Here is a 72,089-nt window from a genome sequence, read left to right on the forward strand (position 1 = left end):
TTCAGCAAGCGATGGCACACACCATTGGACTGTGGGTCAAAATCATGATCCAAAGCTCCTCATCACACCAAAAAATAAAGGTATTCTTGCTTTCTGAGATCTCATTCACATGACCGATTGGCAAATCATTCCATACATCTTCCCCCACTCATACTCCGCCGAGGTAGATGAGCAAAGTGAAGACAACGCGGAAGATGGTGATGATGATGAGGAGGAGGAGCCCCGCCGTGCTTCTCCCACCGGTGGTGCCAACTCATCCCATTTTGCTGCATCCCCACCTTATCATCAGCAGTATATAGATGCATTCCAGTCAATCCATACCCTCCTCGACACCTACCAGCAAGATATTGCAAGCCTGACCCATAATTTTTCCACCTTCACCACTTAGTACGCTCGGGATCAGGAGCGTCAGCGCAAACAGGAGGAGGACTTTTGGGCTTGGACCCACGACCCCAGCTACTATCCCCCTCCTCCACCTCCATTTTAGGTTGTTTCCCCCTCTCCGAGCATCGAGGACGATGCTTATATTCAAGCTTGGGGAGGGGTAGAGTTGTACACTAGGTTCATTTCATATTCATGCATGCATTTTTCAAAAAAAAAAATCAAGTTTGTGCATTTACCAATTTTTGCATTTCATATTCATGCATGCATTTTTCAAAAAAAAAGTACGAGATGATGACACTCTTTACATACAATTGCTCCATGAAATGAAAAAAATACCGAAGCAACCGGATTGTTACCGGAAGCATAGAATCAGCTGTCATAATTAGGGGACCCAAACACCGTAATTCGAGACCCTAGCCTTAGATAATAAAAAGAATTTATATTGAAACGTTTTTTGGGCGGTAATAACAGCTTTAGGATGATTTGCTTTTGAATGTTTAAAAAGAATCTTTATCGGCAACTCTGAACCCACAGAACACGGACCTATTTGTTGACACGCGTTACCCTCGCGGTAACAGAGAGCTTAAGTATCAGACCTACATAGTCAAGAAAGAAGGAAGGGTACAACTGTCATATCTAGTACCCTAAGCAGATTCTCAAATGCGAAAACGAAGAAATCTAAAGAAATTCCAAAAATGAAGATTGAAGAATCCAAGTTCAAAACGAAGTACAAATCAAAGTTCAATCAAATCAAAAACCAATTCAAGTCAAATCTGGCGAATGAAGAACTGTGTGATATGATACTTGTGGCTCTCGAAAAAGTGAAAGCATAGGAGCTGGGCCCCTTCGGGTGGGCTCACTGTTTCAGCGAAAGTTGATTCGTCGTGACGGGTTCTTAAGGATGCGTCGATTCTGATTCTTGGCCATCTAGTCTTAAGGACATGAGATCCGGACTCTGTTATTTTCGCCCATAAAGCTTAGTAAGGTATAAAGATTAAATAAAACTTTGGTTGGATTATTGGGTTACACCGTTTCGGGTCTTCCTCACATTGAGAGTCTGTGATATGTGGAAGGAAACATGATGGTCGCCAAAGTATCAATGATCGAAGCCTCATTGATGTAAAGTTTGATCGTACCTTTATTTAGTTACAAAAGTACATATTTTGTGTTTGTTCTTAATCTTCTTTTTTTCTTTTGCTTCATTTTGTTTCTCAAGTGCATTTTGTATATACCCTAAATTTTCATGGCATTACATTGCATGCATTTATTGTTAACCTTTAGGATCCTTCACACCCTTTTCATTCTAAGTTCCTTTTTGTCATCCAGAAATCATCCCGTTTCGTCTATTTCTTGATCTTTCTTGAGGACAAGAAAGGTCTAAGCTTGGGGAGATCTGTTGGGTGCATTTTGTGCACCCTTTTTGCACAACTTTTAGCCCTTTTTCTATGTATATCCTTAAAATAATTTCGTTGTTTTTATTGCATTTTAGCATATCTAGGTTAATTTCTTGAACAACCTTATTTGCACTCTTTCATGTCAATTTCAGGTGAACCGGGGGTTGGAGCGCGCTTTTGGAGGTGCTAGGGAGCGTTGATGAAGATTGCGGGACGATTGGACGAGAATCGGAAGAATTAGAAAAATCAAGTTTGGACGAGCATCCAGAGGGAAACACGGGGCGTGTTGGGTTTGCCCTAGAATCCGACACGGGGCGTGTTTGGCTATCAAACATTTATCGTCTGACTTCGATGAACATGACCCGTGTTCATTTAACCTATATGGACACGGGGCATGTTGGGCTATCTGGGCATTTTTGGGCATCGTACTTACACTCAAAACGGCCCATGTTTATTTGCTCTATATCGACACGGGGCGTGTTCGACTTAAAAAACTGTCTTTTTGGCAGTTTTTCCTCTTTTCTTATTTCGGAAATGAGGTCATTTTTGGGGGAGCAGAGCAGAAAAAACAAAAGCATTTTTGAGGAGGAGTTGAAGTTTTTAGCAAGGATTGTCCGTTAAGCATTTGGAAACATTTTGATTTCGTATTTGTAAGCATTTTTATTGTTGAATTCATCTTCTAGATTTCTGGTTTTGTTCTATCCATGTGTGGCTAGAACCCTAATTTCTCCAACTCATGTTTTGACTTTCTAGTTGTGAATCTAACCATATGACTTGATGTTTGCTCTTAATTTCTATCTAATGAATTTGATTTTGCTTCAATCGAATGTTTGATTCTAATTGTGATTCTTACTGGTCATTTGAATTAGGGTTAGGTCATTCAAGTTATCTCTTTTACAAAATCCGTAATTGTTTTGTGAAATTGAACAAGTAACAAGCATTAAATTGATCTCTATTGAATGAATTTAGTGTAAATCTTATTCATACACTTTTACACTCCCGAGCTTATGAGGAGTATTGGGTGTTGTTGGGAACATTCACATAAAGCTTCATGCAATCTTAAGAGCTTGTTTAGATTAGGTTAATAAGGTTAGGGTTAATCAAAGAGCTTGTTTTGGTTAATTAATGTGGTGAATGGGAAGTGTTAGAGCTTATTAGCACTTTCAAGTACCAACTTAGATAGAATTGAACGAATATTGTGTCATCTTTGAGTCACATTGCTAAATTGTCATACATGGAGTTGGAGTCCTTACAAAATCTGAACTTAATTCATTCGTTTAGTTGTCTACTCGTGTTTTAAATTTGTTTGTTTAGTCATTGCATTCTAAACCCCCCTTATTACTGTTGGTGACCATAGCACCTTGCGCAAAGAGGTATGGACTAATTATCCCGTGTCTGTGTGGATCGACCCTGCTTGCCTTGTACTACCTTTTAGTGCAATATAGTGGGATTATTTTGGAGTATATCGTACCCCTTTATTTGTTGGGTTTGACACGCCTAACATGTATGTTACACCTAGAGTGGTATCAAACCACTAGATCTCATTCATGGGGCCATAAAGGGTCCAAAACTCATATAAACTAGATCTAAACTTCTAATGAGAAAGGTCATAACTTTTTACCTCAAACAAGCTGAAAATGAAGTAGAGAATCAAGATCCACAAGCTCTTCCTTGATCCACAGCCATGCACCAAACTCCTTATTCTTGAATATGAACCAAAACACACCAAGATGCACACAATGAGCTCAAAACACAAAATGGAGGTTTAAGGTTTTGTGTATGAGGCTATAAGGGCATTGGAGGCTGAGAAATGCGGGTTTCATGAGCCATAAATGTGTTTATATATTGTCCAACCCCGAAATTAAGGTTTTCATTAAATCACACGTACGCCACACATACATGGATGTACGCCTTGCGTACGTGTCCGGAATCCCGTCATGGCCTCGCATGAGTACGCTTAGCATACCATGTGGTATGACTTGATGGGTTTTATGCATAAGAAACAATCCTATATGCTCATACAAACCCTAATGCTTGGATCTAGGTTTCTCTATTGTACATGCTTTGAATCCAAGACTAATAAACTTAGATCTAACATATTATAAACTGAATTAGGGTTTAGAGAATTATCTTTGATTGTTATATAGCAATAACAATCAATTCCTTGCTTGGATTGGCCTTAGAAAGCTTAGTGCCTCAAGCGCTGCACCTCTAATGGAGTCACAAACACCTTATGCAACTTGGATGAAGAGGAGAATAAAGGAGGCTGCCAAAAACGACTAGAAACCCTAGAGAATCAGTTGTCCACGTTTTTGGGGCCTAAGGGGTCCTTTATATACTTGTGTGGGTTGCTAGGGTTTCAGTCAAAACCCTAATGGACAACTTAAACTCTAAGCAGCCCATGGAACCTTCTGGATAAGGCCATGGATGAAAATATGATGGGCTCCCATCATAATTTCATTCACCACTTGTTCCTTTAGCATTTCTTAACCCAATAACTCAATTATCCAATAATTGCAGTCCAGTCCCCTAAATTTAATTAATCTCTTTTAGCCACAAAATTAATTCTTAATTAATTCTTGACTAATATTAATTAAACAATATGATTTCCCCTTTAATATATTATTCTCATAATATATTAATAAATCATCTTTAAACCTCTCTCTCCTTAATTCATCCTACATATTGCTATGGTGAAGGCAACCCAAAAGGACCATGCTCATAATCGGGTCAAGTACATACCAAAATAGTTATGGACTTAGACACTAATCCAACAGTCTCCCACTTGGATAAGTCTAATAACTATTTTTCGTATGACTTCAGAACCTGATCAACAATCGTAGCTTTCAAAAGCCGCTGTCAACTCTGATCTTATCAGATAGCGTGTCCTCTAGATAAGGGATCATATATTCCTCCATTCTCAAGATATCGTATAGACATAAGACATGAATTTTAATCATTCTCTCTATACTGTTTCCCGACTTTTGATTTACGACGACTGATAACAGACTACAATTGAACACATCAACTTAGTCTCGGCTTGGCCAAGCGCTTAGGTGTCATCATTAAATCATCGAGAGGCCCACATATATCGCTTTTATCCCACTTTGGGTAAAAGGAATGGATAAATTTCGACTCATATGCTTGCTTGCATTCACTGATCGAATCACAGACAACAATAAGTTTTATAACACCAAGTTACTGGTGCGTTTACTTATCATCAATGTGCAACCGACCAACAAATAACAACTCACACGTCTCAGTTTTAAGAATATATAATATTATTGTCTCACTAATTACTCGTGATAAAACCATGAAGTGATCCAAGTGAGCGTGGGTTTAATCCAATACTCTAATCTTATCAAAGCATTCATGAACTCTGCAGCAAACTTGTGCCATGTATAAACACTTCAGACAATCTACAAACAGATTCATGACAGTCTTTATTCATACCTACTCCCAATGTATGACCGGCTGTGGATGTTTGAATAACCTAGTTATTCTGGAAGTCAAAACATGCAAATTGAAACATAACAATAATACTTAATCCTATATGGCCTCAAACTTGTGAGAGTAAATAAAACACTTCTATTTATCCACCATATTGATCACTCATTATTTATCATTTAATGTTTTGGATAATCAACTCATTACTTGAATTACAACAACAATTGTCCCATGCTCTAAACATGTACACTTTGTTTCCTATGATCCATGCTTTGTGAAATAGATCAATTGAAAAACTTTTTCAATGATGCTCATTTCACAATTCCTTAATCCCCATTGTTAGTGTAAGAACACAAGGTTCTTGCCACTACTAGAATATGCTAGATTCTAACATTTTACATAACGATCCTTTCGCAAAGTCATAGCACAAAAGTCACCAAGACTTGGCCAATGAAATTACAAAGTACTCTATCGAAAATTGTTACGAGACAATTCCATAGACGTGAAGTCTCACATTCAAAGTACATTCATTTGAACATCCTTCCTGCATAAAAGTTTCTAATCTAGGCATAGACTCTCAATATCCAACTCCCAATATGGAAACATTTCCACATTTGCCATATGACAACTCATTTTTAATAGAATCTTATCTATTCATAATAATGTCGATATGGTCCATCCAATACCATACTTCCAACTACTCACAAGCGACCAATCCTCAGTGAACTTTGGATCGTCCTTTGATAGTTGTTTAATTATTTTAGTCAAAACCAATTCTAATCCTTTTTCCCACTTAATGCGCTAGACATTTGGAAAATTTTAGAATGGTCAAATAGTATAACATTTGCAATCGATCCTATACTCGAAGCGTATGGGACACGATGCATAATGTCTTACATAAAGATATGATACTTTACCAATCTTTTGCCATAATATTTTATGTGTCATGTTCTCACAATTCGAACTATGAAGAGGGATGCCGTAATCATAGACGAATTTTAAGAACACACAATGTATCCTTTGACTGAAAATATTAAAATTTCTCAATCTAAGCTTTAGATTTTGAAACGAAGTATAATATTCTCTCCCTTAGTTATATTAAAACAACTTTTCAACCCATGCAACTTTGCAAATTTAATCTTTGTTTTTCTATAATTAATATTGCTAACTTGCAATACTCGTCATAATAATCATACAAGCATAACACTTATGCTCCCACTATCATGATGATTATTATCATATAAGCATAACACTTATGCTCCCACTAGCTTTGACATGTATTCAGAAAACAAATGAACTTTCAGAAAACAATGCCTATTGAATTTCTGAAATTCATATTTCTAATACCAGATGCTTCGATAAGCCTTTATCTAGGCTTCTTAACCTTATACACCTTTGTCTTAGATAGCTCATATGTGTGTTTAAACAATTCAGAACTTATGTTACTAAGTTCCAAATGTTGAAACTAATTGCCAAATCTCATAATTCGAACTATGGAAAGGGATGCTGTAACCATAATCAAATTTTGAGAATACAATTTTCACAATCGCTATCTTCTTAAAATCTCATTTAGTGAAAGCATTTCCTCACAATCATTTTCATGAAGGAGGGAATCTTATGACACTTGGATTTTATGGTGTATGAGTTCCTATCCATGTGAATTTGCCAAAACCAAGGTTTGCGACAAATCCAAACTCATATGGACTGAACTTTCTTAATCTTGATTTCTTGCCTTATGGTAACACGAGTGCCCACCATGTCTTCCAAGTAGTTTAGTAATGTGTCCTTACATATCAATGTACTTTCCACCAACTAAGGCTCTAGTATGCATTCAAATGAGAACTCATAGAACTCACATACACAATTAACTCAACTGGAATGACACAGAAACAAAATAATGTCAGCACGATAGGTTGCAAACCTCAAGTCGTGTGCTAGTGATGATCGATAAGGTATATTCTTGATTTGTTCTTGAAACCTTTCAAGACCATTAAGACTCCCACTGACTCCTTGACATATAAGATTCTCTTGTCAAGAAACATTTCTTGACAAAGCAAATATTCAAGAGTTAGTGTAGTTCTTATCAAGACAAAACACTTCACAAATTGGTCCTAGTTGGTCTTTGTCTTATCCAAGACATCACAACTTACCAATTTCTAATGTGCAAGATCAAGAAAACTATTTCAAATTCCACATTTGATGAGTGTTATAAACCTACTTAAGACTTGTCACTCAATGTCACAATCTTGACTCTAAGTCTTGATAATGGAACGAAGTATGATTGACTTATTGATTTAACCATTTCTACAATTCTCGATTCCTCTTCTTGGACATGCAAATGCACTAAGACTCACTTAGAGGATCAATTGAGATATGGTTCTTAATCATTAAGACTTCATCATAAAACACAATAAAAGGTACTCTCCCTTCTTCTTAGAATGGAGAAACTTTTATCTTTCTGCCTTCTTGATTCTTCTTATTCGTTCTGCTATTGATTGAAACTATTTCAGTTAACTCAGAATTATACTCAATCTTATAAGTATAACCATATTTACTAAACTTTAGTAAATCATGACGAATATCTTTGTCACTCTTGTGGTAGACTTGATCAACGTACGACCTAGTGTACTCGATCTCCTAGTCCTTCAATTGACACTTTGTCAAAGAATTAGTCTAAATTTCCCAAATGTGAAAGTTTTTCATTCATCATACAATACACGTTGCATGATTCCAAGTTTCTGTCCAACTGAAACTTGGGTGATGAGAAACTCTCCCTATTTGGTAAACTTTTGATATGTCCACAAATAACATAATTAAGAATCAAATCCATTGTTGCTAATAATAGAAACATTCAAACATCAATTTTTTCATACATGCCATTGCAAGGATAAATAAATAAGATACAATCAAAATTCATTTTACTGCGGAAAAAAATTTGTCCTTACAATGCAATTCAATTGAAAAACTATGTTATTACATATTTCTTAACAATCTATTCTAACTCCAAGTAGTAGCTCAAGAATCCATTCTTCAAGTAATGCGATCGAAATCCATTTCTTCATGATTAGATTCAACTCACTTCTTCCCTCAAGCTTCCTCTCTTTTCTTCGATCCTACAAAACATCAAAATGTAATCTTATCACATCATGTATTAAGAATCTAGAATAGGAACTCAAAAGTGTTAGATAATGAATTTGACCTGAAGCAGAGCCATACGTCTTGACTCTCCCATCTCTTAGATCTCTCAGGTAGTTAGGGCAGCTTCGTCTCCAATGCCCCTTCTCTTGGCAATAAAAGCAAATGGACTCTTTTGGCACAACACATCGGACAATCACAGACTTAGTTCTTTCTGCACTTCCAATGTTGCCAGTGTCCATTGAAGTTTGGGAGTTTGATTCACCAGACAATTTTGCTTGACCAGCACGCCAAATCATTGTTGATTCAGCAGCTATGAGCAAATAGGTGAGATTAATGAGGGTCACGTCGTGATCCATCATATAGTACTCTCTAACGAACTCACTATATGATTCAGGAAGTGACTGAAGAACCCAGTCAGCAGCCAACTCGCTTGAAATCTCAACACCCAACATGCTTAACCTATCAATGTGTGACTTCATCTCTAAGACGTGTGCACACACAGGTTTCCCATCTTCGTGTTTACTTGCCAAAAGGGCTTGAGTGAGCTTGAACTTTTTAAGCCTTTGAACTTGTGGGTCAGGGAGAACGATTGGAGGAGGTGGAGGAAGTGAAGCATGACTCTCATTTCCTTGATCGTATCTCGGAACGTCATCTTCATTTGGAAAGCTTGTTCCAAAGGATTTGGGAAGACCATTGTAAGATTCAGACATCTACAAAACGGGAGAAAATTCAAGTTATGTTGATTAGAATTCTTGATGTAACACCCAAATGAAACATCAAGCTAGGATCCAACACAATATTCTACAACCTAGAAAAGGGATGCCGTAATCTAGTTGCAAAATATTTGAAGGTAGGTAAATGACGATTTACCAATTTCCACCATGAAAAATGAAAAGGAAGATTAAGTTTTAAATGAATTGAAACTCCTAGATCTTTTGAGATTCATTGAACTTTTCAATGGCATGTTTAATCTCGATTATGCCCTACTATTTGTGACTGGGATGCCGAGGATCACAAACAAGGTATGAATAACCATACGAATCACGTGGTGCACCCAATGCTACTATCATCTAATCAATGTGCCGGTTAGCCACACACGCTCCTATGATCTATGACAAACATCGAGTCACCCTTCGCTACCAATGTCATCCCCAAATTAGTGTGCCGGTTAACCACACACGCTCCACTAACGTTTGACAGGGGTACGAAGTGTAATTCTATGGATTAGCATACAATTTCACATTTTTCCTAAAGTAACTATGACTTGGGAATTTGAAAAAGCATTTAGTTACTTTGTACTTCATTATACTTATAATGGAAGGTTTATGTCCTATCCTACCCGTTCGGCTAACGACCCTCCACTAGTCAAGAGTGCGGTGGGTAAGAGTGGATACCCATTCAATCGCCATTTTATAGGCAATTTCCTTAAACACCCCTTATAGACCAACTTCATGAATGAGGCCTACTAACGGTAAGACTGACTGTTTACTCATATATAATACTAGACTTTTAATGTTATATATAGTATAGGGTGTATTTTACACTTTTAAAATACTAGGTGGTTTAACTTAGTAAATTATATTTTTAATTTAATTAAATGTAAACCAAAAACTTTATGGGCTTATTAAATCACTTTTAATTATACACTTTAATTAATTAACAAAACCATAAGGGTGTGATTCGAACTTTTCAAATTACTAGGGTTTTAGAATTTAACATTTCAAAATTAAACTTATAATCAACTTTTAAATTCTAAAACTTGAGGGCAAGTTTTGAAACATTTCAAAACATTAGGGATCAAATAACAAATAATTCAAATTAAACAATTAATTTCATAATTATCTACATTTGACCTAATCTTATTTTAGTCATTAGATAATTACCAAATAACTTTAAATAATCCATATTTATCACATAAACAACCAATATTTAAAAGATTTGAAATTATCTATTGTTTTGGCAAGGATAAACATATAATTAAGATAAAATTCGGATTTTAGCTTCATAAAACAATTTAAGCATCAAATCCAAGTCAAAACAACAGCTAAATCCCGAAATACCCTCTGCCTGACGCACTGACTCGCCGAGTCAGACCTGGACTCGCCGAGTCCAGATACTGACTCGCCGAGTTGTGTCGGGCAGAGGCAAAAAACACTCATTTTTAAGCAAACAAAACAGTTAAGCATCACATACAACTGAAACCAATCAAGTCTCTGATACCACTGATGGGTTTTATGCATAAGAAACAATCCTATGTGCTCATACAAACCCTAATGCTTGGATCTAGGTTTCTCTATTGTACATGCTTTGAATCCAAGACTAATAAACTTAGATCTAACATATTATAAACTGAATTAGGGTTTAGAGAATTACCTTTGATTGTTATATAGCAATAACAATCAATTCCTTGCTTGGATTGGCCTTAGAAAGCTTAGTGCCTCAAGTGCTGCACCTCTAATGGAGTCACAAACACCTTATGCAAACTTGGATGAAGAGGAGAAGAAAGGAGGCTACCAAAAACGACTAGAAACCCTAGAGAATCAGTTGTCCACATTTTTGGGGCCTAAGGGGTCCTTTATATACTTGTGTGGGTTGCTAGGGTTTCAGTCAAAACCCTAATGGACAGCTTAAACTCTAAGCAGCCCATGGAACCTTCTGGATAAGGTCATGGACGAAAATATGATGGGCTCCCATCATAATTTCGTTCGCCCCTTGTTCCTTTAGCATTCCTTAGCCCAATAACTCAATTATCCAATAATTGCAATCCAGTCCCCTAAATTTAATTAATCTCTTTTAGCCACAAAATTAATTCTTAATTAATTCTTGACTAATATTAATTAAACAATATGATTTCCCCTTTAATATATTATTCTCATAATATATTAATAAATCATATTTAAACCTCTCTCTCCTTAGTTCATCCTACATATTGCTATGGTGAAGGCAACCCAAAAGGACCATGCTCATAATCGGGTCAAGTACATACCAAAATAGTTATGGACTTAGACACTAATCCAACATGACTGCTTACTCGCTTCACAACTTGTACGCCAAGCGTACCATGTGGTACGCCCAACGTACTACACAAGGACCAAAATGCAACATATAAATACACAAGGGGAAATAATGAAACATACCAGGATTCAAGTGTTACATGAGACCTTTCCTACAAAATCGGTTTGCATTTGATAATCCATTAAAATTGAATTGATACTGATTTCAAAATCTTTTTAAATTGGAAACTATACAATTATACATGCAATTCAGGAAAAAGATATCATGGACTTATTTTGAATTTGAAATCGGTATAATATTAGCCAATAAATCAGAAACTATTGTTATCTTCTCAAAAAATTAATATCGATACCCTATTTGATTCCTTTCTTTCTTCAAGGTACTAGACTCCAAAATTGCTCTCGCTTTCTACATTTGTGAGGTATTGTGAGGTATCAGGTTCAATACGAATTTTGCATAGGTTGAATTGATTAATTCTTCATCGGGTAATATATTAATGTTTTAGTTAATCATTTATAACAATATATATATATATATATATATATATATATATATATATATATATATATATATATATAAAGTGTAATATACGTTTTGATTAATCATTTATGGAAAATATAAACTCTTCATCTTATAAATGTAACAAGAAGCTCACACCATCTATATATTCTGATTCATTCAACATACAACTTCACTGAATACAAAAAAGAATTAATCAAATCGAGCATGGTAGTAGTACTTTTAGATCTGAAGTTTTGAAGACAAGATTAATGGAAACCAATATATACAACACAGTTTAAGGAAACCCGTTACTAAGAATTGACCAGTTGGAATGTACATTGTTATTACATGAAACCAAGACCAATATTATTTGTGCACAATAGGTCTAATCATAAACTTGAAATTTGTGTCTCATGGCTGCTGTTTAACGGTTTGAAAGTGAAAGTGAAGAAGATGCTATAATACAAAATCAGGTTAAATATTAAATGGGATCCGTTAAAACCATGTAACATCTCCGCATTTATAATTTAACTCCTTGTAGCCTCCTTCCTTTTAATAACATTTATTTAGGCCTAAATACAACATTTTATAGCACCTTACTTTCTAGAAAAATATAATTTTATAGCATCCTACTAGAAAAGCATAGAACCATCAATAGAGATAGCAATTTACTTTTAAATAATTTACTGTTAAGCTTATTCTATAAGTTCGATCAATTTTTATGCAATTATACATTTTACTTTCATTTCCCTTTTGAAAGATCTACCCGTTACACCAATTACAAAATTATATTGATGTCAACAAGTAATTCAAATATGGGCTTGGAATGGTTATTGTTTAAAACTGTTAATAACATTCTATTTTTGAGTTACTTGTGGAGTGTTTGTTTGTGACTATTGTTTCTGTATGTTATTTCTTTGTTTGTGATTGTTGTTTCTTTGTTTGTAACTGTTGTTTCTGTATGAGCAAGGGCAGGTGGTTATTTTTTATTAACTTTGAACTTTTGGTATTTCAATATTACTGTACCTACCATAATGTCGAAGCATAAAAAGTTGTTAATGAAATGATATTGGTCATTTACTTAATACATGTTAGTTGTGAATGAGTAGGGGCATATTCGTCATTTATACAGTTTGTGTGTGTGTTTTCCACATTTACAAAAATGATCCCTGTTTTAATTATTTACCATAATAGTTCTTGTTTTTACAGTTTTACACATTTGTTCCATGTTTGACATATGTACATTAAGGGTCCTTGATTTTACATTTTTACACATTTGATCCCTATTTTTCATTTTTAAAAGAATGGTTTGTGTCTGTTTTTTGACAAATTTACAACAATGGATCCTTTTTTTACTTATTTACTAGATTGGTCCCTGATTTGACAGTTTTACACATTTGGTCCAGGTTGTAAAAAATTACATGAATGGTCCCTCTTGAGGGTATAGGATACGACTTCTAATTTTGACAAAATAATAAATAAATAAATATGAATGTTTTCTTTTATTATTTAATTTTTATAAATATACAAAATGACTAAATATTATAATGTCAATATTTGTTAATAAATTTGAAGATGGTCACTAATTGTGGTGGTGGTTTATCTTTATATTAATATTTAATTATATGCTATCTAATTACATGTTATCATTATTTTTTTTAAAACTTTTTTACGAATTAAATAATATCCTATATATTATAAAAATAAGTTCACATAATATCCAACGTGGATTCTAATTATGATAAAGAGTGGCAAAAAAAAAATTGTATTTAGATAACCGGAAAGTGAAAAATAAAACTATCGTATTAAATGGTTAAACTTCATCTAACTAATTCACAAATAAAAAATGTATAATATATCTTGAAAAACAATTTTTATATATTTATTTAAATAAATAATTATATTTTTACATAAATAAAAAATCCCAAATATTCTAATTAATATTTTATTTAAAACAATTGATTAATAAGTATGAGTTTTTAATATAAAATTTTAATTATAAATATCAACCGTGGTTTCCACGGGTTATAACCTAGTTTAAAAGATAAATAAATACTTTAATTTTAATAATTAAATATAAATTTTTTTCTTATAAATTCAATTTTTAAAATTTTTAGATCTTCATATTTATTTATTTATATTAATAAACTCATATAATACATTAGTGACTCATTGGCTTCCTTTCTAGCACCAGAAAATAAATCTCCCTATACTAATAAAAGAATAGTTTTTTTGTCATGTGTCACCATGTTAGGCATTGTAATTAATATCATGACACTTGTCAATCTATTAACACTTGTAATTAATATCATGACACTTGTCAATCTAATAATTCTCCATTTCAAATTTCAAATTTCAAAATTTAAATCACATTTTAATTACATTAAATTAATAATATTTGAATAAAAATAAAATAAAATTTATACCAATTATAATAAAATATAATTTATACAAATTATAAGATAATATATTTTACGTATTTACGATTATAATTTTATATATAACTAAAAAAATATCTTTTAATTAATAAGTTATTTAAAATTATTAATTAATAGTTTTAAGTTTTTACTTAGAAAGTTTAATTAATTTTTTAACCGTGAGTCCCACGGGTTATAAACTAGTATAATATATATGAGTTAAGTAATTATCGGTAAAATAAATAACTACATGTGAGCTATGTAAATTGTATCAGTATTACATTTGTCCTCTTCAACCATCAAGAGTTGAAATAAATAAAAATCTGAAAAACGAACTCCTGTGAATGTTTTTGGGTTAAATACTTGGGACCATAACCGACCTACTTTGCAGTGCGATTATTTCCGAAAATTCAATATTTTGGCAAAAAAAAAAAAAGTAAAGTAACATATTATTTTATTTTTATCAATAATATTATCAATTTAATAGTTAATACAACGTTCGATAATCTATCAACAATGCAAAAAGGCCTGAACAAATTACAAAACCGTGACAACACTATTTTCCACTATAAAAGCAATTTTGTTCATTCAAGTTCAATCTCAAATCGAAACCCATAGGCCATAGCCAAAACCCCTAAAATCTTCAAGAAACCCCATTCAACGATGTCAACAGCATCACCCCCAAATTTCGATTGCCGCATGTATGAAGCCAAGTTCCCGGAGGTTGACACGCCAGTGATGATCCAGGTCAAGGAAATCGGAGATGTTGCTACTCATGTCTCACTCCTTGAATACAACAACATCGAAGGGATGATCCTCTTATCGGATCTCTCTCGCCGCCGTATTCGAAGTGTAGGCAGCTTAATCAAAGTAGGCCGCATCGAACCTGCTATGGTGCTTCGTGTTAATGCTGAGAAAGGTTATATTGATTTGAGTAAAAAGAGGTTATCCGAACAGGATGTTCAAATCTGCGAAGAGAGGTATAGTAAGAGCAAGCTTGTGCACTCCATCATGCGCCATGTTGCGGAGACTATGAATGTTGATCTCGAGGTAGGTTTTGAATTATATGTTCGTGCATTCCAGATTAATAGTCGTTTACTCATGACGATGCATACTAATATGAGTAGTATATTGCGAAAATTATTGCTGTTTGGATAAAAAACAAACAAACCTAAAAGTTATAGACACAAAACAAAAGTAGTACTGTTTAATAAACTTACATACATATTTTCAGAAGTTGAAAATTGGTATAAGCAGGCTTAGATAGAAGAATTGCTTTTGAAGGTTGTAATGAAGGGTGATTTGGGTGTAAGGCAGCTTATAGAGGCTTGATCTATAATATTTTACTAACCAAATCTGCATCAAATTCATTTTGTTGAGCTTTTTTTCTTTCAAATCCTCAACAGTCATTTTGTGCTTTTAGAAATAAGCAGGCCACATATACCCTTCCATAACATGCATATGATTGTAAGTACTCTGCATGAATAAATTTCTGTATAGAAACTTTTAGGATAGGTATGATGAGCTGTTCTTCATGATGCTACCAGTTTTGACCCCATCTTTGATGTTACAATATCTAGTTATAACTTATAAGATTCGATATGCTGAATTTTTGCTTGATAGTTTTATCACGATTTCACAATGAAGGAAACTGTATAAATTTTCTTGCTAACTTTTCTAATTCTGGCATAATGAAGTTAGAATTTATCATGACTGAAACACTAGTTCTCAGCTTCTGGTTATATATGTGATGAATCATGTGTAAATGGTTCTATTTCCCGATTATTCAGAATCTTTTTTCTGGTTCTTTTTTTTTTATCTAACATCTATATGTTATAAAAAGGTTTTATAGATAGCAAACATAGTAAAAAAAACGTTAGTGTTTAGTATTTGATGTGTAGGTCTTTTATTCTGCGTAGGGGCTTCTTATGAACTACAAGTTATCTATGACAGGATTTATACATCCATGTTGGCTGGCCTTTGTACAGAAAATATGGGCATGCATTTGAGGTTTGAATTTTGGATCTTGTTCACTTTCAAACTTTTATTATTATTTTTTTCACATTTATTTATCTATAATAATAATAATAATGGCTTCCTCTATATGCAGGCTTTCAAATCAATAGTTAATGACCCTGATTCCGTGCTCAAGTCCCTCACACGTGAAGTTAAACACATCGGTCCAGATGGAAAGGAGGTAATTCTGCAAATTGACGCTTTTGCCCATGCTGTTTTTAGTAAACAACAGTATGATTTAGGGTTTCCTATTCATTTTGTAGGTGAGTAAAGTCGTTCCTGCCCTTTCAGAGGATGTGAAAGATGCTTTGGTTAGAAACATCAGAAGACGAATGACCCCACAACCATTGAAAATCCGTGCTGATATTGAAATGAAATGCTTCCAATTTGATGGCGTCCTCCACATCAAGGTGTCATAATCTTTGGAATTGGTGTCTTTCAATGAAAGAAAATACTTTACTCTTTTTAATTATTTATATAAAAAATGCAAAAATTATGTTTTTGTGGTAACAGGAAGCCATGAGACAAGCTGAAGCAGTTGGCACTAAAGAGTGTCCAGTGAAAATAAAATTGGTTGCTCCACCAGCTTATGTTCTTAATACACAGACTCTTGACAAGGTTAATAACAGAAAACACACTTAAGTGGTGATTATAATTTTGGTTATGTTATGTATGTGTCTTACTTATTATCTTGGAAATAACAGGAACAAGGGATAAAGATTCTTACAGAAGCAATTGCTGCTTGTGGTGCTGCAATAGAGCGCCATAAAGGGAAACTTACCATAAAAGAGTCACCTCGGGCAGTAAGCATTATTTTTTTAATTATATTAATTTAAAAGTTAAAATGATAAATGAATTGATTTGATTTGTTTTTGGTTTAGGTGAGTGAAAGGGAGGATAAACTGCTGGCAGAACAGATGGCTAAACTTGGGCGGGATAATGCAGAGATTAGTGGTGATGAAGACAGTGAGGTGGAAGAAGATACGGGTATGGGTTCTGTTGATTTGGATAGCACAAGTTCTGGGATTACAACAGAGTCAGTGATATAACAGATTCTAGCGTAAATCTGTTAAATTTTGCATTTTGTTTTTGTGTATTTTTTGGCCGATTTACTTGCTTGCTTAATTTTAAAGGGTATGGCTTTCTTGCTTGTATAAACCGAGTTTTTTCTTTTCTATTGCTTGACTTGTTGTCGAATGTCTGCATTTATAGCATTGTTGATATGATATGTGCTTTCTTTCTTTGATTTTGCTACCAAAAAACAAGTAAAAACGAAGTTAAAACCACATGAAATGAAACTTTTGTCTCAACATAAACTAGCATACAAAATATGAAAATTCATTCCTTTCAGCCTTACTAATTTAAAACTAAAATTAAAAATAATATTTCTTTAAGTAAAACATAAACTACTACAAACCATGTTAGAAACTTGCTTGGATTCTCTGAAATCTGAAAGTTGTGATTTATTATCAAATTGAAGTATTTAGATGGTACAAATCGAACACTCAATTGGATGAAATTCAGAGATATGAAATCAGAGAATGTCTATGAAAATGTTCTTCAAGATGTACTAGATTAATGACCAAAAAATAGATTTATGATCTCTGTCTGAAAAAAACTGTCATATGACACTTTCAAACTGTCATAAACCATAAAAACTAACATAAAAACGGGTATTTAGATAAGGATCAAACCAATGGTCAATTAAGGATCAAACCAATGGTCAATTATCTGGAAAAACGGGTATTTGGATAATGGTCAAACCAAACGTCGATCCCAGCCAGGGGCTCTGCCCCTTGGACCCTGCTCCCAGAAGCGTTGCCCCTGAACCCCGTTTGTTTAGGGGCTTTGCTCCTAAATAACAGTGTACTTTGAATCTTAAAAAACTTGAACAAATGTGCACTCCTACACCATCCTAACTTGTTAAATATTCATCAAGATCACTTTTGAGTTTTGATCAACAAATTTAATCCTATTACACTTAAATAATATTGATGATATTAAATCACCAACAAGCCAAACATTAAATAAAATGAGAACAATTAAAATTCAAAGACAATAATAAAAATCTTATTTACAGTGGAATTTTAAAATATCTTGGGCTGGGCTAGGTCATGTGGAACATCTTTCATGTTATAATGTTCATCATACTTGATTTTTGTTCAATTAAAAATAATGATATCAGAAATTCCTGGCTTATGGGTATTCATCTTTTGGTTGAAGATGTACTCGATATTGTTAATTTTTGTCCGCATATCATTCCATCTAGAGTTAATTTGATGTGTTTGAACAATCCAAACCCACAAGTTGCAGTTTAAAATGTTCGAGATCTCATCTCAAAAGAACATTCATGTTTTATTTATTTATTTATTTATTTTTGATGATTATCTTCCAAATGTCAATGTAAGCTTTCACTAATGTCACTTCTTCATGTTCATATCATTTTCTACATTTTTTGACGTGTTGTCGATTTGTCGATTGATTCTTCGTTTCGGGATAGAGTGATGGGAGAGGATTGCCATGAGTAGAATTCATTTGAAATGTAAATTAGAGAAAGTGATAATGGAATTGGAGAGATTTGGAATGTATTGGAGAAAGTTGGAATGTAATTGGCAAGAATTGGCCGAGGGTGATATTTATATAGTAGGTGATTTTTTTTTGAAAATTAGTCGTTGGTCAAACAATCAAATGAGAGAGAGAGAGAGAGAGAGAGAGAGAGAGAGAGAGAGAGAGGATTGCAACAGGTTGGATAACTCATGATCTAGACATATTAGCATTGTGCTCATAGTCAAAATGTTTCGACTCTGTCACCCTAAACGATGACTACTTCAAGTAAAAATAAGATTTTTTTTCGTAATCTATTTTGAATGAAAACATTTGTTATTAATATATTATAAAATAAAATAAAAAATCGAAATAAACTTTTTGTATTTTTCTAAAATTTACTAGCGTTAGGTACTAAAGTTAATAAATTGTATAGCCCCAAAAATATCAACCCAACCCTACTTGTGCTAACTCTTCAAAACCTTTAAGACATCTTTCTTTTATTAGCAGTAAACTTGTAAACTCTTTTAATGTAATATGAGGTTCTAACTTATTGGTGTTGATAATTCTTGCTAGTCTGCCAGATAATAAATGAAAATGAGAATAATATATGTTGGATGTTAGTAGCTATGATTCGGATAATAGTTACCGATGAGTTACGATTATTGTTTCCATGTCTTTATTGTGATTTTTAAATTCTTAGGCACTAGGAAGTAAAATGAATGGATTAGACATATATTATTTGTTGTTTTTTAAAAAAATAAAATAAAAATAAAATAAGATAAAGTAAAAAATAAGGCTAATATCATAAAAGACACTATATTGAGTTTGTAGGATATTAAACCTTAACTTTATTTTTTTCCTAAAAAGACCTTGTAGTTTTTCATATTTTCCGAAAATCCCTTAACTTTTATTTTGTTCCCGAAAAAACCCTCAACCACTTGACTTTTTCCGAAAAAAACTCTCAATATTTATACTTTTTTTCCGAAAAGCTAACATTTTACAAGTTTTTCTGGAAAAAAACTACTAAAAAAGGTCAAACCGAAAAAACCGAAACCGAAAAGTCTTTTTTCAAGAAAAAAAAATTTGATATTTAATTTTGGAAAAAACACTGAAAACCAGGTCTTTTATAATATTCAACCTTAAATATTTTAAGAGATTTTTGTTGAGATAATGAGTTAAAAAGGTAATATATTTTTTGATTTGTATATATTTGTTATTGTTATTGTTATTTATTTATTTATTGTGTTGTCATCGTCTATATTTGATCACATTTAACTTGTTTTTTGTCCACATTTTGTTCTTATAATCTGCAGTCCAGGTTAAGTCGGAAAAATGACTTAATAGGGTAATATATTTTTCAGTTTGTATACATGTAGTCTTTAGTGTTTTTGTGCATATTTAGTTCTTATGACCGGTTTCTTTATATATTGTTCACGTCATTCTAAATAGGACAATCATTAATGAGGTGCTCTCATACGTGACTTGTCATTCACTTATATTAGTACTCTAATTCACAAATGGGTCAAATAATGTTGGTGCCCTAGTTTTCTCAAAGCAAAAGATATCTCCGTCTTTGGTCTAATCTATGTTTATAGCAAACAACGAGGGTGACCATGGTCTAATCTATGTTTATAGCAGACAACGAGGGTGACCATGGAAGTGTCGAAAAGGTTGAAGTTGAATGGTGAAGAATGATTTGATGAAGTTGTGAATGTGAAGAAGAAGATGGAGATGAGGAGAAGATGAAGAATTTGGAGCTTACTAATCATATTTTGTGATTGAATCAAATCAAGAACATGAACGTAAAAAAATTGATGGAAAAAGTTATGACGATACTTTTGTGGATTTGTTTTTCTAGAAGCGGTTTTTGAGAAGAAAACGAAGGCAAGCACCGCACTGTTTGGAGGGAAAAGAAAATTATATATCTTTGTTGGTTAAAAATATGTTTTTACAGAAATGGTCTCTATAACATACAACATAGTCCCTTATTTAATAGAAAATTACATAAATGATCCCTATATAGTATATATATAGTATATAGAGAAAAGATTATAAAACATTTCCTCTAATTTACAAAAAGGTCCATTTGCAGAGATATTTTTACCGAAATAATTATGTTTTAAAGAATTACATAAATATAGTTGTCTAATAGCGGGTTAGATACAATTACAAAAATGGTCCCTAAGTTTCAAATAAATATAGTGGACCATTTTTTGTAATTGTATCCGACATAACATGTTGGATACAATTACAAAAATGGTCTATATGTTTCACTTAGATAAATATTAGCTACCTTTTTACAAAGTTACAGAAATAATCTTTTTCTATAAGTAAAACTACAAAAAATAAAAATAGTCCGTAGGTTTCACAAAATTACATAAATGATCACTCTTTAATAACAAATTTGCCGAAATAGTTATTGTCTAGAAAATTTATATCGAAATTCGAAAATATAAGACCCAGCGGGCCATCCCATTAGTTGTATTTAAAAAAAAATCCATTTTCATAAAATCATGATTTTGAAAAGAAAAAAAATATATATATGTTCATGAAATTGATGAATGAATTTTCACTAAAAAACTATTTATCTTTTGTGATACTATTTTTAAGCAAATTTTTGATGGTTATAATCTGTAAAGCAATTTAGTAAAATATGTCGGAAAGTTCTTTTCACAAAACCGATGATTATTTTGTGAGAGTTATTCAAAATGTAATTTGGTAATACGACATCAACTATTTTAGTTATTTTCAACGATTATCCCAATACAAAATTCCTAGATTTTCTATAACCTAAAAGACGTATCTAGTTTCCGGCCAAATTTCACATCTAAATTGGATATGTTAAACTCAATCTTTGAGTTTTGTTTCTATATATCTCAAATATTATTATTTACATCCATTTAATTTCAATAATATCCGAACAATTTCATTAGCTTCTATACATATAAATCATTAAATCATCCGCAATATCTTTATCAAGAAGACGAATAATCATACAAGAGTAGAAGCTAATAATAATCCAACCTACAAAACTCACCTAGAAACTTGTTACATATCGTCCCACGACTTATGACTATATCTTGTGGGTAACCACTAAAAAGCAGAGCATTTTACTATGCAATGTCATCATTATTGATAAAAAAAATTATATGAGAAAAGTAACCAAATATTAAAATGGAAGGTAGAAATAAAACTGCATCATTACACATCATTGCGACAATTCAACCACTAAAATATGTCATGTCTACATACAATATACTAGGGTATGAGGATTGTTTGATCAATACGTGTAAAATACATCTTATAAAAAAGTAAATTTATATAAACGTTTGTACTACATTTATATATCGACATAAGAGTTACATAGCAAATATAGATAGATTTTAATAGTTTTAAATACTTTTTTTTTTTTTTATCATTTTATGATTATTTTTCTATTAAGCGCGTCCTTTTCAAACAGCCCCATTCATTCATATCTATTTCAAGACAAACACCACCCCATTCACATCTCATCTAGCTCCACATTGAAATCAGAAATGATAGAGGAAAGAAGAGGAGCTCCCTATGGAATACTACTCGCCGTCGTGGTGGTGGTGTTGATCGGAATCCCTATGTTCCTAGGCGACGGAGGTGAAGCAGTGACGGAGTTCATAGCAGAGCTTCTCAGCCCATTAGGTCTCTTACTCCTTCCCATCGTCCTCCTGTTACTCATTCAATATCTCTCCTCCGATTCTGGATCTTTCGTCTCCAACATCTTCTCCACCGGTGAACCTAACTCTATCCACCGTGCCAGTGGATCTCCGGTCGGCGTCGGACTTGTCCTTCTCCTCGTACTCTTCCTTCTTTACAACAAGTTCTCCATCTTCGGCGGCGATGAAGATTCCGACGAGTAGCTCTTGTTTGCTACTCCTCAGTTTACTTGGATCTCATCATTTTGTTGTTATTTAGTTTACACGTATATGTATAGAAGTATATTCACTATATTGTATTTGTCATTTTGCATCTGTTTGACAGGAATACCCATGATCTTTGGGGTGATTTTCGGATATTTTGTAGATGACGTTGGGGGTAATATAGTCATTGTTGATTTTCAATTTTCACTTTTTGTTTTGATTTTTAGAAAATAATGACGTTGGGGTATCACAAAGTAATTTTTGGTTTTCTTTTTATTTCGAATTGTTTTTTACTTGTTGGATTCTTGTATTTTGTTGGCTTTAAAAAGAATCATTGCACTTGAATATAATTAAGCATTTAGAAATGTGGTATTTTTTATAAAACCAGAGACTTGTAAAGGAAGTATATGTTAGCAGTTAAAGCAATGTTTCTTTTTGGATTTTTATAGGTAGCGCAATACGTGTTTTAACTGTTTTTCAAGGTTTTTGTAGCCTCCTTCCTTGAGGGCAAAACCGTAAATAGTGTTGTTGACCTGACCAGAGTAGCTTCCGGCGCGTGAGGACCACTCAATTCTTGGCACGTGACCAGATCTGTGGAGTGCTGAATGGATCCCACTATTAAGATCGGTCTCGATGGAAAATAAAATAATACAGCACAGCATGTTACTATTTCTTTTTTAAGCCTCGGGCGCGGAGGGGATTAATGGATTATATAATTTTCATCTTAAGTAATTTACATATGTTTTTACGTTTTAGTACGATCATTAAAATTTGTTGCCAACTCACCTAAACTAGTAATTTAAATAAAAAGAAAATGACAAAAATAGTCATTTACATTAATTACATTATAAAAATAGCTAAAAAAATCGAAATTACAAAATTAGCCCACAATTTCGCAGATGGAAATGCCCTATCTGCGAAATGACCATTCCATCTGCGTATATACAAGCACCTAAAGCATAGCTGTGCTTTAGGTGCTTGTACATTCGCAGGTGCTTTTAATTTTTTTTTCTCTATATATAGGGGTAAAATCGCAGATGGAATAGGTCCATCTGCGATTTACTCTCATTCTATCTGTGAATTTGTGTTTTTTTTTTTGTTTTTTGTTTTTTTTTAGTTTGACTATGAAATGAATTGGTTTGACTACGAAATCATGTTGCTATATAAAAAGTTTTGTAGAAAATTATCATTTTGATTGTTATTTGTTTATGAACTTTCTCTACAATTTGCTCAAAAAATGATTTAATATTTGGTTTGTCTTGTAACCGGTGGGAGATGACAAGTTAATGGAACTAATCTGGAATACATATGTCCACAGGGAGGTATTTCTGAACTTGCTTTGATATTTTTTGAGTATATTAGTTATACTGATTTTGTATCTTTGGTAAGAAGCAAAATTGGTTTGTTAGACAAATATAGAATTAGTCTTCGTTTCCACCATCCTGAATTAAATTATTATATAGCTATAGTTGAAGACATGGATGTTAAAATGTTGATAAACGTAATCAAATGTAGTGGAGGAAGGGCTGTGAAAGTGTTTGTGGTGGTTGATGAAGTTGAGGAGGTTAATGGGGGTGGTGAAATTGGAAACCAGCTTGTTGGTAATTTATGCAGTTATAAAGGGAGCAACGATCCGATAGGTACTTTCAATACTCCTAGTGTACCTCAGTTTCACAGTGTTGCTGAAAATGTTAATGTTAGTTATTCACCTATTCACTATGTGGATCCTGAGAATTACAAGTCTGTTGGTGATGATGATGTTGGTACATATCTTAATCATGTGGGTGGTCGTTGTGATGATGTTGCCGAACAAGAAGTTAAAGTTATGAATAGGCGTGTGGTAGATAAAACTAAAAAGAAAAAAAATAAAAAATTCAAGTCAAAAAAATGAAAAAAAATCATGTTTACGGGCATGATGTTGATGTTGGTGATGTATGTTTAGATATAACCGAGCTACAAAGCAATTCCGATAGAGATGAGTTGGGTGATGAAGTTAAAGCTAAGTTTCCCGATAACCTTTTTCACGGTATGCCCCCTGTACCAGCATGCCCAGTTGATATTAATGAAGATATCCCAACACAGATGGTAGACATGAATCTTCAAAAGATTCAATGTGAGAGTATATTTAAGAACAAAGAACTTTTAAAGCGGTGTATTGGTAAAAAATGTCTTCGAGAAGGTTTCCAGACGAGGACAAGTAGATCCACCAAATCAAGGTATGAAGCTGTGTGTGTTTCGAAAGATTGTTCTTGGTTACTAAGAGCAAAAGCAATTAAAAATTCTGATGGACTTTTCCAAGTGAGTAAATTTGTTGATGTACACACATGTTCTTCAACATTGTTGCAACATAATCATCGACAAGCAAACAAATATGTTTTGGGTGAATATGTTGCTGATGTTTTGGCTCAAGACTATAGTAGAGTTTATCGGGGAAAAGAAATTGTTAATGATATGAATGCTCAATTGAATATCAATATCTCATACCATCAGGCATGGCGTGCGAAGCAATATGCATTGTTGTCGTTAAGGGGTACGATAGAGGATTCTTTTACCAAACTTCCGGCGTATTGTCACAACTTGGCCAAACATAATCCGGGTACTATCACACATATTAAAACAGATGCTGATGATCGCTTTGAGTTTTTGTACGTCGCACTCGGTTGCTCGGTTAGTATTATCATATTATATTAATTTTTTAATATTTATTTTGGTGTATTTGAATAGATATACAATGTATTGTAGGTACGCGCTTTTGTCAATTTTTGTAAGCCGACCCTAGTAGTAGATGGAGGTCACCTAAAGGGCGAGTTCAAAGGTACCATGTTACTTGCAGTTACTAAGGACGGACAAAACCAAATATTACCGGTTGCATATGGTATATGCAAAAATGAGTGTACCGATTCTTGGACATGGTTTTTTCAAAAACTACATGATTGCATAGGAAATATGTAGGAGCTTACAATTATATCTGATAGGTCTCCATCTATAGCAACATCCGTTGCCAACATTTTTCCTCACGCTCATCATGGAATATGTGGTGTCCATTTGTATTTCAACATAGTATCTAGATTCGGCAAGAGTAAGACGGTTAAAGGAATTTTTTGGGAGGCGTGTAGGGCGTACACAGTTGATGCTTTTGATGCTGCCATGGATGTTATGAAAAAGACAAAAGAACCAGTATGGGAGTACTTAAAAAGTATAAATCCAGAAACTTGGTCAAGGGCACATTTTAAAGGGAACCGATACAATCTTATGTCGTCCAACAGTGCGGAGTCTATAAATGCATTATCTAGACACACACGTAAGGTGCCAATACTTATGTTGATCGATTTTTTTCGTGCTACAATGCAACAATGGTGGTTTCAAAGACGTAACTTTGCAGGTATTAAGTAAATTTGTAATATTAATGTTTTATTAATTTTGATGTTATTGATCTTAACTTCTTCATTTTGGCTGTTTTTTTAGCGGAAGCAACAACAATACTTACCCCTTGGGCGGATGAAGTTGTAAAAGAAAACAAGAAAACTTTTACCAAATGGGATGTTCGCATGATCTCAAATACGAAATGCAAGGTCAAAAAGGGGGCACAAAATGTGATTGCTGATTTTCAACATATGACATGTACATGTAGACATTGGCAACTTGATGGGATACCTTGTGGTCATGCCATAAGATGTTTAACAGTGAACAATTACCAAAACTGCTCGAGGTTTGCATTAAATGCTTACTTTACCGAAACACCGAGGAAAACATATGAGGAATCAATAAACCCTCTGCCAAAGCCATCCGAATGGGAGATCCCCGATGATTTGATGATTGTTAAGCCACCTATAATGGATAAACGTCAGCCAGACAGGCCAAGAAACACAGACCGCATTCCATCCCAAGGCGAGGGTCCAATTATAAAAGAGTGTTCTACATGTGGTCAACTAGGACACACAAGAAATAATTATACTGGAAGGGCGTCCGGTAGCGGAGCACGTCACATAATTTCTACTGCAGAAATGACATTTAATATTGGTGGTTCAGCGGGTTGCTCACAAACCTATAACGCCGATTTTGATATAAAACAACCTTGAAATCAAGAGTAATGATGACTTGTTTACTTATTATGTATTGTAATATTTTTATTAACTCTTACAAGACATTGCTATGCTTTCATATTTTAGTTAAGTTTGTTGATTATAACAATTAATGAAGCCTTTATATTATAAAATATAGTTTGCAGATTTTTTTTAACAGTTACAACATGTTATTTAAAAAAACAACAAACGATCCTTTTGCAACCTAATATGTTTCATGATAATATTACAACAACTTTGTAACTAATTTTTAAACTCAGGGAACTGCAATGGGTACTTCTCTTTCTCCATTGTTATATAGTCATCCCTAATTCTCATTTTGTCTTCCAAACGATCATTTTTTACCATAATGTGTATCAACTGATCATCCTTCTCAGCAAGCCGTTTTTCAGTCGTTTTGATTGCCTTCTTACTCTTTTTTATCCAATCTTTATGCTCTTTGATTTTGTTTTTATTGAGGTCAATCCATTCTTGAGCTTGTTTGCATTCCGATTCAATATCATTAGCAAGTTGAGTGAGAAGTCGGGATGACTCTTTGTCATCTTCTTGTTGTTCTTCAGCCTTCTTTAATTCTTCAAAATTTTCATGTGACATATATGGCCCGGCTGAAGAGGGTGTAAAAAAAGGGTCTATCGAATCACAGTAGTAACAATCTACTTCGTTGCATGAGCAAACTTCGAGGGTGTAAAATTTTCAACACCTCGTCTAGGTTGTGTTTCCCACTGCCCCTACCTCTACCATGAGAGCGACTATTGGACGACATACTAGACGAAGATTCGTCTTATCTCCTAAAATGGTCCCGTACTGGGGATGGAACTGCTTTCCCTTCACCATATACATACTCTTGAAATGACATATAATAACAAGATGTCATCTCACCATCACCCGGTAACATGTTTTGTCTTGGTGGTTGCCCCTCCTAAAAAATTAAACATATTAAAAATGCATATAAAAGTATAATAATCAAGTTTATTAATAATAAACGAAAAATTTATAAACCTGTATCTTTGACCAAATCTTGTTCACGTCAACCCATTTCAATTTTTTTGTTCCATTCCATCGTTTCATTCGAGGCATGTCTTTATTTTTTCTCAATACAAATCCACATGCACGAACAGCCGGAATCATCTCATATATCCATATCTACAATTTTTTACAATTACAGTAATAAAAGTTAAAATTAAAATAAAAAACATAACAATAAAACAATTTAAATATAAGAAAATTTTTATACCCTTATTGGAGCCGTAAATCCTGAGACGGAGTACTTTAAAGTTTGACGACGCTCAGAAAGTGATAAATAATTATCTATTTTGTTCCATGTATCCTCAAGGTCAACATAAGTAAAATCTCAAAGATAGCTACCCCAAGCGAAACTAACAAAACAAAAAAACAAAATTGGTTTTTATATAAATTATAAATTTAATAAAATAAAACTTTTAACGTAAAAAAAATATACCTGTTCCAGAGATCCAAATTCTCAGCAAAAAAAAAACCAATCTTGTGGCACCCGATCATTAACTTCTTTTCCCAAAAAACTTTCACACAAAATGTATATCAAACATACTCTAACTGCATCAACGTCGTCAAGTTCTAGGAATGTTCGATTTAAAATTAAACGTTTCAGGTCGCCGATTTTCACCGAACTATTGGTATGGTCCGGAAATAGCTGCTCACGCAATAAACATCTTTTTTTACTGCTTAATAATTTTTCCGACCCTTTTTTCCCAATGTTTTTTGGATACTCCCCAAAATTGAAGCCGGTTATCAAACAAAACTCTTCCGGCCCATAAACCATTTTCGTATTGCCTACTCGAAAATATAATCGTTTTATTCCATTTGGAGATAAAACAGGGTCCGGCCGGATCTGATGAATGAGCATTTTATGGAACAACAATGCGTCCCCTTGTAAACAAGGGACATCAATAAAATAACCAAATACGGTATCTCTGAAAATGGCACGTCTGGCATCATCTAAAACTTCAAACACTTCCCATATGTTACCGTCCGAGCCTTTTAAGTTCACAATTGCTTTCATATTGATAAAACTAAAATCATGCTGCAAAAAAAAACACAAAAACAAATTAGAGAACTAAAAAATATTTTGTTTTTAAAATATATGATTACGAACTGCAATAAGTACATAAACAATTAGTAATGCAAATACAAATTCTTAATTAATAATTTATATATTTACGATAAAAAACAATAACATACACATATATAAACAATTTTCCAAGTTATACAACAAATATATTTATGATAAAAAACAATATCATACATAATTATATAAACATTTTATTAAACAAATTTTCAACTTAAACGACAAATATATAAACAATTTTTATCTTTCTAATTATATAAACTAACATTTTATAACCATATAAACAAACAAATTTTCAAATAAAACGACAACCAAATTAACAATTTTGCAAGTTATACGACAACTTTATACAAATTTTCAACTTATACGACAAACACAAACAATTTCTAACAATATATATACGACAAATTTTCAACTTATACAAATGTTATACTTATACGACAAATATATATACAAACGACTATTTTGCACATACTGTAATTTAACTATTTTTCACTTTATATAAACAATTATACAATAAGAATATACAAGTTTTCAGGTTATACAACAACTAAACAAACAACAAAAATAACAAATTGTAAACATTATCTACGCAGTCTCTACTTGTACATTCAAACAACCACTAACAAAATAACATTTAAACTTCAAGTATACTAAAGAAATATTAAAACTATTAAACACAACAAAATTACCCTTTTTTAACACTAAATAATACAATAAATGATAAAATAAAATAAAAAGTTTAAACATTAAAAGAGTTAAAATTTAATCATATTTGCGGGATTGTTGACATAATCTTCCATTTTCTTCAAAAACTAGCCAAAATCCCGAGAGAAGTCCAAAGATAGAGAGAGTTTTTGTGTAGAGAAGGGTGAAAATGGAGAAAAAAAAACGTTTATATAGTGAAAAGTAAAGGGATTTCGCAGATGGCAGCTTCATTTCGCAGATGGAACATTCCATCTGCGAATGTACAAGCAGCTAAAGCACAACTGTGCTTTAGCTGCTTGTACATTCGCAGATGGGATGCTGATTTCGCAGATGGGGCATTTTCATCTGCGAAATTGTGGGCTAATTTTGTAATTTCGATTTTTTTTGGCTATTTTTGTAATGTAATTAGTGTAAATGGCTATTTTTGTCATTTTCTCTTAAATAAATTGATATAAATCTAAATAATACTAGACCTAATCATTATAATAACCAAAAAAGAGGGTGTTTTATTTTTTGAAAGAAGAGTTGATGTCTCGACCAATTTACGCACAACACGATTAATCATACGTGTGATCATGAGGATATGTGTCATGCCATGAATTTACTTCAAATGAACCTTTATGGCCACAGGAACGAAGGGCAACAACAATATTCAAACTTGAGTAGTGGGATACCATCCACATCCCTAAAGTGTTTCACCAATGGGCTACTATTCGAAGAAGTTGATTCTTACACAATAATTTTTTGACATACATAATAAATTTTTTTTTTGCATATTGTAGAACTCATCTAAATCATATATTATTATGTATGACAAAAAAAACTTTTGTGTACAAATCAGCTTTCAAATCGTTCAAAAAAAAAAGTGTTGGGACACTTGGCATACATAATACCAAAGAAAGAATTGCAAAATTGTTAAGAGTTGTGAAGTTATTTTGTAAATGATCTCACTCACTATTTATGAACACACTTAATGAAAACTCTCATCTAACTTGGCTCTTTATGAATTCTCACTTAACACCTTATCCAACCATTATATAATATGTAAAAACATAAGATGGTTTACACCAAATCTAAAACAAGTCTTTGACTATCCTAATTAACACTATAGCTTACCTTTCCTTTTCACTCCGTATATGTATTTCGAACGATCTAAAATTGTCCATAAGCTTGAGTGTACTTTAACCTCTAGTATTCTAGCATAAAGAAATAGTATTCTAGCATAAATCGAACAGAAAAAGAAATGGAAAACCAATGGAATAAAAAGAACTCCATGATGCTAAATAGTGGTTAAGATGCGCCCAATGTAAGGCTGATCGTAAATAGTTAACTTATGAAATGATTATGGATGATGTTTTGGTAATGATGATATTTTAAGGATCCTTGTGATAATTTATTAGGTTATGCATCCATCCCCTTTTAATGATATTTTGTATGATTTTAGGGAATTTCATATTTAAAAAATAGAGAAAAAAATATTCACATAAGCATCATAAACAAATTAAAATATGTTTAAACGTGTTACGTGTTTCCCCATATTATTTGTGTATATTGCTCACGATATGGCATAGATCCATCAACGGTGGAACTCTTTATAGCCACAGATCGACCAAAAATCAACATTTCAAGGAAAAACATACAAACTCCATAATTTCCCCACATGTTAGATTGATGCGGCACCTTGGATGTGTTGATTAGTGTCAATCTAAAACTCTCATTGGGGATCATATCGCTCTCTACCTTTGTCCATTAGTAGATGCCCCCTAGGACTCTATGGACATGGATCTGAAGAGCACTAAGCCACTCTATGATATCTAAAAAAATAATGTACAGACCAAAGACCGATATAAATGGTCGATGTCTACAAACGCAAGTCCAAGATACCAAAAAACAAATAGACTTGTAGGGTATCGAAAGGGTCTAGGTAGCTAGTCACCCTATTCAGAATCATAGGTATTAAAAAGGGTATGTACAACCTGTTGGAATTTTATATATAAAGGAATTGCAAGTTGGCAATTTACTTTGTATCCCACATTGGTGGGGAGAAGAAACTTTTGAGGGTTTATAAGCCTATTCCCTTGGTAAGCCTTCAAAGGCTTTAATGGATCAAAGGAATGGGCCAAGCCCATGCGCGCGCCTAGCACTAGCCGACGCCGCGAGTGCGCGAAATGGTGCTATTTAGGCGCACTTTGCACTTGGAGAGCAAGCTGTCACCCTAGGGTTTCTGGGGCCGGCCTATGGGGGCCTGTTTGATGCCTTCTAGGGTTACAATACCTATAAATACAGCTCCCTAGGAGCCGCATTGACACACACGAAAATCTGAAAGCTCTCTCCATCTCTCTGCGTTTTTTCTAGTTTCCGAGTAGTCGCTTTGTGTTTGTCGATTTCCAGTGCTGTTGGAATATCGATCAAGCTGCATTAAATCCTGGGGTTTTACTCTGTTGCTTACAGCCAGTAGAAGTGAAGTAAAAACCTTTAAGGACATGAATCTGATCCGTGCAGTTGCTTCAAGATCAAGTCAGCAATCAACAGGTCAGTTTTATTTTTCTGTCTTGTGTTTAATTCGTCCAATAACAGGACAATCTTCTTCTATCTTTCTTATAACCAGATCTAATCGAGAAGGATAGATCTGGTTTCTGGACGAAACTTGGTAAATATAATAATAATAATTGAATTTATTATTCGCAACTAATCGACATATAATTCACAATATTGTTTGTCGGTTTCCTTGCGCGTCTTTTAGTTTGATTTACAACAATCTTAAAGGTTTTTATATTTTGTGATAAATCAATAGACTAATGAACACTACTGCTAGCCTCCACTTCATGAACCAAGAGTTTGTCAAAATTGACCAATTCGATGGTCAAAACTACACTCGTTGGGCCGAAAAGGTCAAGTTCATGCTTCATGTCTTGAAGCTCTCCTTTGTGTTGGACCCAAAACTGGCACCAATTCCTGAAAATCCAATTCCCAAGGAGGGGGAATCTGTGGACCCAGCGGTCATTGCAGAACTGGAAAAACAAAGTATTTTGCGTAGAGAATCCGAAGAATTGTGTGTGGGTCACATCAAGAATTCCCTATCTGATCGGCTTTATGATCTTTACTCGCCAGTCAAAGATCCAAAAGAGCTATGGAATGCGTTGGAACTCAAGTACAAGGCACATGAGGAAGGTACTAACAAGTACCTTGAGTTTCAAATGGTTGATGACAAATCAATTATGGAGCAAGTGCATGAACTCCAAGTCATGCTCAACAAGTTGAACGCACTCTCCATCTCTCTTCCAGAATTCTTTCAGGTTGGTGCGATCATCGCAAAACTGCCACCCTCGTGGAAAGATTTCTCTAAGAGAATGATGCACAAATCTGAGGACTACTCCTTGGATGATCTGATGAAACACCTCCGCATTGAGGAGGAAACTCGCATCAGGGACAAGCGAGGTAAAGTTGGACAAAGTGTGCATCATGTGTCAGCTGGGAGTTCTAGCCACAAAGGCAAATATGGGGGACAGAACAAGAAGAACTTTGGACCCAAGAAACAAAGCTTCAAGAAATCGGGTCATCAGAATCCCAACTCAAAGCCAAAAATGGCTGGTCCTTGCCACGTTTGCGGAGAGATTGGGCACTATGCGAGAGAATGCAAAGATCGCAAATCAGTACCGGTTGCACACGCAGTCGAGAAGGTGACTGATATGGTGGCTAGTGTGAACCTTAGAGAGATTTTCATGATCTCCTCTCTTACTCGAGAAATCTATGCTCGAGGATGGTTCGTGGACACTGGAGCCACTGTGCATGTTTGTGGGCATCGAGAAAGCTTTAGCACCTACCACCCCATGCCACAAGGGACGGTTGTCGTCTGTGCTGATGGCCACAGAGCTGAAGTTCTAGGAAAGGGCTTCGATATGTTCTTCATGTTCCTACCATCTCGAAGGGTTTGGTTTCTGCGGACAAGTTTGACAAGGGTCGGTTCAAGATGGTGCTTGAGAGAGGCAAAATTGTGATCACTAAAGGCAGAAGACATGTTGGGAGGGCGAACAATACTTTGGGAATGTATCGCTTGTGTCTTAGTGATGAGGGTAATGTGAGTGGTCCTAGTGTTGAATGTGGTGTTTCTAGTGTTTCTAGTGTGTCGAGTGTTGGTAATGATGTAATTGATCGATTGGTTGCTAATGTGAATGAAGTGAACTTTTCTGGTTATATTGTTTGTTCAATTTCTTTATGGCATAAACGTTTAGCTCACACTAATGTTAAAAACGTTGAAAAAATGCAAACTAAAGGTATGTTAAAATACGACACAAAAGATTTTGAAAAATGTGAAACATGTGTAAAATCAAAGTTCACTAAGAAACCATTTCCATCAGTTAAGAGAAACACTTCATTACTTGAGTTGATTCATTATGATATATGTGAGTTAAATGGAATCCTTACTCGAGGAGGAAAAAGGTATTTCATCACATTTTGTGATGAATTCAATAGATATCTACATGTTTATTTGTTGAGATCAAAAGATGAAGCTTTTGATGCATTTAAACGATATAAGGCTGAGGTCGAAAATCAACTTGAAAGACACATCAAAATTCTTCGCTCGGACAGAGGCGGAGAATATTTCAACCAAGAGTTTGACACATTCTGCGAAGAGAATGGAATCAAACATGAGAGAACATCACCATACACCCCTCAACATAATGGTTTGGCTGAAAGAAAGAACCAAACTCTTTGTGAGATGGTCAACTGTATGTTGAACCAATCGGGTCAACCAAACAATATGTGGGGGGAAGCACTATTAACTGCTTGTTATGTTTATAACAGGATCACTTGTCGTGTGATTCCTACAAGCCCTTATGAGTTGTGGAAAGGTAGAAAGCCTAACCTAGACTATTTGAAAGTGTGGGGGTGTGTTGCTTATTATCGGACTCCCGATCCTAAGCGAACCAAATTGGGAGCACGAGCTAATAAGAGTATATTTATTGGATATGCTCAAAATAGCAAGGCTTACCGATTACTAGATATTGATTCTGGTGTTGTTGTGGAATCCAGAGATGTGGAATTCTTTGAGGACAAGTTTTCTAAGGATGAAGAAAACTCTAGTCATACAACACCTACAAGTACCTCTCGAGAAATACTCCTACCTCCTCCCATTGTGGAGGAACCAAGGAGAAGTACTAGGGATAGAATTGAGAAAACCTTTGGAGATGATTTCTATTCTTATTTGGTCGAAGGAACACAAAATAAAGTGATGAGAGAGGTCATCTTTTCAATTAATTTGGATGATGATCCTAAGACCTTTACTGAAGCCATGACGTCTCAGGATGCTCCTCTGTGGAAGGAAGCTATCAATGACGAAATGGATTCAATTATGGGTAATGGAACTTGGGAGTTAGCTGATCTACCCAAGGGGAGAAGACCCATAGGATCCAAATGGATATTCAAGAAGAAATATCATCCTGATGGATCCATATCTGCTTATAAAGCAAGGTTGGTTGCAAAGGGCTATAGGCAGCGAGAAGGGATCGATTATTTTGATACCTATGCCCCATTTGCTAGAATTAGTTCAATTAGAACTCTCATAGCAGTATCAGCTTTGAAAGGATTGTACATTCATCAAATGGATGTGAAGACAGCCTTTCTGAATGGTTATCTCAAAGAGGAGATTTACCTGGAGCAACCTGAAGGTTTCGTAATACCTGGACAAGAAAACAAAGTTTGTAGACTTGTTAAGTCTTTGTACGGGTTGAAACAAGCTCCTAAACAGTGGCATGAGAGATTTGACACCACTGTGACTACCTTTGGTTTTCAGCACAATAGTGTTGACAGATGTATTTACTCTAAACATACATCTGATTGCATAGTAGTTATATGTCTTTATGTTGATGATATGTTGATCATTGGCAATCACCTAGAAGGTATTCTTGAGACGAAGAAATACCTATCCTCGAACTTTAAGATGAAAGATCTTGGAGAAGTAGATACTATTCTTGGTATCAAGGTGAAGAGGACAGGTGGTCAGATTTCTCTGAGTCAATCTCATTACATAGATAAAATTCTGACAAAGTTTCAACATTTGAACATTAAGGAATTCAACACTCCTTTTAATTCAAGTGTGAAACTTAAGGTGAATTCTGGTCGAGCTGTGGCTCAACTGGAATATGCTAGTGCAGTTGGGAGCATGATGTATGCTACTCACTGCACGCGACCTGACATTGCATTCGCTGTAAGCAAATTGAGTCAGTATACAGTTAATCCAGGGACGGAGCACTGGAAGGCAATGGGTAGAGTACTAGGATACCTGAAAAGGACAAGTACTTTTGAATTGACATATTCGTCATCTAATGGAATACTTGAAGGTTATTCTGATGCCAGCTGGATTGATCAACACCAGTGATTCAAAATCCACAAGTGGTTGGATTTATACTCTAGCTGGTGGTGCTATTTCTTGGGCGAGCAAGAAACAGACATGCATAGCTCATTCAACGATGGAAGCAGAGCTAATTGCCTTAGCAACAGCAGGCAAAGAGGCAGAGTGGATTCGAGATCTACTTATGGATATACGTTTGTGGGATATTCCGATGCCTTCAATACCCATGTACTGTGACAGTGAGGCCACACTGTCTAAAGTATATAATGCGGTATATAATGGGAAGTCAAGACATGTAGGTCTGCGACACAATTTTGTGAGACAACTAATTGAAAGTGGTACCATCAAGGTTGTCTATGTCAAGACAAGTAGGAACTTGGCAGATCCGTTTACCAAACCTCTGACGAGAGATTTGGTTACATCTACCACGAGAGTCATGGGTCTAAAACCATAATAGAATCGTTTAGTGATGGAAACCCAACTTGACATTAGTGCTCCTAATTTTCAAGTTTAAAGGGTAACAACGAAATCACTAACGATAGAAGGTACTATCATTCATGATAGATCCATGTGAGGTAGGATAGTACGTCGTTGCCGAGAATGAGGTTGAGTTACGACTCTTAACATAGTTTTGGAGACATCTAAGCAACGAAGATGTTGTAAAACTTTGCCTATATGATCTAGAGGTGGTGCCACCTCAAGTGAAGATTAGTGGTTTATCTTCTAAAGGGTCATGAAAAGGATTTATAGCGCATGGCCATAATAGCTCTCAGGTAGAACACAAATATGAATTGTGATGTGTGGGGGTAAACCGGAGAGGTCATTTAGGTTCATGGTTTAAACCTACAAGGATACCATTGAATCGGTCTCTTCTTGTTTGTTCTCATTAAACTAGGGTTTAATCTTCGTGACACCCGAGTGACATCATCTGTCTGAGTGAAAGGAAACTTACCAACTTGGTGGGGGATTGTTGGAATTTTATATATAAAGGACTTGCAAGTTGGCAATCTCCTTTGTATCCCACATTGGTGGGGAGAAGAAACTTTTGAGGGTTTATAAGCCTATTCCCTTGGTAAGCCTTCAAAGGCTTTAATGGATCAAAGGAATGGGCCAAGCCCACGCGCGCGCCTAGCCTAGCCTAGCCTAGCACTAGCCGACGCCGTGAGTGCGCGAAATGGCGCGATTTAGGCGCACTTTGCACTTCGCACAACGCATCGGTCGCTGGGAGCTTTTATTTTTGACGAGTTCGGGTCAAGCCGGTTTGACCGATCCGGTCAAATGGTTGATCGTTGTTGACTTCGTGGAGGCCAAGTCAGGATATTCTAGAAGGAACAGGAGACGGCTTGCTTGGAGAGCAAGCTGTCGCCCTAGGGTTTCTGGGGCCGGCCTATGGGGGCCCGTTTGATGCCTTCTAGGGTTACAATACCTATAAATACAGCTCCCTAGGAGCCGCATTGACACACACGGAAATCTGAAAGCTCTCTCCCTCTCTCTGCGTTTTTTCTAGTTTCCGAGTAGTCGCTTTGTGTTTGTCGATTTCCAGTGCTGTTGGAATATCGATCAAGCTGCATTAAATCCTGGGGTTTTACTCTGTTGCTTACAGCCAGTAGAAGCGAAGTAAAAACCTTTAAGGACATGAATCTGATCCGTGCAGTTGCTTCAAGATCAAGTCAGCAATCAACAGGTCGGTTTTATTTTTCTGTCTTGTGTTTAATTCGTCCAATAACAGGACAGTCTTCTTCTACCTTTCTTATAACCAGATCTAATCGAGAAGGATAGATCTGGTTTCTGGACGAAACTTGGTAAATATAATAATAATAATTGAATTATTATTCGCAACTAATCGACATATAATTCACAATATTGTTTGTCGGTTTCCTTGCGCGTCTTTTAGTTTGATTTACAACACAACCGCCCATCATGCATTGTTATGCTTACAATCAATAAGCAAGAATATCCGGATCATAATATGCTTTTAGCAAAAACCACCCATGTTCAAACTCCACAAAAGACATCATCAACTCTAAAATACAAAAATAGGTTTCGAATCACTATCGATGTATTTCTCTACGTGTGTATGGTCATAATATCATCACCGAAAGAATTGTCTAAGCTATGGGGACGTGGTCGAGTAGGACCTCTACTATTTATCTAGATCCAATGGGCTTCATCCATATGAAAGGGTTAATCTTCCATCACATACACCCATACATTAATGATGGGGTCTTCAATGTGGAAGAATCCACTATGAAGACATCAGTCTACATTGATTTATTGTGTATTCATTCTTAATTGATTAATAAAGATATAAAAAACTTATACTAATAGTTTTACCTAACATATTATGAAAGTCCCTTACTATTAAGAATGAAAATCATGTCGTGTTCGGTTTGATGGGTTTGCAGATGAGAAAACATGACTCTACACGACCAATATAATTATGCATGTCATATGGTTCAACAGTAACATGTATATTCCAAACTCCAAACACTAACACAATTTGCCTAACACACTTAATTATATGGGTTTGTGGGGTTTGTTGGACATAATTATGTTTGTGGGTTATAAATAGATTTGTGGGTTTTAATCGGGTTATGCAGGTTGTCGTCGTGTAAGACCATGCATACATCACATTCATTTAGTTTTAACATATTTCACATTATTTCATTATTTGTAAAGTTATTTTCTTTAAGTTTTAATCAATAAAGCTTATATTCATAAGAAAAAAATATTGGTAAAAGATCTTCTATTAAAAAACAGTTGATTCTGGTTGCATGAAGTCGTGAAATGTGGAAAGGATTACTATTTACAGCATTGCAGATTCAAAGCGTGAGAGAGGATGATTAAAAGTTTAAAACTTGTGGGTCGACATGTTAAACGGATTTAGTTTTAGTGCTACATAGATTTAGAACGTCACATATTCAAAAATGACAAAAATATGTTTTTATAACCTAATATAATTAAACGGGTTAGCTGGTCTTACAACCTTCCTACCAACCCAAACATGCTTAAGGTCAACTCATACCCATTTATTTGTGTGTCGGGTTCATGTCATATTTTGTGTGTGTCACAAATTGCAACCCTTACTCACTATTAGCCCCACATCATTTATAGGTATGTCATGAAGATTCATCTCATACTCAAATCAACCGTGGTGTACATTATTTTTAGGTCAGGGGACTTGAACCCTTAACCTTTGGCTAAGGTGCCTCAAAATCGTCAACCAACTTCTTAATGATGTTTGTGGTGGTGCCTCAATAGATCAAGTTCTTAGTGATATCGTTTGTGGTGGTGGTCTTTATGGGGTTGAGATTCTAAATGTTGCTTCCGCTTCTGTGGTGGCGAAATGTGTGGCGACAGATGTGGAGATGATGTGAGCGAGAGTATCTACAGATGTTAATGAGGTACATAAATCGTCTCAATCCATACCAAGTTGGACGACTAGTCAGTTTTTTGTTCCTTTATAATGGAAAGTAACCTTTCTATGGAGGTACTACCCGTCTAATTATAAAGTAAAGTATCAGTTAACCTCTTAGGGGATTGAATAATATAAAATATCAATTGTAAAATTAGAATTATACCTTCTCAAATCTTTGTCACTCAAGCAATTAGACTTGAATATTTTTCTAACCTTCATCCATACAATGGCCCAAGTATCACTTCGAATCTGGAAAAACCAGTCTCACTAAAAGGAAATGTCGTCAACTTTCAAAGGTTGAAAAAACATAAGGGCTCAATTTCAGACAAGTTCATCGGAATTCATACTAGAGTTTACATTACAAACATCGTTTTAAAGAAATAACCTAACTACATAGGATACACAAACTACCTATCTGAAGTGAAAACCCCATCTATTTCAGACAAGCTCTTCTGGTTTCAGACTAGGCGTTTTGTTTCGAACCAGCAATTTTCATTTTTATACAATTTAAAATGTTACGACAATATAAAATTCAAAAATAACTTTTTTGGTACATCTTAATCTATTAAGCTGGATTTTATGTTATTAGCCCTTTATATAAAAATGTTAATACATATTAAAAATACTTTTGGTGATCAAACATTTCAATTTTTTTTTAAAAAAAAATAACAAGGTCAAACAACACAATAAACAACCAAATACAAAGGCACCAGATCACTATACTAACAAAACCATTCCAAAACTCAATAGAGGGTAATATACTTTGCCAAAAGTTGGAATAAATATAAAAAAACAAAAAGAGTACAGACTTTTAAATCTTTCACTGGTCTCCTGGAAGACTTTTGATGATGTCAGAATCACCTAAAACAATAACAACCCAAACCAAATTAATGATTTTCAACAATCAAAATACATTATTGATAATCTTATTATAAAACCCATTCCAAATCCATTACCTGCATCGATGATACTTAAACATGACACCCGGAAATACTTCCCACATGCAGTTCCAAGATCAACATTGTCTAATCATAAATTAATGTGAAAGATAATCAGTTTCAAGCGACATATGGAGCTTTTGTTCAAAAGAACATAGAAAGTAAAGAGAAACTTACTTCCATTGTAATGGTGAACCCCAACCTTGGCAAGCATTGCATAGTACTCAATCTCAGATTTCCTCAAGGGTGGACAATTGTTGGAAATGATGATCAGTTTACCTACCAAAAGATGCAAAATCAATTCTAGATCAATTTCAATGCCATCAAACATAGGACTCTAGAAGATAGATCCAATTCAAAGAAACAAAAAAAATAGAGAGATTTGGAATTTAAATCACCTTTGGAGCTTCTGAGGGACTCAAGAACAGTCTTGTAACCAAGAGTGTACTTTCCACTCTTCATGACAAGAGCCAGCCTGTTGTTGATACTCTCATGAGTCTTCTTCTGCAAAATGTAAACGAAAAACATCATACACGTGTCCAGGCAATTCGGATAAAAAGTAAAGATGTAGATGTGAAGGAAGCAGGGGTGTACCGTTTTCTTTCCTGACACCATTGTTGATTCTGATAGAGCAACTAAAATTGGAATGAAAATCAGATTAGAGCAAGAACTTAAGCCATTTAAAACTGATTACAATAATAGACACAATCGATCGAGTTGAAAAGGTGTTATTTCACATTCAACAATCAACACAATGTTGCCTCTTATGAACATATTTAAAGGGTTTTCTATTCAAAAGCTGACATTTTGTTTAAAAACCAACACGATTTGAATCGTAACTTCTGACAGACAAACAAATAAGGAGCGAGGCCGATCATGAACATATGAAGATGAATACAAAATCCAAACCCTACTCCGCCGTTTTCTTCATCAAACGCATGTCATATATATTAATTGCAGTTAACGGATGGAAATCAACGGTGAAGAATAAGTTTAGTTTTGTTTATATGAGAGTAAATGATATACAAAACATACCTGCAAACGTCAAGAGTTGCTCCGGCGCGATTCAGTTGCAGTATGAGGAAATGCAACCCTAATTCCGATTGATAAGGTATATACACACAGGAATAGTGGGCTGGGCTTATGGGCTTTCTTCCAAAAACTTCAAAAATATTTGACCGGATATATCATGGATTAATCTAAAATACATTTGGTTTACCAAATTCTTGTTCAACAGTATCAAGTTGTTATGTATGTTTGAGGTTAAGGATACATGTCCCGTAATTGACTGACGTAGGTGGTATTAAAAGGTAGTTTAAGGATACATAAAAAATTTCATTTAAAAAAAAATATTTTATTTTGATGAATGAAAATTGTTAATTACAATACTATGATATCGGATAATGTCGAAATTTTAGATAAGTTTATCAATCAAAAAACATTTTAGAAATCTTGACATTACACACTTATATATCACAAGTTACATATTATTGAAACAAGTATACAATGAACGAATACATAATTGTTGGACAAAGTATACCGGTCATACACAATTACACACCTACTTAAAGCTATTGGGCTACAACGAATCTCCTTACAAATTAAGCGCTTTTAATGAGATCAGTCAGCTATGTGTGCTTGTGTAACAACCACCATGTCCCCTCCTTTACTTTGCAAAAACGAACTCCCTATTTTATTTTTATGGTGAGCTTGAAAAAGACTAGAAAGCACAAATGTTATGATTACAAGAAATCAAAGTGTTTAGAAGATGTTTATATCCTTAACCACCACATGATTATATGCAATAATCACTCATCTAAAGGCTTAATAAGGTTCCTTGGCTCTTGCATATTGAATGTTGAAATTTGTGCATTTTTTCACACCAAAAAAGACCCGAGTATATGCTTTACCAAGAATCACACAAGCATAGATTGTAAAACTCTGATAAAATGACCAAGCCATAACCCAAAAGATAAAGTACATTTCATAGTTCACTCCGTTTTATGGATTACGAATTACCCAAACTTTAAACCTAAAAAGACTCCCAAGAAATAACATGTTATTTTCTTTTTACCAATATAGGCAACATATTCTAGTTTTTACTCATAATAACAGTGCATCTACATTTCTTTAACCATAATAACAACATACTTACACATTTTATAGTATCAACATTGCAACATACTTGCATTTATTTACCAAAATAGCAAAATGTAATGAAAAGAAATACATTTCCCATGTTAACAACAAAATGAAAGTATGGATAAAAAACATGAAGCACACTTTCTCCCTAAAAAAACTATAAGTATAGTGCTATGATACGTTTAAATGCCCATATTAGTAACAAGAGTAAATTAAGTTGCTATTACGTGAAATCTGACCAAACTCAAAACAACCATTCATCACTTAGTCAAAGGACCTTTATTTTCCAAAACACTATCTATATGCTCTCATAACATTTTCAGAGATTCAACCTGTTAACAACATAGTAAACCTTTACTAGGTTGTACATATACTAATTCACCTGAATCTGAACCAACCAAACGCTCATACACAACACAAAAAAAGTTTAACCCAAATAACAAGAGCGATTCAGCTACTTTAAAAAACGCAAATCATCAGAGCATTTGAAAAGGAATTTCATCATTGCGTCTTCTTGCATCTACACATCCAAAGAGCTCCTTTAATCAGAAAATATTTAACAAAAAAAAATTAATAATAAGGAGAATTGAGCTAACCTTCAGTATACTCCTAGGCTTCGAAGCTTGTCACAGTGAGGAGTTGGCAAGTTTCTGTTCCATGTACGCCTCTGTTGTTCCACATTACAATAACGCCAAAGAATATTTTTATAATCTCTGATAACACTCTTCTCAATATTACCCCTTGCAGGACTTCCAACAGGGTATTTATGATCAAACTCAGAGGATTTCACATAAAACTCCACTCCATATTCCTCAGTCATCTTTGAAAACTGATAAGTATAGTTTCTTTGTAATGAATATTCAGGCTCAGAAAATGGAAGACAAGCAAGCACTATGATTAGCAAAAATGGTAACAGCTGAAGAAGCAACATCAGATTAGGACCCGTTGCTCCACCCGTATCCTCTCTAGCCTGCCCGCCTGCCCCTGCCCCTGCCCGTCTAGTCCTGTACACATGAGCTGCCCGAAACATGTCGCCTTGCCCGAAAAACGACCTAAAGATCTCATCAGCATCGAATTCATCTTCAAACACACTTTGTCCTGTTCTCCTTCTTCTTCTCCTTACATTATACTGATTGTTATACTCTTCTCCTTCACCCAAACCTGTTTGATCATACTGGCTTCTCAACCCTTCATCACTCAGACACTTGAATGCTTTGCCAACTTTCTTGAATGCCTCTTCAGATCCAGGGGCTTTGTTCTTATCAGGATGAACTTTCAATGATAATTTCCTGTAAGCTTTCTTAATCTCATCAACAGAACAAGTCTTTTCAACACCAAGAATCTCGTAATAGTCTGTGTTTCTTCTGATCTTACGAACTAATTGGACATGTTCCTCTGTGTAATTTGCATCTCCATTCATACCCTCCACATGCTTTCCATTCACAGGCTTGTTTTCAACATGATTTTTACCGTTTGATGAACTTGGATTTGCAGAATCAAGATTTTCACAGGCTGCTAAAAGATCATCTACACTTAGATTATGGTTTAGCCTCTGAGCAATGCCGATGAACTTCAAAGCACGCTCTTTGTTACCAGATGCAATCGCTTCTTTAGCAATGGCAACACACTTCATTGCTTCATCCTTATTACCATCCATGATGATTGAAGAAAGGAGATACCCCACAGCCTTATACTAACCACTCGCATACACGACTACTGAAAGCAATTTTCAAAAATTAGGGTTCGTGAGTAAGCACAAAAACTGAAGCCAAGTACGGGGAAATTAGCATAATATCATGGAGTTAAAGATCCCCAGTTTTATGTTTTTAACAAATATAGAAACATCAAAGCATCGGGAGATAAATTAAATGCATCCTAGGGTCTCAATATGATAGGTCCCATCTGAATCGCAGATATTAATAAGTAAACTGAAACACAAATGATGACAAGAATAGGTAAATGGAATTGAGTGTTAAAGAACAGTAAGATAATCCAGGTTATTCCGATTGATGAATGAATTTATACAAGCAAATACTGAACTAGAAATCACATAATCACATATTTTTAAACGATTGAGAGTAAGGAAGTAGAGGCAAAATCCGCTAACCTTACGTAAGAACATAAATCGGACGATCGAAGAATTTGAGATCTCCGCTACCTAAATCCTATCGCAGCTGTAACTTTGTGGTAGCATGTCATCCACAGTCAATCAACGGAGTTGTACTGCAATGGCTTCTCTCATTCGCTGAATGGTATATAACAATTATGGTCCCTATAGTAAACATAATTCACGTTTAGTCCCCTAGAAATGATAATTTGTAAACTCAATAAAAATTCATGCCATTATTGACTATTTAATACAAAGATATTAACATTTGGATGGCCGATTTAGTACTTGACATTTCCTTCCACACTAACATTGAATATGGAAGTATGATAGAAACATTATGAGTTCAAGAGTTGATACTAATGAAATGCATGTGTGATTGTTGGTTTATAGTTGTCCAAGTAAATACTTTTAGTTTATTTGAGATATTGTTGTTTTTTCCTTTGCAACGAATTGAATACCAAGTTTTAACAAATTAACTACAAAATAAGTTAGCATCGACCCCACGCACTTGACTTAATGACAATAGGCAACGATGTAATTCTTGGAGTTAGAACATATAATCTTTTTGTTATTCATCAAAATGGATGCAATGCAAACCCGGTGCTTTGGGAAATATGAAAATTATGTATACAACTAAATTAATGAGAAGAGAGCACAATAGTAACAATAACAGTTTCATAATCTCATGAGAATAAAAATAGAGGAGGTAAGATGTATGTAGTCAGAACCACGTCGATATTTAAACATGTTTGACCTTATAAATAGAAACGTTTGCTCTTACCAAGGCCATCTCCTGCAAATGGTACATCGGTTCCTAACATAGAAATATCTAATAGCATGTGACATGGTAAAGAAAGACATAAGCAAGTAATAAACTCTAAATAAATATGAGCATAGGTAAGTAGGGAAATACTTAACAAAAACATAAATGCTGTAATGGAATACTATCAATGAAGATGGGGAGAAATATGTCATAAAGTAATTATGTCTAGTAGGAATAGTGTCAAACAATGATAACCAGTAAACGTTGTCTAATATCTAAATATATCCCATTCACGAATATGTTAGCATGTCATCAATAATATGATTAATATGCCGTATGTAAATTGAAATTCCTACATACGAATCTTTGATCCTACGGGAATAAAGTATTCCAAGTTCATTTGAAAATATGAGAGTTTCTTCTCTTTGTTCATTCTTCATAGTTTAACAACACACGGTGAATGTGAGAAGTAAAAATAAGACGAAAAGAACCATAACAAACACAAAAGATCCAACGTCTTCGATTCTGATCTCATGGAATTTTTTTCATTTTCTTATGGTGCATCCTTCTCTTCACACCAACAATAAAGATTAGAGACCATGTACCCACTCAACTATAGCTGTATTTGGTCTCCTAAGGACATGGTTGCCGCATATAAATGACTAGAAATTAAATATCCTTCTACTTATCTTACTACATCCATATGAAATGATGACACATGGCTATTAATTATATCAAAATATGACATGTGTGGTAGGAAGATTAAAAAAAATAGAAGGATATTTAATTTCTGATAAATGAGTTACCAATCATGGTCGAAAATATAGAACTAAAAGAGAGCAAATACGATAGGTTAGTGTAAAGTACATTGTAAAAAGTAAGGCTTAAACTTGTGAACAAACTGATACGTACATCTCTAGTCTACAACCAATATACAACTAAATAACTTATCTTCCTAATAAAAAAACACTAGGTAACCCCTCTCTCTCTCTCATTCGTCCAGGTCAAAAGACTGTCTTCTCCTCAAAGACTCAAGCACCGCCGCTGACTTCCCCTTGTGCTTGCTCACACCCGCTGTAGTCGACTTAAGCTTCGGCACATTCATGGCACTAAGCGACGGTGTCCCTGCACCCTGGTTCACATCCCTAAGAACAGACCTAGCCGTCATCTCCGCCAACGCACCAGCCACCGCTGACGTCACTTTCGAGGTCGCGATCACGCTATTTCCATTCACGCCCTTCCCAACAGCTTCAGCCGCCGTGGATTTCGCCTTCATTGATTCGTATTTCTGTATATCGTAAATTAACTCTTTCTGGAGTTGTTTATCGGCAACGAGCATCTCATCGATCTCGTTTTTGTAGTCTTTGAGAAGGGTTCTGAGGCATTCCATTAGGGATCCTGAAAGAGGGCTGTTTTTGCTCTCGAGGAGACGCTTTAGTTCTATGAAGATCGGGATTGTGTTTTGGATTAATCCCTTTTTCACGACTTGTGTTATCACTCGTCCTCTCACGGCGTTTTCTCCGGTGGCTTCTTCTTCCATTTCTGTTGATTCCACTGCTGGACCTTTGTTTGTCGGGATTTTGATTTCTTTACAGGAGAGAATCTGAAACGCATCCTGTTGTTTTGGATAAAAGAACGTGTCAACATATTGAAAAGAATCCAAAATGCATGCATTCCACAATACCTGTAAAACAGATTGACTTGTAACATCGTCGATCTTGAGCATTCCATCAGATGCAGAAGCTAAAATTTCTGCACAAACCTTTGCGAATGTAGCCAAAAGATGCTCTGGAGCCATTTGTTTCAACAGGGAGACATATATGTGCATTCTTCGACTCCTCGAATTCTCATCATTTCCCCTTAAATTTTAAAGAAAAATATGATGTATTGATGCTAATCTACAAAAGAGAAAAAAGGAAAAGCAACATGAGATATTTACAGACTGTTTACCTGATGGAAAAAAGACGGTTTTCTTTCGAGGAACTCCCGGAGTTGGCTTGCCCAGTATGGGCATTGCAGTCATTTAGAACAAAGACGGCTTCAACAAAGCTGTTATAAGCTAAAAGTGGCGCCTTCACTGTGACAAGTTAAACATATAAAAGTCAAAAGCATGAACATAGGAGTTTGTTAGGGTAAGTAAAATCGTAATAAAGTTAAAAAGAAGTTTTACCTTTTAATATACTCCCAAAAAGAAAATCAGCAAGTTGTCTTATTTTCTCTGATTCATCAACAAGTGATAAAAGAAATCGAAGAAAAAGGACACCTCTCCACTTCACATAATCACGCTAATTACAGAAAAACAAGTCAAACGTGTCAAAATTGTCAATCCACGTGTTCTTGACCTTAAAAGACATGATTTTTAACATGGGAATGTCAATTCATGAAGATTACCTGTAATAACCTTGATAGAAGTGTGAATGTCTGTCTTCTAACTAGTTCACAAGGATCACGAAGACATTTGGTGATGTTTGGTATATAACTGTTGATTTTAAAAGAAAAAAAAAACATAAGTGAGTGTTTATTAGAAAACATACATACATACATAACTATATTTCTATATTAGTAAGAGAACTCACCAATCAACCAAAGCAGTATATCTAACACAAAAATCCGCCATCATTACAACAATATTGTTTCGAAGGGCTGCACTGTTGCTCTTTTCCATCTCCTGCAACAAAGAATGTTTCAGTTTTGGACTAAACATGGTAAAACTCAGAAAGCACAGGGACATATTTTGTAATTTACAAACCTGTACAAACAGTGGTATATATCTCTTTGCAAGTTTCCCATCAGCAAGACAAATCTTCCCCATTGTTAACCAAGCTTGAGTGTACAAAGAAGGGGCTACTTGTTTCACAGAAAGTGACATACTTGCTAACTTTTTAAGTTTTGGGTCAGAAATGCCAGATGTGATAATATTATGTAAAATGGGAACAATGGATTTTAAATCAGCTAAAGGGCAAATAATGACAAGTGATCCAATGGTGTAAACAGCAGTAACAGCTTGTGATAGTAATCTTGACATGGTTGTTGATGATTTGTTCTTGTTGTTACCCTTAGTCCTGGTTGGAGGTGTAAGTAAGGTGCTACCTTTGTTTATTTCTGATTCTTTTGTTAAATATGTTTCAAGAGTTTTTGAAGCTTTTGAGAGTAGTTGGTGGACCCATTTGATTACAAGTGAATCAGCCTCTTCGGGTGTTTTAGCCTTTTGTTTGCATAATGTTCTCAGTGCTTTCACATGAGCAGTAACCTGTCATCACATAACATAAAGAATTAACCGTTTTTGTCATTGTGGATGCTTTAACATCTGCAAGAATGAGCATTTTGAACAAAAAGCACCAAATGCAATGATCTTTTTGAATTTTGGTTAATTTTCAACAAAAAAGTTGATAGCTTTATTAGGAAAGACAAAGATGAAAAATACCTCCATAGAATGCATGCTGAAGTCCTCGATTCTTTTAAGCAAATTATGGGCCAAATCTGCAGCAGGTTCAGCAGGCAATTCAACAGAAACATTAGAAATTGTTTGCAGAAGAAACACACGATCTCCAGCCCAATCAACAGAACTGGATTCAACGCCTTCCACTTGTTCAAGTTCAACAAACTCTTGTTCTTCTTCATGTGGGCTATGAGAAGCTTCTTCATGTTTATCAAGAAGCTGCCAATGGTGATAAAGAAACTCCCAATCCACTGCTTTCAAAAGAAATCCAGACACCTCAGATAACAAAAACCATGTGCCAGCTGGCGCTGTCCACTTACTTATTGGTTTGGAATCTGCCAACCACATAGACTCTGACTTTTTAATGATGTTTTGAAGTGAAACAGCAATCTTGGGTTTAAGTTTCTTCTTTTTTCCAAGATTTGTGCATATCTTTTTGACCCATGGAGTCACTTCACTGTGACAGATTTCATTCAATAGACCCATGACTCCATCAGAAAATAACAGATTTTGATTCCTTTCTGATCTTCCATCAAGATTAGATCCTGCACGTGAAATTCGATCCAACACAAGTTCTAGAAACAAATTCTCACATTCTTCTTGGATGCTTGTTTCATTGTCTGTTATCAAATGTGGGACAGAATGTAACCACTCCTTTGTCACATTGTCATCATGAAACTTCCTGAATGTCTACAAAAAAACAACAAACCAAAATCATCTTCTTGTTCAAGGGTAACTATATGCTGCAACACAGATACCCAAAACTCATTAAAATGCATAGAAAGAAGAGAACTCAAGGACATATCAAGATTTAAAATACAAAAAAAGTATAGAGATTGGACCTCTGAAAGAGCAGAAATTGCAGCCTTTCTTATGCTCACAAGTTGATCAGAACAAGCTATGCCCATAATCTTTAACAACATTTCATCGAATCCACCACCTTCACCTTGAAGAACTGTTAGCTTTGACATTAGAACAAGTGCTGACTTCCTAACAGCTGCTTTCTCATCAACACAACGTTCCCTCAAAACATCATTAATCCCACCATCTTCACCAAATCCCATTACTTTCATCAACCCTTTCTTGTTCTCATCATTCCCTGATAAAACCCCAACTAATTGTGCCAAATTAGTGAGTGCACGTGCCCTAATTCCTGCAACTGAATCTGAACATCTTTGTAATAGTGCTTGCAGACACCTGAATCCCCAAGAACTCTCATGCTTTTTTTCTGAACTGGTCCTTATAGGATTGTCATTTTCTGAACTGGTCACTAATGGATCACCATTTTCTGAACTGATCACTACCGGTTCACCATTTTCTGAACTGGTCACTACTGGATCACCATTTTCTGAACTGGTCACTACTTGATCACCATTTTCTGAACTGGTGTCTAGTGGATCATTATTTTCAGAGCTGGTCCCTAATGGATTGTTTAATGTAGTTATCAAAATAGGAATAAGATCAACTGCCAGTAGTCTAAGTTGTGGTTTCCCAATAGTCATTTTCACTACATAATCTGCAAACTCCATTTGTTCTTTATGTTCTAAAGATTTAACGATTTCTAGTATTGAATCCACAGCTAAAGCTCGAGGTTCAGATTTCTCGGGAGCTTTACTAACCAAATACTTTGGAAGATTAACCATGGCTTTTCGAATCTCATCTGAATTCTTTGCCATTACAGCCATCTTGTTCACTACAAATGCTAATGAAAAGGTCCTTGCTTGTGATTTTGACAAGAGAATTGAAGAGGAAAGAGACTTTAATACCTCAGCTGCAGTAATAGATTTATCTCCATGCTCAGATTTCAATAGTTCGCTCAAAATCTGTGAACACAAGTTGCATAATTTGGTGTAATTTGCTGAATTTCCACAAGATTCAAGTGCAGTTACTGGAATCTCAGCCACTGTTTGAACCAAGGCCTTCAAACTATCAGGAAACCTACCTAAATGAATCAAACGCAGAACAAGATGTAACCTTTCGAGAACAGGAAACAAAGTCCTAACATCAAATTCTCTTACTGGTTCTCTCTCCTCCTCGCCCTCTTCTTCGACATTCTTACTGGTGTTCTTCGACCTGCCCCCGCCCCTTCCTCCCCTCTTCTTCTTAGCGACATTAGCAGATGGTGGACCCGATTGAGTATTCTTGAAAGAGCGACGGACAGTGCGGAGTAGAGAGAGGAAAGCCATGGGTGTAAAGAGGGATAAAACAGGAAAGTTAGGGGTAAGGAGGAGGGATAGGTAAACCTTGGAAGCGAGGAGAGAGTGATGGGGTACGCCAGAGTCCATTGCAGAGGTGAGAGGCTGGAGGAGGGAGGAAGCGAGGGAGAGGTTCTTCGAGGAGAGTTCATCGGAGAGATTTTCGATTTCGATTGGATCATCTTTGTCAAGTGTGTAATCTAAGAGGGTCTGAAGGGCTAATAGGGCTGATTCGGAAATAGGAGTCTGCGAATGAAGATCGTTGCGGTGTACTTCGAGCTCTGTAACTATCTGGTAGATTGCTTCTTCCATGGCCGGCGGCGGTAGGGCCGTCTCTCCGTCCGGAAAATGGTCAGGGTTTGCCGCTCTGGCTATGAAATGGAAATGAAGATGTGAAAATGAAAAAACTTGAAATATTGGCTTTCCCGCGGTAGCTGATCGTTTTAGACGGTGTTCGAAAAAAAAAAAAAAAAAAAAAAAAAAAGAATTTAATTTAATTTAATTAAAAATAAACAACAATTAACGGTTGGTTGATAGCGTTTGATTTTATAAGTTTTTTTTAAGCTAAAAAGCTAAACATTCCTATCAACAAACGAAACTTTTTACTTTTAAGGAGCATTTTTTTTAAAAGTCAAAACCTCTCAAATACTTTAAAATAATTTTTCTTTGACCTTTCAAAAATGATATTTTAAAAAGTTAAAATTTATAGTTGCTCATCTAAAAATTAATTTTTAACTTGTTGGCTTTCGTAAAAGTGAATAAGTTAAAAAAAGATTTTGGTATAAAAAAGAATTTTTAAAACAATTTTTTATTTAGTTTTTGAAAATGAAATTTTATAATTTTTAACTTTCTCAAATAACTTATGGCTTATTAAGTTTACAAAGTAGTTAAAAAAACAAAATTATGCCAAATATTATTTAACTTATTGACGTTTGCAACTATAAAAGTTAATCTAAACATTTTTAATTTCCCCTCTTCATAAATCAATAAGTAATTTTGTGTAAAAGTTTTTTAACTTCAAAATAAAATATCAAACATCAAATAAATTTTTTAAGGCTAGTGGGTTTTGACAAAATATTAAAGGGTGTTATTATATCCAAAAATTGTCATCTTATATGTCATGTCATTCCATAGTATTATAATACCAAGTGAGTAAAATAAACAACATGTTATAACACCTATTAAATTCCATGTTATTATTTCTTTTTTATTTTTATTTTCGATTTAATTTTTAATATTTAAAAAACAAAATTAATTTAATAAAGCATGCTATTTAAATAAAAGCTAATTTTTTAATTAAACATAACATTTAAAAAAAAAACTAAAAGAAAACATTACAACAAAAAAAAACATTTAAAAACAAAAAAGTTACATTTTTGCCCTTAAATTATTCATCTTCATTACCAACGTAATATAATCAGTAACGCATTCTTGAAGTTGTTTGTGTTTTCTTACATCTTGAATCTCAATGACTCTATGTAAATATTTCGTTTTCCTCAGTTGAAATTAGACAGGTATGGGCTCCGAAGCCAAATACTCCGCAATATTTTGTCATTTATCTTCAATCGTCATGTTATGTATTATGATATATGCATACATAATATCTTGTAAAAGTCTAACTGATATGGTCGTGTCGCATGTTGAACTATGTGTCATTTCGACTTTAGAACTCTAAAAGCACGGTCCATATCCTTATGTGTTCATTATTGTATTCTTTTGGAAAAAGTTGTCTCTTGGTTCTACTGGGTGTCGAGACACCTTCACGAATGTGGAGTATGTTGGATATATTCCATCCGTAAGGTAATACTCAAGCTTATATTCATTTCCATTCACTATGAAAATGGAGCATTCGGTGCTTTTTCTGACAAATGATCGTCAAATATTGGTGATTAATCAAGAACGTTAATGTCGTTGTTGGAACCTGCAACCCCAAAAATAACATGACAAATCCATAAATCTTTGGAAGCAACAATTTCTAATACCAACAATAGAATTCCATGATGACCACTTACATACTGCCCTTTCCAACCCACGGGATAATTTCTCCAATTTTAGTGTTTGCAATCAATGCTTCCAAGCATACCCGAAAAACCATGTCTTTCTTTATGTGTCGCATATAGTTGTTGCATATCATTCAACGAAGGTTTGCACAAATAAACATCATTGAATGTTTCAACAACACCCCTCGCCAATTTGTATAAACTTTCTCTTGTAGTTCTCTCAAACATTCTCATATAATCGTCAATGGAATCTGGCGACTCCCCCATATCCATAAGCTTAATTGTGGCAGCACATTTCTACAACCTTGTGAATCATCGCTTACCTCTAGCATCATGTCTCATTTGGAAAAAAATATACCTAAATGTATATTTAATATGTAAAACAATGTATTTATATTATGTAAAAGCAATATTTACAAATTAAAAAACACGAAATAAACAATACCTGCTTTCCAAAGCGTTGGTTATCCGTACAAAAACATTTTTTTCGTAAACAAAATCTTCTTTGTAATCGCATGGCTGGTAGACACAATTATCCGCAAAATAATCAATAATTAGACATATGTGCCCTTCTTCACGATCTTTGTTTAACGTCGCACGTCTGGTTAATAGAGGAGTTGGATTTGGTTGTAGTGTCACGTTCGTGCAATACTCGTACATCATAGAGCGAACATATCATCCTTAATATCATCATCGTTAGACGGGTCGAACGGATCTATTTTTTTAATTGTGAAGTACTTAAATTTTATAAAATATATAGAGAAATAAGATAAAGTGTTGATTAAAAATAAGATGTTAGTATGTATTTATAGATAAATAAATTTTTTTATGTATTCAATTTGACCTTCAACGGTCGAGTGGAAGGAAAAGTCAAAGAAAAAAGTGATGTGTACGATCAGCCGGAGCCAGTAAGTAGACCTCAAATTACCACACTGTTACTTGATATTGTGATATGTTAGAACAATATGCTAGCGGTAGTCCAAGGATCTTCAGGAACTGCATGATAAAATTGCCCGATTATATAATGCCTAAAAGCCTAAGGGCTTCCTTATATGAAATTAACATCATTACTATAATTGCTTAGTGAATGAAGCATAGTTGTGCATAACTAAGATTCTAGCATGGGAATGTTTGGTTTAACCTTATTTTTTGTTATTGTTTGATGAAGGTTTTAGGGCAGAATCAAGTATTCGACCATCTATAGGATCCAATGTTATGTATGATTAGCATACACGAATGTTGCAGGGTTGGTGGAAGTTTCATGAGTGGGTGCAGTATATTGCGAGTTATCATGAGGATTACCAGCCACTCTTGAGAGAGTTAGGGCAGGGTGAATGTGCATATGAGATGTTGGGAGATAGAGATCTAGGATTTTGTATGAGGATTTGTCTGATTTTATTGTGTTTTAGTGCCAGTCAACTCCACTGCTCGAATGTTGCTTGTTTTGTGCTTTGTTGGACTCACATTGATGGGAGCTAACTATCAAATGAATACATCAAGTTACATTTCATGGAGGTTAAATAATCCTTGGGTGAAGGATATGGCTCTATTGCATAACTCTCGTTTGAATCTAACTGTTGTAGGGTTGGGTCCTTTAGTCAATAGATTATTTAAGTTTTGTTGCATGTAACTGCATTTATGAAATGGTTGGCTGGCATTGATCAAAGCCCCTAAGTAGCTGATGGCAAGGGAGGTAGGGGATTCTAGGAGAGCCTAGAAAGTATTTTAGCGTGATTTTCCATTGTTGAGTAGGTATCTGTCACACCCCAAAACCTGAATGGCGGAAACGTTCGGGGGCGGAGGACGTCATGTATAGTATCACAACAATGCATAATAGTAAACAAGCAACAACATCATCCATTGCATTAATAATATAACTTTAATACAAGTGTGTTTTGTATAGTTTATAAGACACCAAAAATGATGAATCAAAATAAAGATGAATCTTGAAAGCTCCGTCTTCTCAAAACCTGGTCATCGGAACCTGTCTACAGGTGACCTGAGAATACAAGTTATTTTAAAAGAGTAGATCAGAATTAAAGCAGGTGAGTTCATAAGTATTTTAGTGTCATTGTGTTGTATGAAAGTGTTTGTAAATTTTTGATATAAAAGTCTGTAAGTATTTGATATAAATGTTCGTAAGCTTCCTAGAAAATCCTATATTTTCTACTAAAGCAGTCTTCTACCAAGACCCAACCGTTCTCTATGTTTGTTCTTTTGTAAAAGTGAGTATTTCCCAAAGTATGACTATCATTATCAAAATATAGTTTTCATTACCGTTTATGTGAGAAGATCACAATATGAATGAAATGGGAAAAATAAAGATGTACTGTAGTTTTATCTAAGTAACTACCAATGTACTAACTACCTTAAGCTTGTTAGATTAATGAAGGTAAATTGTGATATGATTGTAACTATACTTGATCGACTATTATAACACGTCGTTCCACACGTCGAAATGATATGACGATTGTCACCCGTAGACCTGCAGGTCCCACTGTAGCTAGCAGCAAGGTGTAGGAGGGTCAGTCCCATATAGATTTATACACAAATTCACGCTCTCCATCCAGGAGACTCTGGGTACAAAACGTGACACAACAGTATATTGTCGAGCCATGAAGTTAGGGGTGTTAATTGAGTAAAATTTTCAGGTTTCAGGCAATTCGGGTCGGGTAATTTGGGTTTTTCATATAAAAAAATTACCCATTACCCTACCCAAATTAAATTCGGGTAAGGGTAATTCAGGTATTACCCGATTATTTTATTTTTTTTTTTTATTTTTTTAATGGCACCTAAAAATAAATGTAATGAAATAAGTATGTCGTGCTAAACTTTGAACATTGAAATTTTTTACTCAATAATATTTGAGATATCAAGTATTCGTTTAACAATTTAATCAAATCTAATAAGATGTTAAAAATACAAATACTTAAAGAAATAATAACAACCAAAGTCTACCATTTGAATTACTTGATATCAATGTATATGCATGTAGTTTGCATTTACCAAAAAACTCACGTCTTAAATCTAGAAAACATAGAAAACCATTACATAGTATGAAAATAATAACATGTCAAGTTCCAAAAGACATTCATAAATATACTCGTCTTCTTGCACCTACTCGTTTTTCTTGCACCTTCATTACTTCATCTTGCCCAATTCTATATAAAAAAGTTAAATAATGTTAGTATTAAAAGCAAATATATTAAATTTACAATAACTAAAATAATGAACGATAAACAATAACCTTTGTCATTTTGTTGATTTTCTTCCCAATCTTTTTCATAATCGATTGTGTCACTTATGCTACCCCGAATCCAATCTTGTGTACAAATTAAACTTTCAACAATCTTAGGAGTCAAAGAACTCCTAAACGGATCCAACACCCTCCCAATAGTGCTAAAAACGGATTCTGAAGCTACGGTTGAGATGGGAATGGCAAGCACATCTCTTGTCATCAATGATAAAATCGGGAATCTTGGACTATTCACTTTCCACCAATATAGAATACTAAACATTTCTGAGTCGTCTTCAACACTTTCTTGCAAATACTTTTCTAACTCCCCAATTGATTCAACTATGTTCATCTTCATCTTTTCTCTTAGTTTATTTCTCAATTGGGGATTAGGTGCCATAAAATCCGGGTTTTGGCGTTTCCCTCGGTGGAAATCAACCGATTTTCAAAAATTCATAACTTTCGCATATGTGCTCCATTTTTGACGTTCTTTATATCCACACGTAGGTAAGAATAAGATCTACAACTTTCATTTAGACTCTGTCAGCTAATTCTCGACCGATCTTAAATTTAATAGTAAGAGGAGATTATATTGTTAAATGTCCGCGTAAAATTCATAACTTCTACATACGGACTCTGATTTCGTCCATGTTTTTACCGTTGAGTTCCTATTAATGAGATCTTCAACTCTCATTAAGGTTGCATAAGCCAAAAACCGCTCGAACTAAAATTCGAGTTTTGGGTTGTACACTGCTAAGCCGAATCTTAGAAAAATCATTACTTCCTCATACGAAGTCAGATTTTGGCGTTCTTTTTATGGATGTTCTCGGTTTAATGTATACTACAACTTTGGTTTAGATCAATAAGGCTAAAAAGTCCTCCATCGTAAATTCACTATTTACGTCTCCCGGTGTTGTGCCGCTTTTGCCGTAAAACTTCGACGGGCTATAACTTCTTCGTTATAACTCGGATTTCGGCGTTCTTTATATGTACGGAACCCTTGAGACAAATTATACAACTTGGTTAAGATTATTTATTCTAAATAATCTTTTATCGAAAAGTCATTTTCGACCCCTATTATCTCTAAATTGACTAGCCCGGATCTACGGGCGTTACAACAATTGACTTCTTGAAAAAAAGTTTTCAAAACTCCAACATGTGTCTTTTAAATGGGAAATGGATGCACATTCGATGTGTTGCTTGCATTTTAAATTTAGTGGTGCAAGATGGCATAAAAAAGTTGATAAGGCGGTTGAGATAGTTCGATGGGCGGTTAAATGAATTAGGCAATCGCCTTCTAGAACTCATAAGTTTACCGAGTTTGCTAAGGTTGCTAATCCCAGTATAACAAAACATTTGAAGAGAGATGTGCCAACAAGATGGAACTCCACTTACCATATGTTGGAAATTGCCCAAGCTTATGAAAAAACTTTTGAGAGATATGATCTTGAGGAATTTGATTTTCGGTGCGAAATTGAAAAGTCGGGTTTGTCGATACCTTCATCAAGCGATTGGGAAAGGATTAGGAATGTATGTCATTTTTTAAAACCTTTTCATGATGTTACTTTGAGGATTTCCGGGACACTTTACGTGACATCAAACACATGCATTGAAGATATATATTCCATTCGTACGCTCTTGGATTATGCTATTTCCGATTCTAGTCTTTGTGATATTGCATTGCCCATGAAATTGAAGTTTGATAAGTATTTTGGCGACATAGAAAAAATGAATTTATTGCTCTACTTTGCTTTGATTCTTGATCCGGGGAACAAAGTAAAGTATTTGGTTATACTACTTGAGGATCATTATGGAGAAAAGGGGGTGGAGGCCAAAAAGAATATCATGGATTCTATGTGTGAATTATATAATGATTATATTAGAATTCATTCTCCAAGTTCTACTTCAAGTACTGATGAGTCTACCACTTCATCATCAATACTAGCACCCGAAGGAAGCCCCGAGGCTCCCGTAGTCCCAAGAAAAAGGGTCTTTCGGTTTCGAAACGCTGCTCCAAGCGAATCCCGATTTTCTTTAAAATCCGCTGTAAGTGAGCTACGCCTACGAAATTTTTAATATAGTTTTCAAATAATTATAGTAATGTTATTAGGTCCTTAAAATAATTATTTGGGCTATTATTATGAGTTATATAGAGTGTTGTTTAACGCTTATATAATAATAATAGCTAGACTATTAATTAGTCGCGGCTAACGTTAGACTAAACCCTAGAGGTATTGATACTAGGTTTTGTCGAGGGAAATTGTTTTGAGATAACAAAGTGTTGTCCGAGTGTCGAGTCACCACCTTATCAGGTGAGTGCATAGTCCCTTTCATCTTACACATAGATATGAAGTATTTTAATATAAATTACGTGTTATGTGTGCATATTGTCTGAATACTTGTTGTCTATGCTGGTGAAAGATTTTTATACATGTTTTAAATGATGTAAATTGTATAAAGTATATTATATCTACAAAATATGTTGGGTAAAACATGGGTAGATGAATGATGAGGGATAAAAGCTGAAATAAAGGAACATTAGTAGTATGGACCTAGTGCCCTATAGGTAAACATTGGCAGCAATGGACCTAGTACCCTATAGATGAGCACTGGCAACTGCGCCACAACCCGTAGATGTTTTAGATCTACGGTAAATGTCCTAGCAGCTGCGCTCTAAGGACAGTATCGACAGTTGCGCCTAATAGGGAGCCTTGTGACCATGACAATAGCGTTGAAAGGTCAATACCGGCAGAAGTGCCTCATAGAAAATGTCCCAATTCTGGCAGCTGCGCCTACACGATAATATCAGTAGTTGCGCTTGACCACTGAGTCATTGGCAACAATGGACTTCATGTTGTTTCCTTAGGAATGAATGAACAAGGGTTAGCTGATCCTTAGGGTAAATCCTTAAGAAGGTAATGAGAATGGGTAATTGGGTTGATTGTTTGATGTTTGAATATAATAATTATATTATTGTGGGTTGAAAATCCTATTTACTCACCAGGTTTCCCAACCTGACCCACTCAGTTTATTTATGTCACAGGTGTTGATATGAAGTCACATTACACTGAGAGATTAAGGAGATATAAATCACTAGTGATAATGAATGTAAGTTCTGTTTATGTTTATGTTTCTGTATTGACGATGACATCCCAGATGTTTTTAAATGAATAAAAATACTTTTCTTCGGAAATGCTTTGATAACGTATTTATCATGTTTTACTGGAAAAAATTCCGCAATATTTTTATTAAAAGAGGTACTCTAATTTTTATAAAGCATAAACAAAATCTGTCTTTTCTGGTCGTGAAAATGGGGATGTCAGAGTTGGTATCAGAGCATAGTTTAAGTGAACTAGGAATATGGATTTATTTCTAAACTTAAACTTAGAATGTTAAGTGGTGATTGTGAGGTTTGAGCACTAGCTTATTTTAGGAATTGTGCTTAAAATGCTTTTATGTGCTAAATTGTCACACCCCAAAACCAAGAACGGCGGAAACGTTCTGGGGCGGAGGACGTCATGTATAATATCAACAACAATGTAAAGTAGTAAACAAGCAACAACATCATCCATTTCATTAATAATATAATTATTATACAATTTTGTTCTGTCAAATTTTGATAAACACTAAAGCATAAATCAAAATGAAAGATAAGTCTTGAACAAGCTCCATCTTCCTTTCTCCTTGCATCGGTACCTGTCTATGATGACCTGAGGATACAAGTAATTTTGAAAGCGAGTATCAGCTTTGAAGCTGGTGAGATCATAAGTATTTAGTGTCTTAATTTGTATGTAAGAATTTGTAAGTGTATATGAACTGTAAGTGTTTGAAAACCCTAGAATCCCTATGATTCCTACTAGTATATGGAGGTGTCTTCTACCAAGACCTAACTGTTCTCAATGTTCGTTTCTTGTAAGAGTGTGTAATTTTCCCAAGTGTAACTATTATTAACAAAATATAGTTTTTACATTTATAGTTTAAGTGAAAGGATCACTAAATATATGTACAGGGAAAAATTAATGTAGTACTAAAACGTAGCGCTATAAGAACTACTGTTGTACTAATTACCTTAAACCGGATTTATATTAAGGCATTATGTGATAAATTGCACCATACTATCGACGGATAACAACGACATACGAATGGTCGTAATAACGGAATGACGTTTGGCACCCGCAGACTTGCAGGTCCGGCTGTAGCTAGCAGCAAGGTGTAGGATTGTCAATCCAGTATAGATCTATACGCAAACTCACGCTCTCCCTACAAGAGACTATGGCTACAACTCGAGTCATGACATTTAAGTCATGCTCCGATTTAAATCACAATAATTATCGTATTCTCGTATATGTACTGAAATGAACTGTTCTAACTGTAATGTACGTGCTCTCTACCTAGCAAGTATAGTAATGTAATGAACTGTTCTAACTGTAATGTACGTGCTCTCTACCTAGCTAGTATAGTAATGTAATGAAATGTTTTAACTGTATTGTACGTGCTCTCTACCTAGCAAGTATAGTAAAGTAATCATCCTAGTATAGTTGTATATGTAATGTACTGTAATGTTCTAGAGAGTATTGACTCATGAATGAACTGACTCCTTGTATGATATCGTGTTCTAGTAATAGTTCTAATATCTTCCTAAACTACCCCTATGGTAGTTTACTAGTAATCTAACTGGTACGTATGGACATGGATGTATACCCTTGCTACCCAAGGGCATGTGATGAACTGGAAGGACCTTTTATGACTATATACGTACACATGATATATAACTAATATTTAAACGACTTTCGGACGAGTACCCGATATCCCACCAGACCACATCTCAAGTGCGAAAAGGAAATAGGGTGGATAGCCTTCCTAATTCTTTTAAACATTTCTTATATAACTATACATATAGAGGCATGCAATTTATAATATAAAAGCATAATAAGTTTTGTAAGACATTTGAAACAGAAATATTATTTTAAGAAAAGATTGGCTTGATGTCAATCTATAAAACAATTTGAAGGCATAAGTTTGATAAAACAGTTTAAGTATAAGGAAACATTTGTTTGAAACACAGTTGTAAATAAGTTTGAACGGTAATGTACAGAGTAAAATGTACGGTGTAATAAGGAGTTTTAAAACATATAAAATGTTTATAAAAATCATTTGAAGAAACTGTTTGGTAAAATGGCTAATGAGTAGCCAAATCATTTGAGTGTTGTATATTAATCACATGTGATTGATGTAATAACTAGCGTAATTCTACTTATTAATCACATGTGATTGATATAAAAAGTAGCGTGATTCTACTTGTATCCCCCCCATAAAACATTTAAAATAGTTTAAAACATTAGTTAAGGGGTATGAACTCACCTGCAGTAAGTGACTGGAATTGAACGGACTGTTATCGTACGGAAGGATCGGACAAGTGCTTGGTGTCAAGTGAAGACCTAGACACACACAATGATCCTAATTACATATGAAAACATATGTATATAAATAATTACTGATTATAACACTAATTATACAAGTAATAACATTTAAGCGTGAGGAAAACACTTTTGGTCAAGTGCTAGGAGGCTAATGGGTTGCAACAAAGGAGTGCAATGCCCCTAATGGAAGTTTATGGTCAAATGACCATATGATTTGGAGTTTACGGCCCAGGGGAGTAAACTCCTGGCCGTAAAATCTCCTTAGGGTCCCTAATTGAAGCTTAGAATTACTACAACTCTTGTGGGGAATTGTTTCAAGGCTATACAAGTGTTTGGGTACCATATGAACTCCTTTGGGGAGTTTACGGCCCATAGACCATATTCCCTTGGAGTTTACGGCCGTGAACTCCCTTGGGAGGGTTTATATGGTGCTTTCAAGTCTCTAAATTAACTAGGAACAAATATAGGCTTTGGTACTTGGCTTTAGAAGAGTTTATGGCACATTTAGCACCATTTTATGGAGTTTACGGCCCTAGAACCTTTTGGGCCGTAAAATCCCTTACTATTGGAGTTCTAAGTGTTTTAACTAGTCCAAAACTCATTTAGGTACATGCCCAAATTGGTCTCTTGGCTTAAGGAAGGATTTAGGGTGACCCCTTTAAAGGAGTTTACGGCCCAAGAACCACTCTTAGCCGTAAACTCTTCAACACTTGTGATTTCTTATGTTTTCTAAGTACTAAACACTTTAGGGTATTTGTCTAAAATAGAGTCCAAGCCTTAGGTGCCCTAAAAACACCATTTGAGCAAGTTACAAGGGAGTTTACGGCCTAAGCTATTCTTGGGCCGTGAACTCCTAACTTGGGTGTTTCTTGGTTGATTTCTTGTCCCTAACACACTCCTATACAAGTCCAAGGTAGTTACTAATCATGGGGGACAATCCAGGCTTGGTTTCGGGAGTTTACCGCCCAAGAACACCTTGGGGAGTAAACTCCTAAATCGGATGATTTAGCTATGTAATCTTTGTTAATAGGCATAAAACAAGCATTAAAACACAACTAGAGAAGTGTACTCACGGTTTGGGATAAAAAACTGAAGATCCGTGAGAGAGAAAACGGCTTTTCTCTAGTTGGAATTGTGAATAATGAATGAATTTAGTTCAGAAATCTATTTATAGTCCTAAAATATTTTTGGCAGAAAATATTTTTATTCCTGGAATGAACTCTAATGTCCTAGAGTATTGGAATAACAGTGTTGCACAAAACCCTAGTGCATCCACTCTCCTAATATCTCCTTAAGTGTAAAATCCTGAAAACTGCCAAACTTATACTCGAAATCTGAGTTTACATTGTAACTGTTCTACATCTATTGGCTTGATATGGTTTGTTCAAAATAGAAATTTCGGGTTGTCACATAAATGCTTGTGCCTGATATGTTTTTTTATTTTTTCGGATCTATGGTCTATTACCGACTGGATCTGAAAACCTTATGTGTTTAGGATTCTAAGTGTTTAACTACGATATTTGAACTAGCATATAAACGTTTCGGAGTGATAAGGATGATTTAAACGTCAATCCTAAATAAAGATCTAGATTCACCTTATTCGGTGTATAGATCAAGATGGCAAGGAACCGTAGCGGAAACGTGAATGGGAACCGAGATCAACCCCCAGTGATACAGCAACTACCAGTCGTAGTAGAAGTTGCACATGAGCCAATCACCATGGTTGGAGTACAAGCCATGATGCAGGCTATGTTAGATGAACAAAGGGAAGAAATGAGGCAGATGTTGCATGAAAATAGGGACGAACCTACAATGCCAGTTGAACATCCCGAATTGAACGATGGGCAGTCAGAAGGAGGGAACTACAGTGGGACCGTTGGTCAAGCGAACCCACTAATAGTTCGACAAAACAACCAGGATGACGGAGTCGAGAGGAATGGATGCAAGTACAAGGATTTTCTTACTTGCAAACCATCGACTTTCACTAGAAAGGAAGATCCGATCGGGGTCATGGATTGGATCTCGGAGATGGAGTTAGCTTTCATGATGTGTGGTTACAGAGGCAAACTACAAACCACATTTGCAGTACGCCAAATCACAGGAGGCGCTGTTCGTTGGTGGAACACTCTGGGGAAGACTCTAAGCCCCAATGATCCCCTGCAACTGACGTGAGTAGAGTTTTTGGTGCAGTTCAAACGTAAGTACTGCTCAGCCCAAAATCTGCTCGAGTTAGAAAACCAATTCCTTACCTTGAAGAAAGGAAGCATGTCTATTGATGAATACACCAACAACTTCACATAAATGATGGGGTTCGCCTTGCGTCTTGTTTCGGATGAGCTGAAGAAAATCGACAAGTACACAAAAGGACTTCCATGGGAGTACGCGATGCCAGTGCGTCAGGCACCTACTCTGGAAGTAGCTATCTGTGGTGGATATGATTAAGAGAAGAGTTGTCAGCAAGGCTGAGGTTGGAGAAAAGAGGAAATTCGAAGGATCGACAAGGCCTGTTGAGAAGAGAAATTCCAATACTAGGAAGTTTAGAGGAGGGGGAAGTGAAGAAAGATTGTGCGAAAAGTGCAAAAAGAAACACACTGGAAAATGCAGTGAGGAGGTGACTTGTTTCAAGTGTGGGAAGCATGGGCACTATGCCAACGAGTGTACATTTAACAAAAGGGTGTGTTACGGATGTAACGAGGAAGGGAACTTCAAGCAAGATTGCCCAAAGAGAGAGGGGGCTACAAAGCCAAATGTGTTGCCAGAGCCAAAGGCAAGAGCATTTCAGATGATCCTTGACGAAGCAGATGACAACGCGAGGAATCAAGGATGAGGACTTCATATCCGAAGATCGAGTTATGCAGTAGCCATAATATCGTATGATGTAGCCCGTTAGAGGCATAGTCTAGGGTGAACTTGAACACCTATGTAATTATTTCAAGGAATAATATAAAACCTTCGTTTTGATATTTGATGTGTTATGTTGTTATGTGATTTTCTTGTATGGTGACTTGGAAAACTGCGGGACAATACTTGGGATGAGTATGAGTAGGTGTGAAAGGTAGTAGAGGCCTATACTACCAGAAGCACAGGACTCACACTAGGATCAGGGAAAGTCACAAGGTTATAAAGGAGCTAGTAATTGATTTCGTTTTATTCAAGTATGTCGTTACCATCGTTTCGGTAATGAGTAAGAAGATGATTGTTATTTCGACCCTAGTGGTCATATCAAATCGAGTCCAACTGAGATGAATATGCTACGTGGTTCAGAGAACCAAGTTTGATGTAGCATCTGACTTAAGCCGGAAGATTGAAATAAAAGATAATCAAAGCGATCGGTAGAGGTATCACAGTAGTTTCTTATAGCTAGAAATGCTAACTTTTAAGATGTGATTAGAACATGAAGAAATGTATAGTCTGTTATGGAAGACTCTAAAAGACCTGAGTCTAAGCGTGGGAACATACGATGAGGATCAAGATTGTGACTTGAAGGTCATAATTTGGAGTCTAACGTGAGATAGGGAGCAAGTGCAAGATCGAGCACCGCCTGCAGTCAGGAAGTCTTAGAGTTAGATACTCATTCGAAGAAACATCAAAGTTACGGTTATTAGTTAGGATGAAGAGGTAACGTATGGAGTCATCATGTGAGCCCTGTTATGTTGATGATTCTGGGACGTAATTATCCTAAGGGGGAGATAATTGTAACGCCCGTAGATCCGAGCTAGTCAATTTAGAGATAATTGATGGGTTTTAAGCAAAACATCAATCTTATGGTGTACATGCAAACCCTAATAACTTTTGGATCTAGTTTGTCTAATGAACATGCAATTGAATATCCAAAGCTATAAACCCTAGATCTATCAAATAATAACTGAAATAAGGGTTTAGTAATTACATTTGATTGTTATATTGCAATAACAATCAATTCCTTGCTTTGATTGGCTTCAGAAAGCTTAGTGCCTCAAGTGTTGCACCTCTAATGGAGTCACAAACACCACTAAGCAACTTGGATGAAGAGGAGAAGAGAGGAGGCTGCCCAAAACATCTAGAAACCCTAGAGGAAGACTTTTCCACATTTTTGGGGCTTAAGGGTCCTTTATATACATGTAGGCTATTAGGGTTTTCAACTAGGAAACCCTAATTTGACTGCTTAGGCCCTAAGCAGCCCATGGATCCTTTTCTTTAGAGTCATGGACGGAATCTTATGGGCTTCCCCATAAATTTTGTCCACTCCACTCTATGGAGTCCATTAGCCCACTCTTGCAATTACAATTTCAGTCCCTTAAGTTTAATTAATCTCTTTTAGCCACAAAATTAATTATCAATTAATTATTGACTAATATTAATTAAACATTATGATTTCTCCTTTAATATATTATTTTTATAATATATTAATAAATCATAATTAAACCTTTCTCTTCTTAATTCATCCTACATATTGCTATGGTGAAGGCAACCCAAGAGGACCATGCTCATAATCAGGTCAAGTACATACCAAAATAGTTATGGACTTAGACACTAATCCAACAGTCTCCCACTTGGATAAGTCTAATAACTATTTTCCGTATGACGTCAGAACCTAATCAGCAATCGTAGCTTTTAAAAGCCGCTGTCAACTCTGATCTTATCAGATACGCGGGTCCTTTAGATAAGGGATCATATATTCCTCAATTCTCAAGATATCGTATAGACATAAGACATGAATTTCAACCATTCTCTCTATACTGTTTCCCGACTTGCGATTTATGACGACTAACAACAGACTACAATTGAACACATCAACTTAGTCTCGGCTTGGCCAAGCGCTTAGGTGTCATCACTAAATCATCGAGAGGCCCACATATATCGCTTTTATCCCACTTTGGGTAAAAGGAATGGATAAACCTCAACTCAAATGCTCACTTGCATTTACTGATCAAATCACACACAATAATAAGTTTTATAACACCAAGTTACTGGTACGTTTACTTATTATCAATGTGCAACCGACCAACAAATAACAACTCACACGTCTTGGTTTCAAGAATATACAATATTATCGTCTCACTAATCACCCGTGATAAATCCATGAAGTGATCCAAGTGAGCGTGGGTTTAATCCAATACTCTAATCTTATCAAAGCACTCATGAACTCTGCAGCAAACTTGTGCCATGTCTAAACACTTCAGACAATCTACAGACAGATTCATGACAGTCTTTCTTTATACCTACTCCCAACGTATGACCGACTGTGGATGTTTGAATAACCTAGTTATTCTGGAAGTCAAAACATGCAAATTGAAACATAACAATAATACTTAATTCTATATGGCCCCAAACTCGTGAGAGTAAATAAAACACTTCTATTTATCCACCATATTGATTACTCATTATTTATCATTTAATGTTTCGGATAATCAACTCATTACTTGAATTACAACAACAATTGTCCCATGCTCCAAGCATGCACACTTTGTTTCCTATGGTCCATGCTTTGTGAAATAGATCAATTGAAAACTTTTACAATGATGCTTATTTCACAATTTTCAATCATTATCATTAGTGTAAGAACACAAGGTTCTTTGCTACTATTAGAATATGCTAGATTCTAACATTTTATGCAACGATCCTTTCATAAGGTCATAGCACAAAAGTTACCAAGACTTGGATAATGAAATTACAAAGTACTCTCTTAGAAATTGTTACAAGACAATTCCATAGACGTGAAGTCTCACATTCAAAGTACATTCCTTTGAACATCCTTCTTGCATAGAAGTTTCTAATCTAGACAATAACTTTCAATATCCAACTCCCAATTTGGAAACATTTCCATATTTTCCATATGACAACTCATTCTTAATAGAATCTTATCTATTCATAATAATGTCGATACGGTCCATCCAATACCATACTTCCAACTACTCACAATCGACCAATCCTCAGCGATCTTTGAATCGTCCTTCGATGGTTGTTTAATTATTTTAGTCAAAACCGATTCTAATCCTTTTTCCCTCTTAATGCGCTAGACATTTGGAAAATTTTAGAATGGTCAAATATTATAGCATTTGCAATCGATCCTATACCCGAAGCGTATGGGACACGATGCATAATGTCTTACATAAAGATATGATACTTTATCAATCTCCTGCCATAACATTTTATGTGTCACGTTCTCACAATTCGAACTACGAAGAGGGATTCCGTAATCATAATTGAAATTTGAGAACACACTATGTATCCTTTGACTAAATTTATTAAAATTTCTCAATCTAAGCTTTAGATTTTGAAATGAAGTACTTAATTATAGCAATACAAATTTTCAACCCATGCAACCTTGCAAATTGAATATTTGTTTTTCTATAATTAATATTGTTAACTTGCAATACTTGCCATAATAATCATACAAGCATAACACTTATGCTCCCACTATCATGATGATTATTGTCATATAAGCATAACACTTATGCTCCCACTAGCTTTAACATGTATTCAGAAAACAATTGAACTTCCAGAAAACAATGCCTATTGAATTTATGAAATTCATATTTTCTAATACGAGATGCTTCGATAAGCCTTTATCTAAGCTTCTTAAACTTATACACCTTTGTCTTAGATAGCTCATATGTGTGTTTAAACAATTCAGAACTTATGTTACTAAGTTCCAAATGTTCAAACTGATGGGTTTTAGGTAAAAACAAATAAACTAGAAAAACAATTCCTAAGTTCACATGCAACCTACTTTGGATCTATGTTTTAACTATTGAACATATAACTTTGAATTGCAAAATAAGAACCCTAGAGGAGAGAGGCTATTTTCGAAAATAAAAAACTAGGGTTTAGGGATTACATACCTTTAAATTGTTATAGCAAACAATTGATAATCCTCTTGAACTTGATCTTGATCTTCTTGGAAGCTTAGCACCACAAATGTAATGCCTCTAATGGAATCACACCCAAGAACTAGCAAGAAGGAAACTAGAAGGAGAGAGAGGGAGGGAGTATGAAACTCTCGGCCTAGGGTTTCTTCAAAAGAAGGAGTGTCCAAAATGTGAACCAGGAGGCTCCTTATATAGCTGAGGGATCTAGGGTTTAGGAAAAACCCTAATGCTCCTTGCATAGGGCATAAGCAAACCCAAGGGCCTTATCCAAGCCCCCATGGACGATATCATTAGGGTTTCCCGTATATATTTCGTCCACCCTCTTCCAAGGGGGCTCTGGAGCCTTCCACTCAACTATTAGATAATTGCAAACTAGTCCCTGCACCTTATAATTAATACTTTTAACCCCAAAATTAATTCTGATTAATTTCTGGCTAACTATTAATTAAACACAATGATTTCTAATTAATATATTCATTTATATTAATTTATTAATCTTATAATAAATTAATATCTCTCCTTTCACAATTTCCTTATCCCGTTGCTAGGTTTGAGGGCAACCCAAAAGGATTATGCTGCTATCAATTCAAGTACATACCAATTATAGTTATGGGCTTAGACACCTAATCCAACAGTCTCCCACTTGGATAAGTCTGTAACTATAATTGCTAGTATGACTTCTAAATTTGACCAGCAAATTGTAGCTTCCAAAAGTTGTTGCCGAACTCTGACCCAGTCAGTTATGTGTCCTAAGATAAGTGATTGCATGACCCTTCGTTCTACTAGATATCTCTATACATAAGACATGGAATACAATCAATCTCTTTGTCCAGAATCCATGTTTCCCGATTTCTGATTTGTGATGATATAGGACTTCTAATCGAACACATCAATTTAGTCATGGTTGGGCCTAACACAAAAGTCAACACCAAATCATCGAGGGGCCCACATATATCACTTTTCCCGTTAGGGCAAAAGGAATGAATAAACATTGACTCATATGCTTGTATCTTTTACTCATCAAACCATACATGATAATACGTTTTATAACACCAAGTTACTGATGCGTTTTCATATCACCAATGCATGGCCGACTTGCAAATTACAACTCATATATCTCTGTTTTAATATCAAAGATATCGTCTCAGTATTACTCATGATGAATTCCATGAAGTAAAACTCTGAGCGTGGGTTTATCCAATACTCAAATCTCACTCTCTGAGTACTCATGAACATTGCAACAATTCTTATTGCTATGTCTATCCTTAGACAATCTGCAATCCAATTCATGACAGTTTTAATTCACTACTTACATCCAAAAGTACGAGCGACTGTGGAGTTTGAACAATCATATTATTTGGGAAGTAAAACATGCAAAATATGAAACACAATAATAAACAATTGAAAAAAATGCAGCAAACAAACTCATAAATAATACTTTATTATTTAATCACCAAAAGTCAATTACATTTACTTTGTAACAAGTTTCTGAACTAGACTAATCTAACCACTAAAACTAATATCATCTTTCAGCCCTATGTTTCGAGCATGTTGAATATGCTTAGCCCTACTCAGACCCTTTGTGAGGGGGTCTGCTGGGTTATCTTCAGATGAAACCCTCTTTACAACAAGATGGCCTTCTTCTACTCTATGTCTGATGAAATGGTACTTTCTGTCGATATGTCTGGTCTTACCATGGTCTATGGGTTCCTTAGTTAAGGCAACCGCTCCCTCATTATCGCAGAATAGTTCCATAGGCTCCTGGATGTTTGGAACAACTCTGAGATCCCCGATGAAGTTCCTCAACCAAGCTGCTTCTTTAGACGCTTCACTCCCTGCTATGTACTCTGATTCACAAGTAGAATCAGCCACCGTATCTTGCTCGTAACTCTTCCAAGTAACCGCTCCTCCATTCAGTAGAAATACCCAGCCAGATTGAGAATGGAAGTTATATGTATATGTTTGAAAGCTGACATCACTGTAACCATCTACTCTCAAAGTATCATTGTCACCAAGTACAAGGACCCAGTCCTTCGTTCTTCGCAAATACTTGAGTATATTCTTTACTGCTATCCAATGAGCTCTACCTGGGTTTCCCATATAGCGACTGACCATGCTCAAAGCAAAGGCCACATCAAGGTGAGTACATGTCATAGTGTACGTGATCGATCCGACAGCGGAAGCATAAGGTACACGACTCATGTCATCTATTTCCTCATTTGTACTAGGGCATTGAGTCTTACTCAATTTTGTGTTGCTCTGGATAGGTAGCTCTCCCTTCTTGGAATTTTCCATACTAAACCTCTTTAGTACCTTATCCAAGTATGTGCTCTGACTAAGTCCAATTAGTCTCTTCTTTCTATCTCTCAATATCCTGATCCCAATAATATAGGCGGCTTCTCCTAGTTCTTTCTTGGCAAAACACTTTCCAAGCCAAGACTTAACTTCGTTCAAGGTTGGAATGTCGTTACCAATGAGTAATATGTCATCAAAATATAACACCAGAAAAGTTACTATACTCCCACTAGCCTTGATATACACACAAAATTCATCTTCACTTCTAGAGAAACCAAACTCTTTGACTTTCTCATGGAAGCAAAGATTCCAGCTGCGAGATGCTTGTTTCAACCCATAAATGGATTTCTCAAGCTTACACACTCTATTGGGAAACTTTGCATCTACAAAACCCTCTGGCTGATTCATGTAAACATCCTCAACCAACTTCCTGTTAAGGAAAGCAGTCTTGACATCCATCTGCCAGATTTCATAGTCATGAAAGGCAGCTATGGCGAGCAATATCCTGATAGATTTAATCTTGGCTACTGGGGAGAAAGTTTCATCATAGTCAACCCCTGGGTTTTGTGTGAAACCTTTCGCAACCAGTCTAGCCTTAAATGTGTGTACATTCCCATCCATGTCTGTCTTCTTCTTGAAGATCCATTTGCAACCAACTGTCTTATGACCTGGTGCATTATCAACCAAATTCCAAACTTGGTTGTCATACATGGACTTTATCTCGCTGTCCATTGCCTTTTTCCACTTGGAAGCCTCTGGGCCTGCCATTGCTTCCTTATAAGAGACTGGTTCATCTGAATTCACCAGTGTCCTATCACTGATGAATGTGTCACCGTCTGAAGTAATATGAAAACCATACAACTCAGGTGGCACACTCACCCTAGTGGATCTTCGAAGAGGCAATGATTTATCAACTGGTTCAACAGGAACTGTTTTCTCTGGTTGAGTGCTAGTGTCGTCTAAGGTTCCTTCATTAGTTGACTCTTGAATCTCTTCAAGGTCAATGGTACTCCCACTGTCCTCTTTGAATATGAGCTCTCTTTCTAGAAAGACTCATCTTCGAGTTACAAACACCACGTTCTCACTAGGTCTGTAGAACAAATATCCAAAAGACTGTTTTGGGTAACCAATGAAAACACATTTCTCACTTCTTGCTGCTAGCTTGTAGTGAGTCTCTCATCTTACGAAAGTTTCACAACCCCAGACTTTAATATATACTAACGAGGAACCTTCCATGTCCACATTTCGTGAGGTGTTTTGGCAACCTTCTTTGTTGGGACAAGAT

The 72,089-nt window shown here is 35.1% G+C and overlaps 5 protein-coding genes and 1 long non-coding RNA gene across 7 annotated transcripts; 2 read left to right on the forward strand and 4 right to left on the reverse strand.

Moving 5' to 3' along the window:
* The first annotated feature begins 14,872 nt into the window (after positions 1–14,872).
* On the forward strand, positions 14,873–17,558 carry LOC111895524 (eukaryotic translation initiation factor 2 subunit alpha homolog). The gene is made up of 7 exons (XM_023891615.3): positions 14,873–15,346; positions 16,250–16,306; positions 16,407–16,493; positions 16,576–16,722; positions 16,826–16,930; positions 17,017–17,115; positions 17,194–17,558. Exons 1-7 carry the CDS (start codon positions 14,960–14,962, stop codon positions 17,359–17,361), a joined length of 1,050 nt encoding a protein of 349 aa, XP_023747383.1. The 5' UTR covers positions 14,873–14,959; the 3' UTR covers positions 17,362–17,558.
* Positions 17,559–22,329: 4,771 nt separating this feature from the next.
* On the forward strand, positions 22,330–22,959 carry LOC111895535 (uncharacterized). The gene has a single exon (XM_023891624.3). It carries the CDS (start codon positions 22,396–22,398, stop codon positions 22,750–22,752), a length of 357 nt encoding a protein of 118 aa, XP_023747392.1. The 5' UTR covers positions 22,330–22,395; the 3' UTR covers positions 22,753–22,959.
* Positions 22,960–27,466: 4,507 nt separating this feature from the next.
* On the reverse strand, positions 27,467–28,248 carry LOC111891161 (uncharacterized). Its single transcript, XR_008224630.1, has 3 exons — positions 28,069–28,248; positions 27,834–27,977; positions 27,467–27,753 (listed from the first exon to the last, which is right to left on the reverse strand). It is a non-coding gene; the product is annotated as an uncharacterized LOC111891161 (long non-coding RNA).
* Positions 28,249–40,042: 11,794 nt separating this feature from the next.
* On the reverse strand, positions 40,043–41,507 carry LOC111895544 (60S ribosomal protein L30). Its single transcript, XM_023891632.3, has 6 exons — positions 41,390–41,507; positions 40,949–40,989; positions 40,753–40,858; positions 40,532–40,633; positions 40,373–40,441; positions 40,043–40,277 (listed from the first exon to the last, which is right to left on the reverse strand). Exons 2-6 carry the CDS (start codon positions 40,967–40,969, stop codon positions 40,237–40,239), a joined length of 339 nt encoding a protein of 112 aa, XP_023747400.1. The 5' UTR covers positions 40,970–40,989; positions 41,390–41,507; the 3' UTR covers positions 40,043–40,236.
* A 1,184-nt stretch (positions 41,508–42,691) lies between these two features.
* Positions 42,692–44,761, reverse strand: LOC111895552 (chaperone protein dnaJ 49). 2 transcript variants are annotated; one of them, XM_023891642.3, is made up of 3 exons: positions 44,604–44,761; positions 43,093–44,212; positions 42,692–43,016 (listed from the first exon to the last, which is right to left on the reverse strand). In XM_023891642.3, exon 2 carries the CDS (start codon positions 44,151–44,153, stop codon positions 43,095–43,097), a length of 1,059 nt encoding a protein of 352 aa, XP_023747410.1. In that variant the 5' UTR covers positions 44,154–44,212; positions 44,604–44,761; the 3' UTR covers positions 42,692–43,016; positions 43,093–43,094. The 2 variants fall into 2 exon arrangements, with proteins under 2 accessions (XP_023747410.1, XP_023747417.1); XM_023891649.3 differs by having other exon boundaries at positions 43,093–44,209; positions 44,604–44,758.
* Positions 44,762–46,193: 1,432 nt separating this feature from the next.
* On the reverse strand, positions 46,194–51,475 carry LOC111895575 (uncharacterized). The gene is made up of 9 exons (XM_023891661.3): positions 49,651–51,475; positions 48,794–49,498; positions 48,119–48,619; positions 47,946–48,037; positions 47,761–47,848; positions 47,540–47,654; positions 47,320–47,446; positions 47,054–47,228; positions 46,194–46,984 (listed from the first exon to the last, which is right to left on the reverse strand). The coding sequence occupies exons 1-9, from the start codon at positions 51,313–51,315 to the stop codon at positions 46,361–46,363; spliced, it is 4,092 nt and encodes a 1,363-aa protein (XP_023747429.1). The 5' UTR covers positions 51,316–51,475; the 3' UTR covers positions 46,194–46,360.
* Positions 51,476–72,089: the final 20,614 nt, after the last annotated feature.

The sequence above is a fragment of the Lactuca sativa genome, chromosome 6, assembly GCF_002870075.4.
Source record: "Lactuca sativa cultivar Salinas chromosome 6, Lsat_Salinas_v11, whole genome shotgun sequence".
NCBI classification, from domain to species: Eukaryota; Viridiplantae; Streptophyta; class Magnoliopsida; order Asterales; family Asteraceae; genus Lactuca; species Lactuca sativa.

What these genes read in the sequence shown, in the direction of transcription:
- LOC111895552 (XM_023891642.3), bottom strand. Translation starts at nt 44,153, where the DNA reads ATGGATGGTAATAAGGATGAAGCAATGAAGTGTGTTGCCATTGCTAAA.
- LOC111895535 (XM_023891624.3), top strand. Translation starts at nt 22,396, where the DNA reads ATGATAGAGGAAAGAAGAGGAGCTCCCTATGGAATACTACTCGCCGTC.
- LOC111895575 (XM_023891661.3), bottom strand. Translation starts at nt 51,315, where the DNA reads ATGGAAGAAGCAATCTACCAGATAGTTACAGAGCTCGAAGTACACCGC. An exon ending in TTCTATCAAGGTTATTACAG is followed by an intron (nt 47,655 to 47,760) that starts GTAATCTTCATG and finishes TTCTGTAATTAG; the next exon opens with CGTGATTATGTGAAGTGGAG. An exon ending in TTTTGGGAGTATATTAAAAG is followed by an intron (nt 47,447 to 47,539) that starts GTAAAACTTCTT and finishes AACTTGTCACAG; the next exon opens with TGAAGGCGCCACTTTTAGCT.
- LOC111895544 (XM_023891632.3), bottom strand. Translation starts at nt 40,969, where the DNA reads ATGGTGTCAGGAAAGAAAACG. An exon ending in TGGTGTCAGGAAAGAAAACG is followed by an intron (nt 40,859 to 40,948) that starts GTACACCCCTGC and finishes TACATTTTGCAG; the next exon opens with AAGAAGACTCATGAGAGTAT. An exon ending in TTTAAGTATCATCGATGCAG is followed by an intron (nt 40,278 to 40,372) that starts GTAATGGATTTG and finishes TTATTGTTTTAG; the next exon opens with GTGATTCTGACATCATCAAA.
- LOC111895524 (XM_023891615.3), top strand. Translation starts at nt 14,960, where the DNA reads ATGTCAACAGCATCACCCCCAAATTTCGATTGCCGCATGTATGAAGCC. An exon ending in ATGGCGTCCTCCACATCAAG is followed by an intron (nt 16,723 to 16,825) that starts GTGTCATAATCT and finishes TTGTGGTAACAG; the next exon opens with GAAGCCATGAGACAAGCTGA. An exon ending in ATACACAGACTCTTGACAAG is followed by an intron (nt 16,931 to 17,016) that starts GTTAATAACAGA and finishes TGGAAATAACAG; the next exon opens with GAACAAGGGATAAAGATTCT.